Source organism: Psittacula echo (genome assembly GCF_963264785.1).
Source record: "Psittacula echo genome assembly, chromosome: 8".
NCBI classification, from domain to species: Eukaryota; Metazoa; Chordata; class Aves; order Psittaciformes; family Psittacidae; genus Psittacula; species Psittacula echo.
Window position 1 is genome coordinate 8,588,835 of NC_137744.1, and position 56,805 is coordinate 8,645,639.

Here is a 56,805-nt window from a genome sequence, read left to right on the forward strand (position 1 = left end):
GGCAGGGTCACACCAGACAAGCCCATGGAGATAACAGGCAGCCCAGGGAAGTACCTGTCACTGTCACACAGCCCCAGAGTTGTCCAGTCTAATCCTTTAGGCTCTGGAGACTCCGGAGCAGCCCAAGGTTTGGGTGGTGTGGGGTAGCTTAAAGAGCTGTAGTTAAACTCCCGCAGCATTGCCAGTTGTGTGCTGTGCCTTTGGGGGATGGCGCTGACGTTTGTCCTTGATGCTTGAAGGCCAGAGCTCTTTTGGCAGTTCTCCAGCAAAGAGAATGCAGATTGTGCAGATGGCTCCTTCAAAACAAATCTTCCTCTTAAGTTACATACTCAAACTGTTTTACAACTTAACTGAGCAGATGTAGCCTGTCTGTTGCTGAGAGGGGCTAAGGCAGTGGTAATGTTTATTCCCTCCCCCAAAGGGATTTGCTCCCTGAACCAGCTCATGAAATCAGAACAGCACCAATGCTTGTGGAGGGGAAAACAAAGAGGTCATATGGCTGAGGATGGAGCAGAGAAATGATAAACAGGAGGCCAACCTTTCACGCGGTTCACTAGCTGTTGGAAGACACAGCCCTGATTCATTTACCTCATTTATGTGTCTGCTCTAGTATGCAAGCTTGATGCATATGTAACTAATTTAAATAATGGAGATGCACTAGCATAAAGCCCAGTGAAATGAAATGGAGAGAAGGAGCTGCAGTAAGAAGGAACCTCGTCTACTGAAAGGCAAGTTTCTGTTAAAGTTTGTAACCAAGTGAATAGTGAGGAGAGTGAGTAAGGGCTAAGAAACAAACCCAACCATATGGCCTGGGGAATAAGAGCTGTAATAGGTGGAAGAAACAGCTCCATAGGGGACCTGGCAGCTAAATGACCTCCAAAAAACCCCATGAAGTTCAAAGATATCTGATAAACAGGTTGAGGATTATTCTGGGTAACGTTAGTGGTACCTGGATGGCGATTCCAGTAACTGCAGTTAGAAATTGTAATTAATGGTTTTGTAAACCATAGTCATGCTGTACTTCCCGAAGTATGGCTAATAGATGAATTTAAACATGTTTATGAGATCTTAGACTTAATAGCATAGTAAGAATAAACTTAAAAGTAAAATATAACTGCAGAATAAAATATCTGTTGTTCGCAAAGCATCTCCCTGCTGTAATTTCTTTTCCTTGTTCATTGCCATATATTTCTTGTTTTCTGCATTAAACTGCTATATTGATTTAACTTTGAAAATGAAGCTGCATCATTTCATTCTGCTTGTGTGTATCTTGCCAGAGTAGTCGCAGCTGTTGTCTTACTCACAGGCCTGAGTATGTTTTGCTGGTTTAATACAAAACCCTCTTGTTTGGCTTTTCCTTCTCAGCTTACTTCAGTGGTGCTGTTCATACAGTTGTTAGGAATTGCATTTGACAGTTGTGTCCCTTATCAGTTTATGTTCCCTGATTTATAACACATAAAATGTTGCTCTTGGCTTAGAAATTCTCAACACAAATTGAATTTGAAAATATGAAAATATCTGGCAATTTTTTCTGATGCTTTGGGTAAGAAGTTGCCTGTGAGCCAGTGTCTCACAGACCATCTTAAGTGTTAGAGGGGATTTAGATGAACATGAGTAACAGGAATTACTGTGCTGGTCCAGGAAAAAACACTTAGGGCTAGAAGGAGGGAAATGGAATAAAGCTGGAGGAATGTGAAGACAATCAGCATCTTACAGGCAAAGGCTGGGTTTACGTACATATAGTGGTCCCCTGAGTCTAGAGGGTCTGTGCGAATTTTGTTTGAAGACTGTAGTCTTCCTTATTTGGAATATTCTGGAAGGGAAGCACTGGAAGGGATTATGGATTTAAAAAAATGTGTTGCCTGGCTTTGTCTATTCTGCCTGGGCCTTAACTCATGCAAGTTTTGTAGGCAGCTGAGCAGACTGTCTTTAAAAGCTGATTTTCTGACAGTTAGAAAGGGGTTCAGATAAAACTTGACCTGCTCCTCTGAGAGTTTAAAGGGCTCCCCTGTGACATCAGTCATGTGGTTGTTGAAATTCCAGTAAATCATGATCAGCCCTATTTGTAAAGTTCCCAAACTTATTAACCTCCCACCCCTGGACTCAATAAATGACAGATTCTCACCCAGTAAGCACTATTGCAGGTCTCTGAATAGAAAAGAAATAAATAATTAGCACAGTCCCTGCCCTGAGAAACTTGGATCTGAGGATATCCTCTTTGACATGATCTCAATTGGTAGTGAACAAAAATTGCCCTATGATTATTTCGAGTAGGATACCTAAAAATAACCATAATGGGTCTTCTGGGCCTTTTTGTACTTAGGATAAAAAAGAGTTCCTCGTGAGGTTAACACCTGGGTCTACTTTACTCATAACCTCAGCAGGCTGAAAACTGAACAGAGAAAGGAGATTGCTTCCCCATTCCTACTGAAACCAGGACTTATCACAGGTGGCTGAGGAAGAATGTGGTTGCTGCATTGATTTGTGGCTAGTGGAAGGACTTTGGTCAGTTGTTCCAGCTCTTTTAACTGGTGAGGCAGCCATACCCGTTTTAAGGTTATTTTTAGAACAAGAGAAAATATTAACTATCAATTTACGCATACTGTAAATATGTGCCTAATAAGGTAAGATAACAATGGTTCTTAAAGACCTGTTTCTGACACCTGCTTGGACACAGGTTTAAATCAGGGTAAGATTTTGTTGGGAAAGAAAAACAACCAAACCCACAAAGCAAATAAAGAATGCCTCTTGCAGTTTTGTTTTCCCCTAGTTGTGAGAGTTCAGTCTAAAGTCAACAAGATACACCAGGAGAAACTGTATGATGAAAAGGCATCTTAAATTACATGTGCAACTGTTCTTAAGCCTATGAACCAGTAATACAGATGTCTTTAGCAGCAAAACGTGTCTCAGCTCTTTTAAAAATGAGCCATGTTACTGTTCTGTAAATCTCTGGGGGAATGTAATTCTTAATCCAGAGATTTTTTTATTTTCTTTTAACTGCTTCTATAGTACTCACAAGCTGCTCTCTGTGGTGAAGGGTGTTTCAGCTACTGGTTGCAGCAGCTCTGCCTGCCCACAGGCACTGGTGGGAGTTTTAAGCTAACTTCAAACTTAGCTGCATGCCACCCTCAGGAGCTGCATAACGTAATTATTTGAGAAGACGTGGGCTAAGGGATTAAGTGTTGGGTTTTTTTGTTTAAATGGAGGTAACTTGTTTTCTTTCTCTCCCCTTTACCATGATCTGATGGCAAGATGGAATGTAAAGGGGAATTACAGACTTAATTATCTTTTAATTGAGCTTTTTTAGTTAGTGGGAACAAGCTTGGGCTGGAAAGTACTCTGCCCTGGTTTTGATATAATGCCCTCTTACTCTGTGAAAGGAAGTCTGGGGTGTTTGTATCCTGAGCAGGGTGATAGGCCCTGCTCCTGCTGATGGCATCAAGCATGGGCTGGGGCTGTCTGGAGCCATTGAGAAAACAGAGCCAGGACTGGGGGAAATCTGATGGTCCCTCTAGAATAACACTCTCAGCTGTGCTGCATTTTTGTCACTGACCACTGGTTTTATTTTGCAGAGTTTAGATCCAAGTGCCTTTTGATATAAAGGGATGTGATTAAATAATAGATTGTGCTAAACTCTAACTTAGAGCACCATTACAAAACATAGTGCAATTGTAACTGAGACCACAGTTTGCCTTGGTGTGGGTAATGAACAGTTCTATGTCACTTTATCCAGCAGCAAAGCTCTAATCTGATGTTTCTGATGTTCGCAACTGTAAGTATCTGACTGTTGATAGGAAAGATTTCATCACCAGGTGCAAAACTCTGCTTTCATGCTGCGGGATTGCTTATGGTAAAGTTATGTAGAAAACAGTATTTGCAAAGGTGGTGTTTGTTTTGTCTTTTTTTAACTAACCTGGAAGATGAATTATTTCATGCTTAAGGTTGAGAATAGCCAAAGTTAGTTTCTTTAAACTGAAATTAGTTTTAATTAATTTTAAAGTAACACTTGATAGAGTGTGATAGAGTAAAGCTTTGTAGGACTTTCTCACAAGACAGGCAAGGCTTAGAGGTATATAAATACCATAGGTCTACCAAAAGCAACAGGCTTTCTCTTCCCTTCTTCCCCTTTCTCACATTAACATATATATGCTGATGACTGCCTTGGTAAGGATATTCCAACAATGACTTTTAAAACCGTGCAGTTATATAATGCACAGTCTGCTTCTTCCCTTGTGTGCTTCTGAAATTCTCTGATAAGAAAGAATCTGATTTATATTACAAATACAACACCCAGATCACAATGAACAATGATTTACAGGTTTGCTGTCATCAGGCTACTGCAGGAGTAACAGCCATCAGGGCTGAGTAGTTACAGACGCTTTTGCCCCAGGCACATTCTTATTTCAGATTCTGTATACTGTGGTGCTACTTTTGCTATAAAGAAGGAATTTACAGCTAGACACACAGACCACGATGTGCCAAGAGCATCTAGTATTCGTGTATAGCCAGTGGACACATGATTTTTATCTCCTGTCCTCAAAAGCAAACCCAGCTCTTTGGAAAGTAAGCGTGTTACCAGATATGTAGATGAACCTAGATCTGAACATCAAATCTCTTAATCCCTTTTTGTCTTGTTTTTTAGCTTTTTGCTTTAATTGCAAGAGAAGCTTTCGTTATTAATTACAGATTAGGTCGTTTATCCTTAAATTATAGTATTGGATTCCTTCCTTCTTTGTCTGTAGAACACTTCTCCCACAAACATCAAACTGATTTTTAGGGGTGGAATTGCAGATAGCTGCCAAATTCAAGATGTAGGTGAGCTGAGGTGAGGGTGGAGGTGGGGGTATTTAATTTCCTAGAGAGAGGTGATTAGACACAATAGAAAAATATAAGGAACACACAAAGTCAACGTGCGCTGCCAGTGGTGAAACTTCTGTAGGAGTCTTTGAGTCAAGTTCTGTGAAGAAGCAAATTGATTTGAGTACTACAACAGAAGAATTCCTGTGAACATAAATGGTGCAACTTGCACATTTGTGTGAAGACAGGGTGTGGAAAGGATGGTGGATATAGCAGAAGTATCTAGCAAAGGTGAGAAAGCAGGGAGAAATATCAATAAACCAGCTTTTTCTGCAGCACTTGTCTTCACTTCTATTTGATAGCACTTAATGTATCCATTTTTCAGAACAGCATGTTAAAGTATAGCCAATGCTTAATGCCCTTGGGAGAGAAGTGGAGGTGGAAAACATCTTACACCACTACTTAATTCCTTACGAAGGAGGGAGGAGAGAAGAAATTTATTGGTTCTTGTTACACAGATAATATTAATGGAATGATAACACCAGAATCTCCTATTGTGTGGAAAGAATTAGGATTAATTGTTGGAATTACATTTGTGTAGTCCTGCTACTTTAGAATGCTGGGTCCCTGGTGAGAGAGTTACTGTTCTGTGGTGTCATTAACAGAGATGAGAAGCAAATGCTCTTAGCATATGGTAGGGAAGGAATTTAAAGTGCCAGCTTCTCAATTTTTCAAGTCAGCCCCTAAAATTAGGAGTATGTTTGCATTTAAGCTGTAATACAAAACTAAAAGGTTTGCTTTTATACTGAACTTTCAAATATACCACCAAAACAGGTTTCTTAAAAAGCCAAATCTATCTTGAAGTATGTTCTGCTAAACACAGAAGCCATGTACCATGCTGGAGAGCTGGTGTTGTAAGGATTGCTCAGGAGAGAACTCCTTAGGCTAGTGTTAGTCAACCAAGCCTTTTAGCACATCTCTCAGCATAGGGTTTCCTGGAATGATAAGTCTTTTCTAGTAGAATAGGAAAATGGTTCTTATTATAATTAACAAGAATGAAAGTAGTTTTTCTGTTTTCTGCTTGAGAAAACAGATACTTGCCCAGGAGTTCAAGCAAATCAAACACAAAACTGTCCAAAGAGCACAGAAACACCAGGGAATTAGAATAAAACTTAAAGAACGGGCACAAATAATAGGAATAATATAAATTTGTGAAATTGACACTCTTCCTTTATACTGAGTACAGTAAAGCAGCTTTGATTTAGAGTTTCTCAGTCAGTGTTCATCTAAGTGCTGGGCAGTTACTCTTGGAGGTGGCTTATTAGAAACCCTTTGGCTTGAAGGCAAAGTAAATGAGGGAAAGGTTACTTCTTAATTTAGATATATAAATTTACCAGTTACAGAAGCTTTTATATTCAATGGCCTGATCTTCAGCAATATCAGAAAATGAGAAAGATAATGGGACTACCTGAAACTCTTCTTATATCACCACCTGAAACTGCTCTTGGGTTTGGTATTGTGGCTTTTGTAGAAGTTGACCTACTTGAAGTATTGCTTTTAGAAATCTTCTAATATTTCAACAACATTTTCTGTGCCACTGCTGTAAACTAAGGACAGGTTACTCATGGTTGTGAAACACTGCAGTAGTGGTGCATTTGATAGAAACCCTGTCCCATTTCATGGATGTGAAGCCCTCATTCAAAATAGCAATAAGCCTCTGCAAAAAACCTGTTATGGAACACTCTCACAATGTACTTCTCTAGGATGAAAAAAATAATGCTATTCTGTGAAACATGAAACTTCTTAACTGAGTGAAAACTGTTTGAAGGCAGCTTAGCAGAAGTCCTGCCACTTCTTCTCATGGTTTGTTGCTAAAGCACTGGGTTTGCTGCATTAGAATCCATCTTCACCTTGTTTTTATGTAAGCAGATGGGGTTTGGGTTAATGCCCTGCTGGTTTGTGCCCTTCATCATCTTAATCCAGAATGGGCTGGCTTTGTCCACCCCAAAAAAATTAAGGAATTGTTTAGCCTTTAGTTGGAATGTTGCATTTCCAGTCTCCCAGGGAAATGCAGTTATAAATACAATAACTGGCATAATTATTGCAGTGAACTATTACATAGCAGTAGATGTGGAGCACGCGCCCTGCTCCCAAAGCCAACTTTTACATTGGGGTTTTCAATAACACAGTGTATCAACATAGAAGTGTTAACCTACAGGTGCATAAAAGCATAAACCAGTTGTATTTCCAGAGTATTTTCCAGGGTACAAGTAGCTTGTTAATATTAAGTAGTTATTTGACAGATTTCTCCTTCTTTTAAATTATCTTTTAACTGAAGCAGTATGAGACATTCCTCTAGTCATCCTAATTTGTTGTGTTTTGTATCCTTACTGCAGACTGGCTGCATGTTTCTTTATTTTGCAATGTGGAATGTGCTCTGGGTCACTCACCACACTTGTGGTTTTAGAAATCAGTTGGTGAATAGAAACCGTCTTGGTTTTTCTTTTTATCCCCAGGAGGTTCCTGTGTGATCTTGGGTCACTTGAGATCATATTTGAAGACATACTAAAGCATTAAATTCCCATGAATAGATGCCTCTGTGGGTCTGTATTTTAGCCTGGGGTGATGTTATTTCTGTCTTTAAATGGGAATAGCATCAATGTTAGAGCTCAAAGAGATGTCATTAAGGTAAATATGCTCATGACTGAAAGTGATTTGTAACCAATGCTGGCTTTGTATGAGCAGACAGGCGTGGACTGAGTTGTGTTGTAATTTGTGCTCTCTACTAACAATGGCAGAGTGAAATGCCTTAAAAAATGAGCAAAGAATGCTCCTTTCTTACAAGGAGCAAGGGGAATGCCAAGACTTCAAATGATAAGTTGGAAGCAAGGATGCTGCTCTTAGGGTAGCCAGGTACCATAGTTTTTTCTAAGCCACTGTGGAGCACACAGAAGCACGATGTTGGAAAGGTTTCTTTCGGTTCCATTTATAAGGGTGCTCTGGAGAATGGGACAGAATTTGCCTATCAGGAATGGTGCTGAATGGTTTGCCGTTGGTGTGGTTCTCGGCATGTTCCTTACTAGAGCTATTAACAGTGGTGTGGATGTGCAGAGGGGGTGTATATCTGAGGCTCTGTGCCCTAGCAGAATTAAAACTAGAATAGGCAATGTGCTAATACTGTCAGGAATAGTCTTGCTTTGGCAGGAGAATAGATGAGATAGCCTGATAAGTCTTACTTTAAACAAAATGTTAAAGCCTTTTCTTGTTGCAGTACAAGGAATCCTACTTCAAAAAAGAAAAGCCAACAGTTTTTTTAATTTAAATACAGTAATGATAAAGGTGATCCCAAAGAAATATTTCCTCTAGCCCACACAGGGTAAGAAGTAGGGATTTCTGCTGGTTTATTTCCTTCAATTCTTTGCCATGTAGAGGAATGGGGTGTGTTACTTTCTAAGTAATTCAGACTCCTTGCATTATGCTTTATAACATCAGAGTCCATTAAAGCAGTAACATATGTCTATGTCAGGCTTTAATGTTTTCACATAGTCAATAAGTAGTAACTAAGGACCAAGCTAGATCTTGATGATATGATTCTCTGGTAATATGTGCATTGTGTAGAAGCTGAAACATGTGTGAGGCGTTGGGGGAGATCCCAATACTATGAAGAAAGGCAGGAGCAGGGAATGTGCACTTGGGGTAGCGTTGTTGGAAGGAAGCTGGAGAGGGGGAATGATATGACAAGAAGAGCAACACAAAAACATTAGGGGTTAAAACAAGTAACTGAAAATTGATGGAAACTGTATAAGATCGAGTATATACCAAACTGCCCCTTCAAAGCTAGAATCCCAAGGACTTTACCCTAGTCTGCTTAAGCTGAGGGTGAACCATGCCTGTTACGTTTAAACAATACATTTTCTAGACACTTCAGATCTCCCTTGTTCTGCTGAAGTAGTCATCTTTGCTGAATAAGATGTTAGCAATTTTCCTCTTACAGAACATCTGCTTTCTGACTGAATCACCCAACAAGCGGCAGGCTTGTTGGAGCCTGCTGTCTTCCCCACTGCTCACCAGCTCCTGCCTTGCCGAAGGGTGTGGGCTGGGTTTCATCACAGAGGTGCTGGGCTGAGGTTCCCTGGTGTCTGCAGGAGTGTCTGTCTTAGTGAAAGGACAGGGGTGGCAAAGTAAAATTTGCTTTGGTGCTTTGGAATGGAATCTTCACCCCTTGGTTTTGATGATCTAGAAGTGAGAGGGTAGAACGGATTAGGGTTACAGGGAAGAAAAATGCAACAAGATTGTGGTGATACTTTTATCTTCCACGGGGTTTGAAATTAGTCATAAATGGGATTCATCTTGTATAACCTTTAAACACAGAGAGCAGAGAATGAATTTGGTAAATAATCTGACACCCCCCCCCCCCCATAAAAGTAGTTTATCAGCAAAATTACCGTGGGGTTTGTTTTTGCTGAGAAAGTAGATTTGTTTCATCCCCTGCCAAAGTTTTATGCAAATAACTACAACCCGAAGCACCAGTATTTCTTACTGGGAGATGTTTGCCTTGGAAGCGCCATGATTCCTTAACTGCTGGTGCTGAGCTGATTGATTAGAATTGGTAGGTGACATCACTCACTGTCTGATGTTGAAATGGTTCCTTTTCACTGGTGAGAGAATTAAAGATCAAATGGAGACTTTTTATAAGGCAGACAGTAGGGATGCCTGTTTCAGGAGTGGAGCTAAGTACCAAAGAACAGGGCTATTTCTAAGAGAGTAGGACATGGATACCCCTGCTTTGATTTGCTTGTGTGCTGGCTATGAGCTGTGCTTTCTTCTTTGGGGAGCACCAGCCAGTCATGCAAGAGTTAAAGAGTAAGTGCAAACAGGAGAGCTGGGTATGTACATCCAGCCCAAGCGCTTTCCTGAAGAGGAAGATGCTTTCTGGCACTGCAGTAGCAGGAGGTGAAACAAAACAACTCATGCCCTGTACCCACCTGGAACTGTGACAGTACTTTTGAAGTGAACAAGTTTCCATGGCTGGGTAAGAATTCGCCTGTAAATGGCTTGATTCTGTTGGTGATACGTTATCCCTTTAATTAAATAGCTGGCTTGTGCTTGACAATTAATTGGAGTGATGTATGACTTTTATTAGAAACCCATGACTAATTTTTTCTTGCTGTTCTCGCTATCTTATTGTTCTTGCCTACCCTCCTCCAAAGGTGCTGCTGCTGTGTGCCAGCCATGTCCTCCAGGCACTGGTGCAGACCAGTGTTCACTCTTGCTTGGGCTTTTACCTGTTCCAGATAAAGCAATTGTTTTCAGGTATTTTCCATGTCGTCTGTCAGAAAATTTCCATTTCATCACAGTTCTGCAATTCTTTTTGTTTTAAAAGACTCTAGGGCTATTTACATGGACTTAAAAAATACCAACCCCAATTCCCCCAAAAAACCTCCCAACTACTGCAATACAGAGCATTATCTAGTAGCATATTTCCTACTTCATTGAAATAACTGCTTGCTTAAAAACATCCTTCCTGCATTAGTTTCTGTGCCTGTAGAAAACTCAAGTGAATTCTGTATTTAATTACAATAGGTGAGATTCAAAATGGATGTGACTGGACACATATCTATTAATTTTAATAGAGCAGCAGCTGTAAAGAACTTGGATATTGTTCTCCGTATCTATAAGAAGCTGAAGCTCAAACCTTCCTATAATGTTACTGCAACAAACTGATGGTGACAGTTCTTTGTGTTTTTTCCACTTAGGAAGCTCTAGTCTTTTTATAGGAAATTTGTTTCCATGGGTAAACTTAGGCATGGATGAGTGGGGAACAATGGATTGTTTGTTAAAATTAACTTGTTTGAAGGGAGTGGGCTTGAAAGGAAGGAAATGTGCTTTAGATTTAAGTTTCTTTTGAAATTTCCTCCTCTTCTTTTTCCTCATCACTCCCCAAACCATGAAACAGAAATCCAACAACTAGAACTCCCCAAACTGATGTTTCACCATACATAGCTTGAAAATAATCAGTATGATCTGGAAAGCCAGAGAGAGAAACTGTCAGTTTAAAAACCACTACCTGGGTTATCTTTTCTTTCCCTTCCCTTCTCTCCCTGGGCTGTTCTCCCTCAAGAATATGCAGCTTTTGTCTCAGGTTTCTAGTTCATACATTTGGCAGGGTTTTATACAGCCTGTGTCAGTGGTGTGTGTAAAGTAATTTAAGCTTCAATTTATCCATGCGCTGAAGCATTTCGCTGAATGATGTCCCTGCATTCTCAGATCCCTGGGTTGATCATTCACAGGGTTGCTCTGGAAGGAAGAACCTTAAGGGCATGAAGATACCAGGGGGAAGTTAAGGCAGGAATACAATTTAATGTTTAATTGGCTCTATCCAGAGAGGACAGTTGCTGGAAATCTTTCTCTCCCTTTCATTAGAGCTCCTCTGTCAGACAGTGACTACGAGTCAAGTCTCCTTGCTGCTGCGCTGAGTGCCTGATGCTGGCTGTCATGGCTGATCCCACAGCAGAAGAACATGTGTCCCAAGTCAGTGAACTCTGCTGCGAATGTGGTCAGTTCCACCTCTTGCTGGACAATCATCTCTACAACTTCCAGGATGAAGTGGATGATGAACTCATCTGCCACATCTGCCTTCAGCCTCTACTCCAGCCTATGGACACCCCTTGTGGACATACGTACTGTTTCAAGTGCCTTGAGAACTTCATGCAGGAGTATAACTTTTGTCCTATGGATCGGAAGAAGCTCTCCTTCCAGCAGTGCCACAAGTCCAGCCTTCTAGTACGAAACCTGTTGGATAAGCTGATTGTCTTCTGCCCTTTCAAGGCTGAGTGTCAGCAAACAATGCAGCGGTGTGAACTAGAAGCTCATCTGCAAAACAGGTGTGTTCCCATTCACATTATCTTATTGCTTCTTGTATAATGCCAGCTGTCTGTTGTGCTCCTGGCCAGAAAGAGCCATTCACAGAGCAGTTCTTAAACTGGGGCAAGGTGGGACACCAGAGGGTGAGGCCAGAGAAGTGGGTGGGTGAAGACAGTGTAATTGTGCATGTGTGTGCTAGGGAGGCAAGCTTACATGTGCCACAGAGCAAAGGGCAAGGTTCTGGCCTCCAAGCTGTCCACAGACACAAAACCCATCAACTAGATGTACATTTGTGTGTCCTGATCTGAGGCACTTGGCTCTAAAATTATTACAAACATGCTTCTTCTTGTTTCATTTGCACAGAGCAGAAAGACAGGCACAAAATCAACACTTTGGGAGCAGGGATCGTGCAGTGGTGCCGGTTTAATTGGGCCAATTAAGATGTGCAATACATAACTCTTTGATCCAAATAATGTGAGTCCCTCCAAGCTGCACATTATGCAGTGGCTGAATCACCTATTTATAATTCCATTATCTCCTCTTTTTCTTTTCTTGAGAAAGAGAAGCAAATGAAAAATACTATTTCTTTCTCCTTTGTGCAGAAGGAGACATCTTCTTTATACCTTGCCCTTGGCAGCAGAGATGTTCTTTGGAGCTTCCACTGCTGGTTGGGCTGCTGGCAGGCAGAATATTGTTGCTTTAAAAAAAGTGCAGGGAGCCCTTGCCATGGCGCTTGAAGAACACTTGTTCCCACCTAGTTAATGATTGCGGAGAGGGAGCTAAGTACAAGCTGTACTGCAGGCAGAAGCAGACCTTCCTTGGCAGTGTGTATGTTGTCAGTGGGCAACCAGAAATGCAACAGGCTTGTTTCCCTTCAGCAACATCACAGCTTTTTGTGGCAGCCACTGTGCAGGGAAGTTACACGTAGGATACCTTTGCAGTTCCAGCCAAGGATATAGCCTTGTGGTTCTTGCTTGTCTTCAGTACCCATGATATGAGAACTTGTGTTAGAGCCAGGGGAAATGACAGAAGATCATAGAATGGTTTGGGTTGGAAGAGACCTTAAAGCTCATCCACTTCCAACCCCCTGCCATGGGCAGGAACACCTTCCACTAGACCAGGTTGCTCAAAGATGCTCGTGTGCATCTGTGAAATCTGATAATCTCCTGTTTCTTGAGCCATCTCTTGGCACTGCTGGCTTGTTACCAGTCCAGGCTGAATGCTCCAGGGACAGGGCTGCTTAGTTGTGTAGCTGGGGCCATGACCCACACCAGGGCTGGGCCTTCCTCTCTGCTCTGTAAATCTCCCCTGCTATCAGTAAACTTCTGTCACTTGTTAATCCCTCTGGCACAGGAGTTAAAACACAGAAAAGGGAGGCACCTTTAAATGTTTATGTTAGAGACTTGTCTGGAAACTCTATCATTCTCTTATACATTTCATGGGTCTTAGTATCTTCCTCAGGGAGATATCTAAAAATCACCTCAGCTGTGGGCATAGTTGGACTGAAACATGGGGGAAACGAGAATGTAATTACACTGGGATTCTGGTGTTCCTGGTTTGTAGTTTTAAGCGAGATTAACAAGTAGCAGGAAACTTAAGGGAATAAGAAGCATCTAGAAACTTGTTTTCTTGGGAGATTTCTCTGCCCTTTGCAAAACGAATTTCTTGACATCTTCGAAGGGATGTGCACAAGTGGATCAGTCAGATTCTGTCTTTAAGTTTCAGGGTCATCTTACTGCTTGGAGAATGAATGACTAGGAGTAAGCCAGAGGAAGTAATACTGGGATGAGACTTGTTTAGCCAGAATGTAAATAGTTGGTTTTAATTTGAAAAGTGACTCTGGTTAACACCCAATACTACTCATGTCTCTGAAAGTGATGCTTTTGCATTCATCACCCTCCTCATCTGCCACCTTTTTTATATATAAATACTCTTGATAAAGAGCTTGGTTTTGCTGAGCTACAACACAGCCAGACTGAGCACAGTTTGTTGAATGTAGAGTTACTTCTTGGAGTAGTTGGTGGGATTGTATCTCTAAATTGCTCCTGGTCAAGTAGAGCTATCACCTGGGTGGACTGGAGGTGGAGTGCCATCTGAGAAAACAAGCTTTGCTGCTCTTGCATGTTACTGGTTTGTTAAAAACAAAGCCTAATTCAAGGCTGAGCTTGAAACTTGAGCCACTTCCTTTGCATAAAGATACAATTCATAGGCATCTTTAAAAGGTCACAGCTAAGTCTTTGCTTGCATTTTAACAGGTATTGCTTTCTTCAGTGAGTGTTTGCCAGGTAAATATTTAGTAGGGGAGACTCCCATTGCTATTACAGTCTCCTTTTAAAAATAATTTGCTTAATAATTTTAGAAGTAGTAAAATACCAAACCCTCTCTGAAGCTGGTACAAGTGATACAAGCCTTGCAGCTGATGAGATCTTGAACATGCTTCTTCAGACCTTTGTTAGTCAGAGCTCACATGTGCAGGGTGAACCTTGCAGGCAGAGACTCACTGTCGCTGCCAATCTCTCTCCAGGTGTCCTGGTTTCAAGAAATACAAATCTGAACTACAGCGGAAAAAGAATCCCATTTCCAAAGGGAAGGAAGATCCTCCTGCCAGGGTGGAGACAAACACACCCAAGGATCCAGAGATACCAAGTGCAGGATCCCCACTTGTGGCAGAAAGCTCTGCAGCGGCTGTGGTATCACTGGGGACTGTGGAGCCTGGGCTGGTTAATCCAGCTTTTGAGGAGACTGAAGAAGGTGAGAGTTTGATATAGAAATGTAATGATATAATTACATTTTCTAATATAAAAATGAGGTAATTATCTGGGACAATTCAGATTTTAAAGTGTCCCCAATGTTCTTGGAGAGCCTCGGTGCTACTCAGCCATTAGTAGCCATCAGAGTGTAATCTCTTTCCTCAGCTTGTCTTTGAGCAGAGGGGAGATGTACTCATGTGCATGAGGTGTGGCAGGGTCTGCTCACAAGCACAAAGCTGTCTGTGCAAAACAGTTAAGAGAATCTCTGTTAGACTGCGGTGAATACTCGCAGTGTTCTTTGCAGAAACAAAGGCAGTCCCTGTCAATGTGAACACGGAGCACTTAAAGCACTTGCAGAAGCCAGATAATAATTAGGAAATGTTCCAGCTTCTTCTTAATCTTGTGAAGAAGGTTAAGAATACAGTCAGTGTCCTGGAGTGGTCAGTGCCTCGCTAATGGTGTGCGGCAAGTGGGGGTTTTAGAGCACAACTTAGTTTTGGGGGATTAATAGTTAGGAAAGCCTTGCAGATAAAAGTAACCATCTCCAGCAGAGAACTGCTTGTCTCAACCCCTGTTAGAAGGCAGCAGAATGGAAATCTCTGTGCCACATCGCAAAGTTAGTCTGGGTTTCCAAGTGTGCAGGTGCTGGAGCTGGCAACCTGTGCCAGAGTTAATATCAGGGGTCAGTTGACTTCTCAGTTGGCTTTTTCCCCAAGTAAACCTGGGGCAGGTTTTGCATCTCCCATGTGACAGTTGCACTTCATCCTGACAGGCTTCATTAATGTTGGGCCACTAATGTTCCAGTGCTGGTAGATTTAATATAACTTGCTAACAACAACTTTCATCTTCAAAGTGTCTGAGAAGCATTGCCTAACCTTCAGTATGCTGTGAAATAGGTAAACATTGCTCCTGTTTGACAGGGGGGATGGGAACAGAGGAGGAAAGGAAATTAGAGGAGGGAAGTTGCAGTGAGCTGCCTGTGGTAAAGTCACTGCAGCGGCAGAGCAGTAATTACAGCCCAGTAGTCCCCTTTGCTAATGGGCATCGTGGAAACTGGCATTTGTCATGTGTACGCCTCTAGTAGGTCAGCTGTCACCGCAGCAAAATAAATCTCTAAATAGTAAGTGAAACATATTGAATGCCCTTTAATAAAACTGAAGAATTAATAATGGAAGAGTTGAACTTCACCATAAGCTAGGAGAAGGTGGGAAACGTTCTAGAGAAGCTGTAAAGAAACAGGGGCCTTTTAAGCTTTGAATCTGACCTATTCTTTCCTCTCCCTGTAGCTGCTTTCCCTCCATCAGCTGCTTTGAGCACAGCCTGCCAGTGCTACAAATCTCATGGTGCTATGTGAAGGGAAGTTCTGTTAATGTGTTGTTTTTCCTCTTCAATTTCCCCAATCAGACCTTCCTCAGAGAACTAGTCTTGTGGCTGAAACAACCACAGTCGAAATTCACCGAGAAGACCCCGAAGAAGAGCTGGGGATGAGGATAGTTGGGGGTAAGGACACCCCACTAGGGAACATTGTTGTTCAGGAAGTCCTGCGGGATTCTGTCATCGCTGCAGATGGAAGAATAGCACCTGGAGACCACATACTGGAGGTCTGTAAAACCCCACTGGTAGTCCCATTGCTTCTCTTGACTTGAGATGAGTGCTGAAGGAGCAGAGTCTCCTAGAAAAATGGGGGAATCTCTACAGCTGAGGGTTTTAGAGCACTGACAGACTTCTATGTCAGCAGCATTGTGTATCCACTGGAGGTGAGGAGCAGACTTTTGAAGGTTCTTTCCAGACATACTCGCAGTTGCCTTGCATATGTGATAGCTTTCTGAAATCTAGAGCGTTTTGGATAAACAAGATTTCTATCTGATATATTTCACCCAATAGCACCATTTCCCTTCAGAGCACTCTGCTCTAGTTAGGAAGTCTTATAATTGCTTGCTCTGCTATGTTGCTTGAGCTGCATATTCTCAATGGGCAGGTCCAAAGTTCAAGACCTTACGATTTGAAGTAAGCATCAGATATGTACTGTGAGTAATAAAGAGGACCAACCTCATATGGTGCTGACCCAGGGTCAGGTTAGTTTCCAGACTCATCATGCTGCATGGCAGTGGGCTAAGCAAGGGGACAGAAGCTTGTGTGCAGCAGCAAAGCCTACACACAGTGAGAACTGTTACCACCTCCTGGCTATGGCTATGGCTGCCCCATCATTTGACAAGCCATAAAGACCTAATTACCCTCCTGGGCTGTGGACTTCAGTGAGGATGGGCAGCCCCACGTGCACAAGAGGCCGATACAATCTCTGGTTTCTTACATAGACCAAGAGTAACTTGTCTTTTATCCAGGTGAATTTCACATGTCTAAGCCTTGTTTGGGCTGTAAATAGGGCAGGTCCCCACGCTTAGTAGCCCAATTAATATCCTGACAGAGGACTGCACAGTTTTCTCTGACAACAGACAAAGCAAAAAGTAGCTTCTCAGAGTTACCTTGGTAAAAGCATGATTAAACTGATGATTTCAGAAGACTGTAGACTATGGACCACTCTTCAACTTAAAAGTGAGGATGGGTAGTCTCCAATTGGAGTCTTGCCTCCAGGTATGTATAGAAGGCTGGAAGTTAAGGGAAAGCAGTTCTGCATTGCCATGGGATGGTTGTAATGATTTAATGTTTTGCAGTTTCAGACTCAATGGTTGAGTTGGCCTGTCTTGTCCCTCTCCTCAGCTATTCACCATCAGTTATGGTCTCATTTCATCTGCTTTCTTCTGCATCCTGTTTTAGACAACTTTGCTCTGTAAGGTGCACCAGAAGCAGCTGCTTCAGTCGCAGCATTGCACACAGAGTTGTGCATCCTGTCTGCAACTTCATGATGTTCTGCACTGAGGACAGTGCCTAAATTATGTAGGTTCTGATTAGTGACTCTGGTTTGTTTGTCTTTCTAGGTGAATGGCGTCAACATCAGCAGCGTGACTCACTGCCAAGCTGTCTCCTTCCTGCGCCACCCAGGTCCTGTTCTCCACCTCATGGTCCTGCAGGAGAAGGGTTTTTCCAATAAGACTGCACAGCAGGATTCCTCTTCTACTACAAACCGTGAAGTGATCCATGTGACTTTGATAAAGCGAGACCGATCCGAACCCTTGGGAATCAAACTGATCAGGAAGACAGATGAGCCAGGGATTTTTATTCTGGATTTGTTAGAGGGAGGTTTGGCAGCCAAAAATGGAAAGCTGAGTCGGAATGACAGAGTGCTGTCAATAAATGGCCAGGATTTGAGGCAAGGAACACCTGAGGCTGCTGCACAGATAATCCAGGTAATTTATTACACGGTGAGGCTGTACGGCTAATGACTGCAGCTGCCTGCATTGATGGCAGGGCTCCTGTTCTGACCCAAGGGCTTACAGAAAGCACTAGAGCAAACTGCATTCCCTGAAATATCTCTCTGGGAAAGTGACCTCCCTGTGGATGTGTGGGACGCACCGCTTCCAAACGAAGATAAACATGGAGAGTGGGAATCCATCGTGAGTCACCTCTGACTCTGAAGCCAGGCAGTTGCCTGTGGCACCGCAGTTCAGCTGAGGCAATGGGATCTCCTCTGTGGGGTGGTTTGGAGCTGCTCTTGCAGAGTGAATATTTGTATGCACTGGGTAGATGCATGCAGCAGAGACAGAATGCTTAGAACAGCTTCTCCTCTTCAAACAGTCAGCCTGAAGGTGGTGTTGAGAGATGTGATAGGCTGGCAGCACAGAACAGAACCTTCTGACTGATTGGAAGCCCTCTCCCCATTTTGCCTGTATTTGGGAAGGGAGTCTTGAAATAAGGCACCCCAGGCTAAAAACCTTCTAAAATACTAAATGGGTAGAAGAGAGGTGGTCTTTCCACAGGAATGTGCTCCTGCTGCAGCATGCCAAGTGTTTTGGTGAAAGGAGTGGGCAAAGAATTTTGGTTAAGGATTAAGGGTTGCTGCGTGTGCAGCAGATATCATGTAGATCAGTTTAAATTCTTTAATCTCCCTAGGCAGTGACCTCCAGTTTCTGTTTTTATCTAAGGATCCTGACACAATACATCTCATCACATACTGTTTATATCCCGGAAAGGATCTGAGGTCAGCAGTGAGGGAGAGCCAGTTCTCTTCCTGGTAATCAGCAGAGGAGTGCAGTGATATAGGAGAAAAGAGCAGAGTTTTAGTACTGAGATCCTTTTTTATGTTATAGATGTGATTTCATTCTATGGGATTTTGTTTGCATCCCCCAAGTGCTGCTGTATTTCTTTTGTAATGTGCAGAGGTAACTCCTGTATGAGGAATTCCTCCTTCATCCCACTGAAACCAGTAACCAAAGTCTCAGAACTGGCTTCAATGAGTTTGGGGATTGAACTCGTTTTGGAGTGATATTTGTGTAAAACTTGTGGCAGTCCTTCCAAGCTCATCTGTTCCTCTGAGAGCTGATTCAAATTCTTGGTTAAGTGTGATTTTAACTTTGATTGCAAACCATTTGCAGAAGAGAGTCCTTCTTCCTCTCTTGTATAGTACCATTTACAGCCATATGTATCTGCACAGCCATAAGTACTGTACGTAGTCTGGTACTCCTGGTTGAAGGGGAGGGCAAATCCCCATCTTAGGATGTGATGTTTACAGTATATGTTATGAAGACATGGATGTGTGCCAACTTCTCTGGAAAAGATTTACTCCATCTGAAGTAATTTTGGAGGCAAGAGACTTTTAAGTTCTGTTTAAGAAAACAAAACTCTACTAGTTTTCAGAGGAAGAAAACCCAAACAGTTGATGTGGTCCCTTTTCCAAAGCCAGGGGATTCACTGCTGCCAAGATGCTGTAGCATCCGGGAAACAGGGTCCTATGTCAAGAAGGGAAAGTGGCAACTGGGCTTCTCCCATCCATTGCAGGAAATGCCCCAAGCAAGCACACACACCTTACCCCAGTGGAGCCCTTCACAAAGAGGTTTTGTCAGAAAGAACAACCCAAATGAGAAGAGCAGTAACAATAGCAACTACTTTCCCTGCAGTTCAGCCAAGGCCAGACATGCAGCTGGTTAAGTGTTTAACTGGCAGCAATCTTAGACAAAAGGTCACGTTTTCAGGTACTCTGGGAAAAAAATGGGTGGGAGATGTGGAACAATGGCTGTGGTACGTAAACTGGGAGGGAAAGAGCTTTAACAAGGTTCTTTGTAATAAAAGAAAAAGCATCCAGTACTCACATCGTGGTCATCCATCGTGGGTCCAGTCAGCATCCTGGCTCTGCTCATTCTTCATTACAGCACAATGTGCTGGTTTGGTTATTTGTACTCAAGTGGAGGAATTACTCATCCCTTTCCACTTTCTCTTGGTTGGCATTCATGGGGGAGGGAGGCACGAGCAAAGCCTCTGCTCCTGCTCCTTCTGACTAATATCTGCTAATGCCTTTTTTCTTTTCATCACAGGATTCTGTGCCTCTTCACAGAAAACACTGCATCACATTGCATAGCCCCGTTTGAGACCCTCTGTAGAAGCCATTGCCAACCCTCCTCTCTCCCCAAGAACATGACAGGAGCCATCCCTAATTTCTAATGTGTTTGTCATCCTGTTTATTCACCCTCTCTTTGTTTCTCCTGGCAGACCACTGAGTCAAGAGTGAACTTTGTGATCCTGAGGCAGCCAGGCATCCAGCTGTCAGAGCAGGTAGAAGATGGCAGCACATCAAACAGCAGCAGCAGCAGCAATGGGGGAAGCCCCGTGCACCATCGGAGGCGAGTAGACCAGAATCACTACAGACGGAAATCCACCTACCAGAAGGTGAGGTTTGTAAGTAACAGCAAAAGCACTGGTCATTCTTGGTCTGACAGATTTATCATGTTTGCTGTTGATTGCCATTTATCACATAAGACTGATCAGTAGCTCCAGTTCTTCTTCAGCTATTGAGAAGCAGCAGGTTGGTGGCTTTTGGTACTGGAGAACTGTGTATTTGTCACCTACTAGGAAACAGAGTCAAAATTTCTTGTAATGTCTCTAATGTCGATGCAGAACTGGTATTTAATCCTTTCTTGTCTGGAAAGACAACAGGAATTTACCATCCGTGAGAGGCTTGGGACTTGCTTCTCAACATCCATCCAGTAAACAACATTCAGGGTGTTGCATGATGACACTGAGTTATGCTTCTGGTTTGGAGCTTCACAGTACAGAAGTAGAAACTACACAAATTACACTGTAGTGCTTCTGTAACCTCAGTGTTATGTCTCCATCCCTTATTAAAAGGGATGGCATATTAAAAGAAACAGTATGAACAAGAGGAGAATCATCAGTCTGTGGTACCAAGAGAGATTTGCTCTACATTTACAACTTCCATTTGAGCGAGAAAACTTGCTTATAACTGCTTAGACTTCTGTGTTTAAATGTGTTTGAGTTTAGTAAGTAGCTGTTATAAATGGTTGGAATGTGGCTCTTTGATTGAGATCCTACAATATCATGTACCTACTGCTTGTACAGCACATGATACTATATGTTGCTTTCACAGCAACCTAAACATTTAGTAGTAGTCATAGGTTGATTGCTTGAGGATGAATGGCCTTGAAATGAGTTCATAGCTTGTTCCTCAGTGCAAAATTGCTCTCCTCAGCGTGAACATCTCTACTGCAAATGAATGTGGGATCATCAGGAGAGCAGTGCTCGGTTGTGGTGGTGTCACTTTGGAAACACAGGGTAGCATTTCCACCTGGAGCAAGTACATGAGAAGCTGGCTTTGCAATCCAGCAGCACTGCTGGAATGTTCTGAATTAAAGACACACAATGGTCTGTTATTTTCTTCCAGATCCGGGCTTCTCATGTTAATTGTGTTAATGAAGCTGCATTTTGTACTGTCATTCCTTTGTAGGATTTACCTCAGGGATACGCAAGTCATGAAAAGACAGTTGCAATAAAGAAGGAACCAAAGGAATCTTTAGGAATAACAATTGGAGGTGGAAGGGATAACAAAAACAAGCTTCCTATATATGTAACGAGTGTGCAGCCCATTGGGTGCCTCTTCAGGGATGGCAGAATCAAGCGAGGTAAGGAGGTTCCTGGACCCTTTATCCTTTGGGAACTGGTTTGTTTGGGTTTTTTCAGTAAAAGTTGGACTTGGACACTAAAGTGAGGCTGGGAACAGGATTCCACATAAGCCTTGAGGGAGAAATGGGCTTCACAACAAAAGGTCTGTAATAATCCTGTCATTTAATCAACAGGAGATGTGCTGCTGAGCATAAATGGCATTGATTTGACTCATCTCAACTACTATGAAGCTGTCTCAGCACTGAAATCTAATGCAGCTTCCCACTCAGTGGTACTGAAAGCCTTGGAAATCATTCCACTGAATGCACCAGAGCCCTCTCTGGACATCAAGGAGCAAGGATTCAGCTGGTCTCCCCTCTGGATCATGTGGCTTGGGTTGCCTAGGTACGTGGTTTTGGTGACTGTACAGGGATCTGTTCAGCCACAGTCCTGACTTTCACCCAAACACTAGAAACTAATTGCTTTGTTGGTTGTCTTGGAAGCATTGCTGGTGTTCTCATTGAGCTCTAAGGCAGTGGAAAGCTTTCTTTGTTAATGAGATCACTGTATAATGGATGCTTAAGAAACTTCTGCTGCCTTTCATGGTGTGACACATCATTCACTCACTTCTGTTGGGCAGTAATTGTACTTCAGAAGTTCCTGAAAACCCTTTTTTTCCTACAAGAACACACAAAACATGAGAAGATTTTGGTATCTGTGGCACTGAGTTGATGTATAGTCAATGTAGATACAGCTCCTGCTAAAGTATCATTAACCAGAATTGCTCTGTGGCTCTTTCTCGATCACACAACAGAAGCCAGTAGATACCTGTGCTAGTTTATAGTTTCTAATGTGATCATCTCCATTAGGGCAGGCATTCTTTCAGTCTCATTCTTTCTGGCTATCATAATTGTGTCATCTTCAGCATGAAGGAGAAATGATTCTGCATAGGTGAGTTTTCCTGCTGCTAAGCTTTGGACCACAGACTGAGCACAGATTTGACTAGCAGCATGGATAGTTCCAGATGCAGGGTTGGGGCTTTGAAGGCTTGGATTTCTGTCTCCTTCCTGAGAGGTGAACCTCTGGTTTGGTCACTGCTGCAGTTCCATTAATACACATTCAGCTGTGAGGGGTAGAGCCTGTGTCATTCCAGCTGACGGGAGGAGGATCGTGGAGATGCACGTGGAACAGTAAAGCCAAACCCTCCTGTGGGATGCCTGGATTATTTACAGCTTTGTTTCTTGAGGCACCTGAAAGAAGAAACACTAACAAAGCCCCTCTTATGTTACTCTTGTGTTACTTAGCAGCCTGTAAATGCTAAACAAAACAGCCCAAGTAAGGTCGATTTTGTCTCGAGTGACTGTAACTTGGCTTGAACTTAGCACCCTCCTACCAGGCTCTCCCAGGGAAGCAGCCTGTCTGTTCTGTGAAGGCCTGGTACAAACCAGCCCTGAGCTGCACTGGGGCAGCCCAAACCAGAGTGCGAACCCTCAGACACTGGCTGGTGTTTGATCACTGATCACTGCCTTCATGCCAAGAGTATAGTGACATTACCTGCCATTTAATACACTGCTTGAAACACCTCTGCTGCTGGTATTAATGCTGCCCCCCTTCATTTGGCCCTAGAAAGGGACAGTGTGGAGTAGTAGTTTTCCATCTAACCTCAGGCAACTGGTACTGGACCAAGTGGCTGGTATCTTTCTTGCATTTTTTTCTTGTAATGCACCTGTGGGTAGCTCTGCTGTCCTTGTAACTTACTCCTTCCCCATTCTTTGCTATGAATTGGTGGTGGTGAGTGTTGCAAGTTAGTTGTATGCTACTACTTACTGCTACTGAATGTTTATTATCATCACTGTGTATGTCACAGAAGACAGCACAGGAACTTTGATTTCTTCATAGTATTATATTAAATCAATACCAGCTACTGGTAGTATAACAAGATCTCAAAATGCTGATTTGGAAGAGAGGGGTTGTCCCAGTTCATTGCACACCAACCCCTACAGATACCAGAAATACCAAGTTTACCGATGGACTTATCCTTTCTCTTTAAAAGCATTGACTCCTGGAAGTGGTAACTGTGCACAGTGTGGCTGAGACTGTGTCTAATGGCTTTAGTTATGCTGTGTGCTGACACAGCACTTACCACTCTTGATCTCTGGGCTATTTATGTGCACTACCTGCTACACGCATCTCTCATAGCTCTGTTCTTATACTTGTGTTGGTACCAGGAGAAGAAAACCAGGGAGGCATCAGTAAGGTAGAGCTGGGTCTTGCAGTGTTCACGTGTGAAGAGCTCCCACAAGAGTAAATTACAGTTTGAAAGCAGATAATTGGATCTTTCTCCTACTGAGAAGTAACTGAGGCGGCTTTGAAACCTGAAACTCATCTGCAAACAGCTCAGGCAAAGCCCTCGAGGCCAGAACGTTTATTAGGAGAAGTTCAGCTGCTGGAACACCTCTGTGGGGTGAGCAGCAGCAGTTTCACACAGCGGCAGCTCCTGGGTGCCAGAACACAACCTGACTGTGTGCCAGAGAACACGGGATGCTTGCCCAGGCTCCTGCCACACCTTTCCAGACGCCTCACAAGGGCTCTGTATGTCTTTGTGCTACAGACTCAAGGACCAAGTGCTGTTGGCACTTACACAGCGCGTTCTCCAGGGCAGCCCCAGTGCTGCAGCAGCCCCTGGCTTGCTGAGAGCAGTCCTCAGTGGCTGGGGTTCAGAAAGTGGCCTGTGGGGTGTCCAGTGCCTTAACTACACTGCTGGGTGAGACCCTGCAGGGAAGACCTCTCCTATCCTGGTGTGGTCATTTGCAGAAGGAAAGTTACCATACCTCACCTTTGCTTTCCATCAGCAATGCATTGCTGCTGTGTGCCTTCACAGATGGAATACAGAATTGCATGGGTATAACTGCTGTACATGATTCGTTTGGTTTTGTTTCTATTACTGTGCACGTTCATCAGTAGAACTCATCAATCTTTCAGGTCACAAGCCCTTTCAGAGGATGGTAATTTCCTGTTAAACCAGCACTGACAATACTGAGAGAGGATTTCCAAAGGACTGGCATCCTCGGATTTGAAACTTACCCCTGCAAAGGGGTTGCCTTAAATCCTTAAAACAATAAAATGGCCGTGAGGCTGCAACATAGCTGTGCTTTCCACAAGGGAAATCCTACATTTGCGGCCAGGCAGTTTTCCTTGACACACACTTATGCCTGTCTTTGCAGCTACCTTCACTGCTGTCAAGATATCGTCCTTAGCAAGGGTAACCTGGAGAGCTGGGGCTTCAGCATCGTCGGGGGCTTTGAGGAAAGCAAAGGAAACAAACCATTCTTCATCAAAACCATAGTGCCTGGGACGCCTGCCTTCCGAGACAGGAAGCTCAAGTATGTATGTCTGCATCAGAGACACTGCTGCTTAGGTCAGTGTTTTACTGAAGGACTAAAGGTTGATGACTTGTGACTCTTCAATACTCATCTGTGCAGTTAATGCTGTTACCAGTGTTGTACCAGAGTCCTGGTATCGTACTAATGACTGCTTTGGTGTCTTTATAAAGGTGCAACTAAAAGGAATTAGCAGTTATATTTTAAAAGGCTGTAAAGGTTTTAACTGAGTAGTTGGATAAAAGTAGAAAGGCAATACTTGAGACAAGTGCAGCCCTATAAAAACAGAAGCGAGGCTGCTGTCGTGTAAGGGATGAGGGGTAGAGAGCTGGGTTTTGCTCACCTGAAAATGCTGTTAAAGACCAGAGCAGGGTCAGATCCTTGCTGGGAGGACTGAGGGCAGCTGGGCTCCTGTGCTGTTCCCACTGGACACCAGGCAGGCAGTGGGCTACCTTCAGCCCCTCACATCATCACAGCTGACCAGTACAACTGCTCGGTGCATCACAGAGGTGGGCACAGCAAGCAGGACACCAAAACCTCTGTGTACAGAGCTGGAGCCTCGTGAGCACTTCACCTGAGTGACTGCACTTGTAGCTGTAGGAGTGACCTTGGCCATGAGTGCGTTTATCAGCACTAATTTGTTTTCTGTAACTTCTTCCTCTGCTGAGCAGGGACCGTCACTGCTGTCCCTCAAGTAGCAGCAGTGTCTTTTTCCTTCACCCTCTGATTCAGAAGTGACAAGTTGCTCCCACAAGGAGCTGATGATCTTGGCTGAGGGTGGGCTCGATGACCCTGGTGGTCCTTGGGCACAGTGTGAGCAATAATTAGGTCCTGACAAGCACTTTCCTGTCTCTCACTAGGTGTGGAGATGAAATCGTGGCAGTAAATGGGGTGCCTGCGATCGGAATGAGCAACTCAGAACTAATCCCGATGCTGAAGGAGCAAAGGAACAAAGTCACACTCACTGTGGTATCCTGGCCAGGCAGCCTGGTGTGAAAGCTCAGCCACTGCACCCCACAGTTCCAGGTATCAGCTGCCGTCACACAAAGCTAAACAGACAACCCCAGGGAACGCTGAACTCTTGCTGTTGCCATGGAAGACTTTTCAGCTTCCTTTTTGCAGGAAACATCTCTTTACTGTGCTGAGGTTGTCTACAAATCTGGCTGTTGGATTCAAAGTCAAGGCTAATCTGAACAGTTGTAGCTCTTTAGGATTGGTGCAGAGGAAGCTCATTTTCCAGCATTTCTCTACAAATCACTTTTGAGGCGTTTTCCTCAATTTTAGAGCTCTGCTTCCCATTTACTATTTTGAACAGGTTTAGACAGGCACCACTGTCCCATTTCCCTGCTAGTTTAGCTCTGCTGCCTGATCTCGCTGCCATTCTTGAACATAGAGTCATTTTATACATGGTTTTAAAAGCCACTACTAAAGCTACGAGGATGGGGACCGAACTGAGCAGTTCCTCCAGCCCCCAGCCTCGATGTTACTGAAACCCAATGAATGTGTTTGTACATCAAAAACCCAATGGTAAAGCATAGCTGAGGAGCTGCTAGGTCAGTGTGGTGGAGCTGTCTGAAGGTCCCATTGCCAGGCAGCTGCTGTGAATGCTGATGGTGAATCCTCTCTCCAGGCCAGTGTGCCTGGGGTGCCTGCAGTCCCATCCAGAATTAAGGCATGGAAGCCAAGGCAGGTTGGTTTGACCTTCACCCCCGGCCACATTCCTACCTGCAGACTCCAATGAAGCAATTCCCTCCTTTTTTAGAAGGCTGTTAATCACAAGTGGCAGATCCTTCTCAAACCAGGTTGCACTGAGACATCTCTCCTCTCACAGAGTTCCTGCTGTGACTTTCATGGAGCCAGCTCAGACCATAAGAATCAAAAGAGCTTTTCCCTCCCCTGTAAAAGTGTTGCCTAGGATGAATGTGTAATTCCTTGTAGTAAACTGACTGCAGGGAAGTGCCTGTTATTGTCTAAAGCAGGGCTTTTCTTAGGGCTGGCTACTGTGTAATTAGCAATTACTACAGAGTGGAATTGTTCCTCACTAGGTGACTGAGTTGTTTACACACAGGGTGACTTCACTTCCTTCAGCTCTTAGCTCAAGGCAGCGTATAGCAGCGCCTGTTATCAGAGCCCATTAGACAGAAATAGCTCAGAATCCAGTCCTCAGAAGCATCCCCAGGACACAGCATGGCCTCTGCTTGATAAATACCTCTGCAGCCTGACAGCAGAAACATTGCTGGGCTCTGCAGCCTTTTGTGCCTGTTGTTCTACTGAATGCTGACAGCAAAACAATTCCAAACTCGGAAAGGTGCCTGTGGAAAACCAACCCTCAACCCTCACCTGACACAAGAGAAGATCCTGAAGTGATTTTTGTCTCTTTCCAATCACCATGCAGAGCCTGTGCCTGGCATGGAACACTAAACACTGATGTAGGTTCCTTCTACCAAACCTGACCTGTATGAAGCGCAGCAGGAGGAAGCTGTGCAGCAGTCACAGTGTGAGGGAGGAGGATGCTGCAGAAGGCAGCACGATTTTGACTCTTTGCTCCATCTCGTTTCAAGATGCCTTCAACATCACCAAACCATCCTGGTAATTTAAGTGTTGTTTCCAAAATCAGTTCGTTGTTAATAGATGTTGAATTTGTTTTGATGCCTTTATAAATTATTGTAATATTACTGAACCATGTGTGTGATGGGTGGGTTTTTAACCTTTCTTTCCAGTGTATCACTACTGCCCCCAGACCCAGGTCACTCAACAACAGTCATGCCAAGAGACTGACCTTGGGAGGCAGTAAACCGTGTCACTGTCCTCTGCTTCTCCCAGGAAGGAGCTGGACTCTCCTGAACTACACTGGGACTGAACTAAAAGCACATTGCAACTCCCCTGCTTCTGGCCGCAGCCCTTTAGTGCCTCCAGGGCCCAGCATTGACTGCCATGAAAAGCAAACCCAGGGGGTAAATAAAGCTCTGTTTAACAAGGCTCAGCTCCTGATTCAGCGTGCTGCACCGCTCAGCACTGCTGGGGCGGCTGCTGCGCCCTGTGTCCTGTCACACCAACAGCAGTGCAGGATTCCAGGTACCAGATGCACCAAAACTCCCCACCATCATCTCCCCAGTTCCTCCCACCCAAACCCTCTCTGCTGCTGCTCCCTAAACCCAATACTAAGTGCAAACAAACTCTGGAACTTGAATTTATTTGGCAGTCCAGGGGCAGGAATGTGTTGCACAGGAGTGTTGGAGATAACCCAAGAGAGGCCCCTGAGGGCAAGCTTCGAGGTGGGACTTCACAGTCACTCCATTATTCAGCTCAACTCAGTAAAAACAAAAGTAGTGAAGTCAAAGCTAACTCGAAGAAACTCATGCTCTTAGTATGGGCCTTCTGTTGATTTCCCACTTGTAGGTGTAGATCATGGCAGACCTATTTTTGCAATGGATAACAAAAAGCAGCTGGGTTTGAAGTCTGCACACTGTGAACACACACACACAGACGACTTCTTGAAGCCCTGCTCAGAGCAGACTGGGCCTCCTGCTCCACCAGGACACGTGGTTCACACAGAAATCAGGAGGTACTTTCGTAGCTATAAAGAGATTTATTTGAGGATGGGACTCTGCACTACTCAAGCCAGGCTCTAAGCTGGCTCTCAGGATCTAGGTCACACTCTTCTTTGGACAATAAAGTTCAAGTCGCACTCACTGCCCTATTCAAAAAGGAATGATGATGATGACAAAAGAACCACTATTACCTAAATGCGTTAGTTTCAACTGAAGCCATCTTCCATCAGAAACCATAGGATCTGATACACCACAGTCCTCCCCAGCGATGGTCGGGAGTAGCTCAGTGCTCTGTATACTGGAACTGCTGGGTTTTGTTTTGTATCAAAAAAGCAGAACAAAAAGAAGAGAGTTGAGCTGCAGCTCTCACCTGCTGCAGCAGCGGCTCTGCTCGCCCAGAGTCTGCCTCTTCCCTTGGGAAACATGGAATACAAAATGAACCCCCAGCCCAACACATCCCCAGTGCCACGCTGGTTCAGAGGAGACGTTCCTCCTGAGGGCTGGGGGTCACTCCTTGGTGTCCTGCTCCTCTCCCTCCTGGGCACCGTCCTCGCTGGTTTCCTTCTCCTCTTTGCTGCGCTTGTTCTTTTTGTGCTTGTGGCGCCGGTGACTCTCCCCCTCCTCGCTCTCATGTTGCTTCCTGGGGTGGGAAGAAAGGAGAGAGGGAGGTCACAGCAGAGCCTGCATTGGCCAGGGACACCCACGCTGACTGCTGCTGTAATGTAGAACCGGAGACACGAGAAGTGCCCAGGGCATCGCGGTGCCACTGCAGGGGTTATGTGGCTGATCCGATGGTAGCACATGTGGCTGGAGTGAGGGCAGGTGATGCAAACACCGGGGCTGGGTGCTCTACACCACACAGGGTAGGCAGCACAGACAGGCTGCTGCCAGGACTCAGTCTGGGGTAGTTTTTATAAGGAGCTTCTGTGTCCTTCCAGCTCCTGAGGGAGCTCAAACAACTCTGGCACATCTAAAGCTTCAATGTGAAGCACTGAGGCTGCCGAGAGAAAAAAGAGTCCTAAATCTGAGGTGTTCGAAACTTCTGCTCCTCTGAACATCTTAGGGAATCCGAACCAGTTTGGGTTGGAAGGGAGCTTAAAGCTTACCCAGTTCCAACCCCCTGTCACGGGCAGGGACACCTTCCACTAGAGCAGGTTGCCCCAGGCCCCTGTGTCCAACCTGGCCTTGAACACTGCCAGGGATGGCGCAGCCACAGCTTCTCTGGGCACCCTGTGCCAGCGCCTCAGCACCCTCACAGGGAAGAGCTTCTGCCTAAGAGCTCATCTCAATCTCCCCTCTGGCAGGTTAAAGCCATTCCCCTTGTCCTGTCCCTATAGGCCCTTGTCCAAAGCCCCTCTCCAGGTTTCCTGTAGCCCCTTCAGGCACTGGAGCTGCTCTAAGGTCTCCCTTAAGGGAGACCTTCCTTAAGGCTCTCTCAGCCTGGCTCCAGAGCAGAGCTGCTCCAGCCCCCACAGCATCTCTGTGGCCTCCTCTGTACTCGCTAAATCCCTGGACTAGAGGCAAGAGAGGGGTCAATGCACGTAGACAGAGGTGTTTCCTAATGGGAAGTAGATCCTGTTTCTACCTCTGCTTACTCATAAATGACCTGGCACTTTACTACCTTCATGCTTTAGAACTCCTCTATCCCTCACCCAGACCTGCTGCCTGACAACATCCCCACATTGAGATCAGCCTCCAGCTCCCCCAGGAAGTGGGAGCTCTGGTTTTGCTCACTCTGGTTCTTGGCACCTCCTGAGAGATCTTCCGCTGCTTGTTTCTCACAGACGCATTGTTTCTCCTCACAGCCTGCAAACCACGGGAGCTTTCCTGAGCTGACCATGGCGTGGAGGGGCAGAATGAAAACACAGCAGAGAGTACAGGAAAAGGAGATAAATGTATCGCAGAATAAGTGACCGCAGGACAGACAGTGCTGCATGAGTGGGGACACCACCAGGTGTAGACCAATTCTTGCCACAGCTGGAATACCAGTTCAGCAGCAGACACGTAACTGGCTGAGCCACCGCAGCCCTGCCTGGAAAGCTCCTGCCTGAAGTGATTTTCTGCCTTAATAAATGGCTTCAGTCATTAAAGGGAAGAAAAAAGTAACACAAAAGGCTGGTGCCTCTCCCCAGCACATCCTCAGCCACCAGTGCACAGTGGTTTATGCCTGAGCAATGCAAGTGTCCTTTAATACTGGAACAAGTGTCAGGGATTTCCTTCAGCCAAACTGCAACAAAACCCTTTTATCTTCCTGCCAATGCCTTCCCCAGGCTCAGATCACAAAGCATTTCAAGCAGGGATCCAATACACACTCCAAATGGCCATAAACAAGTATTCCTCCATTTGCTGTAGCTACAAACGCTTCCCATCCTACTCCTTTGAACAAGACAGGGGGCATCTGTGTGTGGTCTGAGGAGCCCAGGAAGTCACCTCGCTGCCACCTTAGGCAGTGGCCCAGTCCTGTAAATGGAGCTCTCGAGCAGATTCTTACCTCACTTTGTGAGCTCCATCCTGCTCATGCAGTCAGGTACCTAACCTCGACTTCAGTTCTGAGTGGAAGAAGTGGAGAAATAACCCTTCAAGCTATTGGCTTGTTCATCTGGTATCAGCTCAGCTTCCACTTGTTTTCTATTCAACTTTGATCATGGGCCTGGCCTTTCTTCTCATCCCTTTGTTTCCAGCCCTTCAGCAATCAATCATTTCTTGAAATCTTATTCATCTCCTTTAGGGTGAGAGCAGCCTTTTACCTCCAGCCATTATGTAGGAGTTTTTCTGATACCCATTTCAAAACAAGGGTAACTACCTCCAGAGTTGACAGAATTGCATCTAGAAGGCAGTAAGCTGAAGCACCAAAAACCAAAGAGCAAGTCAGCTCAAGTCATCACCAGGATGTAAACTGACACAGCAGCAGCATCGCCCTAGGCCAGGGGCCAGGCCTGTTACTTCGCTAGAACAACACTCACAGGAAGAGCACCTGGAGCAAATATATTCACTCAAGGAAAGCTGGGATTTTAGGACATCCTGCTCTGCTCCAAGTGATCTTTGTCCAGATCTTCACTATTGGAAGCACTGGGCACAGAGCTCTGACAGTGCAGTGCTCAGCCTCCTGCTTCATGGGACACTTCAGATTCCAGGCTGAAGCAAGCTCTTCTTTTCTGCACAAGAACACATTAACACCTACAGCTGACACTTCTGTTACGGTTTTACATTTACTTTGTGTGTACTCTCTTAACAGCGGGCACTACACTGCTCTGATGTGATGCTCAGCACAGGTTAACCTCTCCTCTGTCCACCAGTGCTGCAATTTTGCTGGCAGTGACTCAGCATCCTGCCAGCTGCCTTACTGAGAGCACAGAAGCACCAAGGACCCCTCTCCCTGTACAGACAGCCCTGCCTCTTGCCCAAGAGCGCTTCCTCCTGCCTGGGCACCACATCTCAGGAAGCCAGCGAGACCCAGGGTGACAGACCACCTGAGAGCCCCAAGCTTCCTGCCCGCAGCCCAGGTGTGCTCCCATCAGCAGCACAGTCCAACCCTAAGCCAAGTTCTTACCGTCGTGAGGACTTATGCTTGCTGCTCTCGTCCTTGTCGCGGTGCCGGCGCTCCCGGTGCCGGTCCTCCCGCTCCCTGCTGCGGTCTCGGCTCCGGCGGTAGTCGCGCTCAAAGTCGTAGCTGCGCTCCCGGCTGTAGTAGCGGTACCGCTCGTCATCACTTGGGAAGAGAGGGGAGAAGTGAGGAGGGGAACACTGCTTGTGCAGCTGAGCATCAGGAGTCGTGTCCACAGCACTGCAGAACCCACCCTCACCAACAATCTGTCACCACTCACTCTTACTCCATCAAGAGGCTGAGGTATTTGTGATGCTCCTGTGACAATGATCATTTGCTGCTGCTGCTCATCGAATCCAAGCTGCAACCCAAGCCCTGCCTCTAACCACAGTGAAGTAACGTTCTCCATCTGCCTATTACACAGCTCTTAAGCCTCAACAATAACTATTATCAGAGCTTTCTCCCAGCCTTTCAAGGCAAAGGGTTTACAAAATCTCTTCTCTGGATTTGCCAAGAGGGTACCTCAGTAGCACCTGGCCAATCCCTTGGGCATTCTGCCCTCACAATCCTTCTGGAATACACCCAAGACCTCCAGCTACCTTGTTCCAAACCAACAGCAAGATGCTCTTCTTGCCATCCTGCCTCCCCTGGTGCTGGATTTTACCTCACAACCCTGCTGTCCCAGGTAACCTGTACCTCTTTCGTGTCAGTCTAAGGGATTATTTTCTTCCCCAGAGTTCAAAAGCTCCAACTGTGAGTGTAGCTGACATGATCTTTCTGCCTGTGTCTGCTGAAGGCACCTCACTCATTCAATCCATGTACACAGGGGCATGATGTACCCTAAACTCAGGTACATCCCTCACTACACCTCACAGTCCCTATTCAGCTTCTGAAAGCCAAAATCGAAAGGGTTAAGTCCCACTGCAGGAAACAACATTCAGGCTCTGAGAGAAAGGAAGTCTGAAACATTGTCCTAACGCTCCTGGAAACAAAGAAATTCCAGTATCATCATCCAAGAGTGCTCCAAAGGACTCTGCAGAGGATGGCTGCTCGCCCTTCCATGGCAGGCATGAGCTGAGAGGTCAGCGTGCTGGAAACCACCCAGCAATGCTAACAATGTGCTCAGGGGTGCTCATCACAGGGGGAGCCTGCGCAGGAAGTGTGGGGCTCTGAGCAATTCAAACTGCAGCAGGTTTGTCTCCTGTCCTGTTCTGTTCCTCCCCCTTCCACCCACAAGCTTGTGAGTTAAAACAAAAAGGGGGTTTAGGTAAAGGCTGTCCTATTTGCTCACCCCTTGGGCTGAGAAGCTCCAGGCAGGCAGCACCCCTCTGCTAGGAATGCACATTCTGATCATGTTTTGAATGACTGTTCCTGAGCCTGAAGCCTGCAAAACACTGACGCTGCCTGGGACAGAACAGGAAAGCAATGGGTTTAGAAAGCATCTTTGCAGGGTACCCTTCACTTTAGCTTCTCCAGATCAACACTGGGAGGCTGAAAGCCAGCAGAGTGGCTGTCTCCAGCACTGCCTGCAGAAAGGCCTGGGTGAGGATTTAGGTTTCATGGCTCACTCCTGGGGGATGGCACTCCTTGCCCTGAAAGCCTCTCTAAGAGAGCCCAGCAAAGCCCGGGTGCCTTGTCCTTTTCATTGACAGGTACACTTAGAAGACAAGAAGCAGCAGCTTCTATGGCCTATGGTTCACACTGAGCTGTGAAACACCCAGAGCACAGAGAAGGGCTATTTCATTTACTGGCCTCACATTACAGGTGGGGGAGCAAGTGTAACTGGTTCTGCTGGATTCAAACAAAAACAGCCACAGGAAATCAGCCAGGGACACCGGCTCCCAGTTTGCCCCGTGGTTATCCATCCAACGTATCACTTCCCAAGTTAAACTGCTATAACTATAACCCCATCCCTTGACCAAGCACCGTGTGCTCCAGGGCAAGGCCAGAGCTCCCTGCTGGGACCTGTGAGAAGCTGCTGGATTACAGCACTCACTTGTTGTATTCACTTGTGGTTGGGGTGCGGTCTCGGTCTCTCTCCCGTTCCCTTTCCCTTTCCCGTTCTCGCTCCCGCTCCCTCTCACGCCTTGAGCCTGAGTATTCCCAATGGCTGCTGCTGGAACTGCTTGTGCCCTTGTCCACCGTCGTCACCCAGGGCGTGTGGGATGTGGAGATGGGTGGGTAGCTGATGAAACCTGAATCTGCAGTGAGAGAGCAGAATCCTTACTCCAGCATCCTCCCTATCCCTCCCATTCCAGAGACACCCTCTGGAGATAAAGCTGAATCCAAGGAGACAACAACAACCCACCTCCCTCTTGTCCTCACTCCCCCTTTTTACTTCCAGCAGTTCACTCAGGATGTGTGAACACTCATTCTCTGAGGAAGATACAGGCATGACCAGCAAACCCTCCTCAGCCCCTTACCCTGCACATTCCTGCCAGGGCTGTGCACTCCCCTAGCTCCTGCCCAACATAAGTCCTGCTACAGAGGACACACTATAAGGTCTCCATGGAGAAGAGCTTAAATCCAGCCCTCCCAGACATCCTGGCTTGGCAGCAGAGGTGCCTCTCCCACTGCTGAGACAGCCGATTCCGTCACCCTTGGCTCTTGGCCAGCCTTGCAAGGCCTCACTTCTCACCAGGCACCTTCTCGCCTAAGGGAGCACCTGGGGAGGGCTGGGACACCATCTGCTAATGGAGGATGTAGCCTGATGAGCCCAGAGCCACCAGCATGGGTGCAAAGGGGACAGCCTGGTGCTGCCTGTGACTCCTCAGCACAGCGAGGAGGTGCAGCTCCAAGCGGTAGTCACTAAGGAAGTGGGAGAGAGCATGAGCATTCCCGACAGGGCTGCAACAGGCGAGGAAATCTGCTGGAATTCTGGCACTGCCTCTTCCTCTACAAAAGGTGACAGAAGCCTGCCTGTGCCTGCAGGCAAGGAAGAGGATACAAAGGGGGAGGAGGGCATTCAAAGCTCAGAGAGGAGATGCAAAGCTGATGGCTGTGCTTGTGGTGAGGGAAGAAGCAGAGAGCGTGAGCAAGCACCTGTGCAAACAAGCACAAGAGCACATTGCTGAGGCACATGGGGAAGCTCCTCTTGTATCTACAATGAAGAGTTATCCGAGGCTCAGCACTCAACCACAAAATTGCCTTCAGCATTGCTGCAGAACATGCAGCTTTCCAAACACTTCATGCTGTGGTCACACTCAGGGTGTGCTTCTGGTGAGTGGGATAGTCTGGGGCACAATCAAGACCCTAAGGTTAAAGCATCCACGATGTCCACCAGCTTAAGGAAAGCCTGAACTACCAAACACCAGAGAACAGAGGTATTTTCAGTGCTCACCTGCAGAGTTGTAGCCAAACGGAGGTGGCTGCCTGTTGTTGTAGCTGGCTGGCTGGCTTTGGAGAGAGAAAAGGGTGTGAGTAACTAACACCAGCGACCCACTGCAGGTATGTCTGTGCTGCAAGTCTACCCCATGTTTTCCTGAAGGTCTGTGGGACACCCTCATGGGAAACCCCCAGTGTCACTTTGCACTGCAACCATTAGAAATACAGAGGTGCAGCTGCTTTGCCACAGCTTCTAACTCAATTGCTTGTCCTGCTTTGCCCATCCCGTGTCAATCAGGCAGCCCTCTGGCAAATAACAGTGCTTACAAGGTACCTGAGGAATCTTCAGGGGAAACATCTACCAACTACTCTGTGCTAGACCTAAGCTCACACCCAGATTTTACTGATTCCTTCCCACGTTACGAGCACGACAAATGAAGGTGAATGCACAGAGGATTCCCTACAGACTCTGCTCTCACCCCTGCCCCAATCCAAGACCCGACTGAGAATTCCCAGGCCTGATTTTAGACCTGCCCACTTCCCTTTCTCCCTACAGAGGAGCTGTGCCCGTGGCTCAGCCCAGGTGTGGTCTTACCCATCCAAGGTTGGGATGAGGAGAGCTGGTGGTGGTGCCAGAGGCGGCGGGAACAACCCTAGACAGAGAAGCAGAAGTCAACACAGTGATCTCACAGCTTGCCATGAGGAACAAGACCTCATTGCTAGTTACAGTTAAAAGTAGTTTAAAGCAACTTTTTACTCTAAACAAGGTTGTTTGAAGTGGAATAACCTTCCTTCAGGGTTGTATCTCCTACCAACATTAAAACCCTAGAGCTATGTTGGCTCTGTGGGGATATGGAGAGAAAAATAAAATAACTACCCTCTGTTTTGGCTTACTCATCTTAAGATTCATGGAGGAGCAAAGATTAACCCTGACAGCCCTGTGGAAGGCAGAGACTTCTGGCTCTTGGGATGGAGACACTGTAACTACAGCAGAAGTTTAATTGCTCCATTGGTTAAAGTGAGTAGCTTTGTCCCTCACACGGCACGTAACAGAGTTCACCCGGGTTGGGCTGGTTTTGAGGAAAGCCAATTTTCTGAACACATACACACTCAGAAACCCTGAAAAGACACAGCCCCAGTGATGCAGAGCTGTCTGCAAGGGCTGGCACTTTAAAAACAGGCCCAATGTCACACACAGGAAGAGTTGTTCATCACAAGGCAGTATCTTCAAGAAAGCACAATTAAGCAGAAGCTTATGAAGGCCACTTCCAGAAGTAGCTTAAGCCTTGGAAGCCAAAGTCCTCAACCTTGGCCAGTCTGGAAGTGAGAAGCACGTGCTGCCCGTTCCTGAACTTCTAAAACTTGTACCTGTCACTATAAGCAACCATCACTTCTATAGGCAGTTACCAATGCCAGCAAGAACAGACCAACCACTCACTGGCCTGGCTTTGCATGAAAATTCATCTGTTTATTATTAAACAAGAAAAGAAGAGGAAGTTGTACTGCTACACGGGACAGGAGCCATTTACTGACTGCAGTCACTGAAGCCAGAAGCTTCAGGTTCTTTTTCAAGTCAATGGAGCCTGAGCCAGCACTGTCAATGAAACCATGTCAATGAAATTCATCACCTCTTACTGTGAACACTAAAATGGGACAGGAGAACCCCTTCCTACAAGGGTCTCACTGCAAAAAGAACTGATCTCTAGCCCAGCTAGAGCTGGAAACAAGGTGGGGGACATGTCTCACTCCTAGATGCTTCATTTTTTCCCCTCCTTTTCCCAAGATCTTCCGATAAAATGCAATGCCCGAAGCATTTCCAACCCATCTACTCACCAAGCATAAGCACTTCAAAGTGCTACTGTTAGAACACCTAATTCTAATGGAGGTGGATCATCCTCATTACCATAATTAGCAGGTATCCTCCCTCAACTCCCTTTCCAAGCCCTCACCTCAAGTGGAAGTTCCCTGCCACAGCCTGGTCATTCTGTCCACCTCACCCCTCCCAAACAACTTCAATCTAATGCACTTGACTAGCAACATCTAGACCAGTTTACATCCAGTTTCACTGCAATACAGTTCCTCTAAATCCAATCTTACTAAGAGCAGGTTCCTTCTAGTACAGCAATGAAAACCAGCTCTGCAATGTTAGTGTACAGTGCGAGGAGTCTGGAAAGTGATGTTTTAACAAACAAGAATTTTCTGAGGGACAGCCCAGCCAGTGCAGGTTTTCCATTTGGGAAGCCCAGGGCAGAACATGAATACAAAAGCATGGACACAAAAGCTGTGAACCAAGTCCAACATGTGTGACACACAGTGAGGACAAGCACAGCAGGTCCAAAGTGCTTTGGATGCAGACCTTTTGCAGATACATGAATCAAGAAGGGAGATTGAGATGAGCTCTTAGGCAGAAGTTCTTCCCTTTGAGGGTGCTGAGGTGCTGGCGCAGGGTGCCCAGAGAAGCTGTGGCTGCCCCATCCCTGGCAGTGCTCAAGGACAGGCTGGATGAGGCTTGGAGCACCCTGCTCTAGTGGAAAGTGTTGGAACTGCATGAGCTTTAAGGTCCCTTCCAGCCCAAACCATTCTCTGGGTCTATGATAAGTACACAGTGCACCAAGGCAGTGGCCTGACAGCATATGCAAGTCACCATCAGCCTTGGATTTTCAGATCTATGGCATCTGCTCAGAGCCATCACTCCAAAGGTGCATTACACAAACAGCTAAATTTGTTTTCAAGGGATCAGGTAAAACTTCCAGGGGAAAGAAATTACAGCCAGAGGGAACTCAGTTTCACAGCAGCTCTGAATTAGTGGGGACCTTTACTTATGCCCAAGATTGGCTGTTACATTTCTTTATTAGTATTCACCATTTCTGCTGCACAGCAGGGAGCAAAGGCGTTGATGGAAATAACATTTATTCTGCTCAGTCTCATGCTCCAAATTCATCCACAAAAGCACCAATCTGTCACTCAAACTTGTGCTGTGTAAATGTCATAACAAGAACTAAACCATTTCAGATCTCACTAAGTGGCTTCAGTGCCATCTGAAGTTCTCCATTTCACTTTCTAGATTGGTCTTCAGAGACACACTCAGCAAGTGTTAAGAAGTCCTACAGATCATTATTTAGTTACAGAATACAAGATAAGCTGCTCAAGTTCAATTCTGCACTGGAGTTTATTAGCCTTAAATTAACTGTGCTCTAAAATGAGTCTTGGTGTCATCCTAGCTCCTGTTTCTTAATCTAATGCTCAGATAGAGCCATCTAGGTGCTCAAAATCACTGCTGTTATCAGGAGTAAATCAGCACCTACCTGGAATAGGCCCGGGTGGTGGAAGACCTATGGAAACAAGAAAGAAGCAGAACCAGTGAGGACAGCAGGTAAAACATGTCATCGCCTTCCCTCAAACTAACTTAAAAGCACTCTTTGGGATAAAATTCACATATCTGAGCAAACAGACCAGCAGAAAAAATGGTGCTATTAGGCAGTAATTAGCCATTAGCTGTCACTTTTTAATATTTAAGGACAAATGTTAAGATAGGCTAATAGAGACACTGAACAAAGACTGGCCAGGTCTAAGGACCTGTTACTTGACTGCTCAACTGTCCTACAGCATTTAGCAGTTAACCCTTTGCTTTGCTCCAAGTCTGGGATGCTCTAACTCGCAGCCTCAGACTGCCATATGCTGCCGTGTGAACACGTACCTGGAGGATGCAGGGGAGGTGGAACAGAAGTAACTGGTGGAGGAGGGTGGAGGAAGTGTGGTGGAGGTGGCCCAGCCAGCGGAGGAGGCGGTGGGCCTGCTGGTGGTGCAAACGGCTGCTGCTGAGGTGGCTGTTGGGGCTGTGATGGCTGCTGGGGCTGCTGGGGGGGTTGTGGCTTACTCCCGTGGTCTCCAAGCACCTGAGAAGGCAAAGGAATGAGAAGAGAGTGTTCAACCTTGCTCCTAGCTAGGACCTTGCTGTGCTGGCATAGAGAGTGTATCACCAAAACTGGCAGCACTGTGATACCTGGGAAGACCAGGCTGTGCTATACCCAGCAGATAACATCTCTGGGGAGGAAAAAAGGTTGATCAAGGCCATCAACATGCTTAGTAAGGGGTCTTCTCCTACACAGAACAGCAGAGACTAGAGTCTAGCTGAATACACAACTGTGCAAAAGACAGCTGACAGGTATGAATGCCTGTTGTTCACAGGAACTGCCACTGATACAGGCTTCAGATTGAGAGCTGCCATATTTGAGGGTTTTATCCCAATTTATTTCTCCTGAGGGCATACCATCGAATCATAGAATGGTTTGGGTTAAGCCAAATTCTGCTCTACACTGGAAGTCAATGGAAGACACATCTGTCTGACAAAAGGTCATATATGGAACGATCAATACACAGAGATACCAGAACAACCTGGAAATAACAGGTATCCATGCTTGTAAGTGGGAGGAACAACAACCTTTTCCCAGCAAACTCTCTCTTAGGCAAACTCTTTTTAGAGCCATTGCTGGCAAAATTCAGAGAACTGACTATGAAAAAAATAAACAGACCACAAACCCACTGTAAAAACAAAACCAGGAACCGTGTCTAAACAGGGGAGAAGTTCCACATGTGGGGCTTCTGGTAAATTAGGAGTGGTTGGCAGGAGGAAGGTGGTTAAGAGAAGAGTTCTCAATACATGGTCCTCAAAGGATATACACAGCATCTTCCTGCCTAGAAGCCAACCAGACCATTCTGGTCATACACTGGACATGCAAGATCAGAAATGAGTTCAGTTTTAAACCCCAGGTTTTTATTTCTTACAAAGGACAAGATCCCGTAACACAGGCCCGCTCTCAGTCTGAAGCACGGGCTGCCACTAATGATGCTTAGACTAAATGTTACTTCAAAGTCAAAAGAAACACAAGCCCCAAGCAGAAGTTGTCCGTTGCAGAACTGGAGATTCCAACCCAACAGTGAAAGGGAGTAACCCATGTAAGAGCCTCCCAGCTATGCACCAAAAGAAATCATCTGGGAGAGCTGATGGGAAAAGGAATTACCATGGGATGGGAAAAGGAATTACTCTGGTATTACCATTCAGATGGGCAGGTGAGTCTTAAAGGACAATCCCTAGCTCCTAGTAAGATAAAGCTTTTAACACAGAAGTTAATTCAACCTGCAGAAGGGAATGATGCATGCATATGCCATGATATGGTTCATATATTACCTCCTGGTTCACAGATGGCAACTGCAACAAGGGAGGTCAGGAACACACAGACATTTGCTCAGTGCTCACTTAAGTGCAATAAAGCCAAGACTTTTACCTGGATTGGGTTTTCCTCAGAGGCATGTTTATCACGGCGCCTTCCTTCTACTCTCCTGATTGTGCCAGCCTGGCCACCGATCACATCAATCGTCCCACCCAGCTTCCTGGTACAAAGCAGATGCATCTTTTTAGCCTCAAAGACATTAGAAGGAGCAATTTTCCCTACTACTGGACAGATTCATCTCCTACATTCTTTTCTATCAGGAAAATATGTGCAGAAGGAGCATTCAAATTGGACAAGTCCTTGTTCACTCTTAGAGAAAGAACATTTTAATAGGAGCCTGTTGTAAGGTCATCACAAGTAAAGGTTTGTGAGAGAAAGCAGCACCTGCAGCTTAAGTTTAAATATCCTTCATCCTATATTTATGCAACAATTGATTTGTCCAAGTACAGCCTTAAGACATTTTCCTGCAGTCAGGATAGAAAAATATCAGCACTCTTCCAAGTTAGACAGCAGAATTTTCTGTGTCACTAGGAAATTCAGCCAAAGTGAATATAAAAATGCTGGCTAGTTGGAGAGAGAGAGTTTTCTCACGGAAATCTATTCACTTTGAGGGAAAAAACCCAAACCAAACAACTCGTTGCTAAGCCCATGGTTCTGATTCTCCTGTGGTTTACAAAGATACTTGACCTGATCCTGACCAAAAGCTTTGCCGCAGGAGGAGAATCTTGTGTGTCAGTACTTTTAAAACCAGACTGCAAGTTAAAATGACAGAAACATTGTACAACAGCATTGTTAAAACAGCAACAGCTTGTTCTGCAGTGGTCTTTTCCAAAACCTCATGATATATATATATATCTATCTAACAGCCATAAAGAAATCTGATTTTATGGCACTGTGAAGGGGGAAGAAATGCCAAAGTGCTTAGATGCAGAGACTAAGTGCAGATTTAAAGCTTATACTTGAAACATAGAGTTGTTTCTCTTCTCAGTCAACCTGGGACGTTGGAATACAAAATCATCTCTGCCACACAGGTGTGCAAAAGATGCAATGTGAATAAAGCAACAGACGTAATGAAAACAAAGCAATAGCAACACCCAGATCTACTAAAGCTTTGCCTCTTCTGGTTTCACACAGCTTTGTTTTAATGAAGCTTTTGATAAAATCCTACCAACCTCACCAGGTCAAAGAGGCTTCCCAGCAGAGGCTGCCAGTCAAGTGACTCAATTGTTTTGCTTTGTCCAGCCTTGTGGCTCCTCTCTCTCATTGGAGAACATAACTAATCAGCATGCACCAAGCAGCATAGCACACAGGTTAGAAACCAATAGCTTCTCTCAGCAGCTGCCAAACATGTAATCCATTTCCACTTAAGGAGGCAAAGATTAACATAGTGGGAGTAAGAATAAGCCAAGTAAGCACAAGCAGCAGCAACATGAGCCCTCAAAGCTAAGGGATTTCCCTTGGCTTTCTGACTCCCAGAGATGTCCCTTCAGATGGGAAACAGGTTTGCCTCCCTGTGCAGCAGTATACTGAGGATGTCATCAAGGAGAAGTAAACGGGTAGGTAGGAGTTGTACAATCCTCAGGAGAGCACTGCTCAAGACCATAGTTAATGAGTGACCACTGTAGATTCCTGTAGAGTTTAAAAGCTTGTTTCAGGCTTGAAGAGATTCAGACATAGCCCAGGTAGATCCCAGCTACCCCTATGAAGAACATAGTGCACCCAGGCTTTAGGTCTGCACCATCTCTTACCTATTAGGAGGAGGCCCAGCCTTCATGCGTCCTCCCACCAGAGCCAAGAAGTCTGTTTTGAATTCTGTTTTGATGATGTTGTTTTCCACTTCTTTTTCAGCATTTCCTGTTCTTCCTTGCTGAACCTATGGAAGGCAATATGTAACACAGGTTTAATGCCCCTACTTTCAACTAAATGTAGCAGAGATTAATCTACAGCAAAGGAAAAGGGCTCCACCAAGGAATAATTACAGGGCTCTTACAAACAAGCAACCCATTCTGCAGTCAAGGTCGCAGATACTACTGTAACCTGGCTGGCTACTCCAGCCTCAGCCTGCTGTCCACTGTCTCCCATTATAAGTCCAAAAGTTTAATAAGCTCACAGCCCTTTCAATTTAGTCCTTAATTCAAAACTGGGAACACTAATACTCACTGTATGGAACAGCAAGTATGAACTCCTTGGCTGAAGTTCTGATTAACAGCTGCTGGCCACCTGATGGATTTCTGCAAAGGTTGATGGCCAAAGCAGTTCCCAAACACAAAAGGCAGCCACAACTGCAACAAGTAAAACAGCCATGGAAGTCCAATATCCCTCTCTATGCCTCCCACATCCACATCTGTCTTCCAGCCAGACACCCCTATAGCAGGGTAGCCTCAAAGTCAACTGGAAATTCACTCAAGTCTTGCTCTTGCAGTGGTTCAAACCTGCCAAGCAGATGGAACTGTTCCATAGAGAAAAGATTTTTAGCAGAGAGGTTTCAACTTTAAAGATATATTTTTGTATTTCTCACCAACGAAAAGGAACACAGAACAGTTGAAGTATTTTCTGTTCCTACACTCTCATCTCTGTGATTACAATAAAAAGCCCCAGTTTTATTGTAGCCAAATGCAGGAGTAACACGTCACTTACCGTGATCTTGTTTTCAGTGCTGATGGGAGGAGCAGGATCCAGTCCAAGCTGAAGCCGTCGCTGCTTTTCACAATATGCTTTCCATGTTTCTTCATTGAATCCATAATTAAAGTAATCAGAAAGATCAGCACCTGGCAAACGGAGCAGAGGTTAACACAGGGATTCCAGCAGAGCTACATTGTCAAATTGTCCTTCAACTGTTTAAATTCAGCATTAAGAAAACAGAAATCTTCCAGAGAGCAGAGCTTACTCTCTGCTTCATCCTGTTAGAAAGCCTCTGTGCCACCGTGGAAATGGCTGCATCTGTCATTGGGAGGGGGAACACAGCCTGAACGGCAGCATGACCATTTGGGACACAGAACACAGCAACTCTACAGGCTATTAACAGCAACACCTGCGACCACTTATCCACCAACTGGATTTTTTAAGACTGGTTTCCTGCAATTGTCCAAATAGTTGAGTGCTGGGGAGAGCACAGGAATGATGGTTCCGGCCACCACCACCAAAATGGGATGGTGCCACAGAACCTTTTCCTTGGTAGAGCTAAGCCAACGCATTCTGCTCCTGACTGTCACTGCCTTTGCTGTTTTGAGAAGAGATTCTGGGACTCACCCATGTCATGACACAGGACTGAAGTGGAAGTTTTTTACGGATAACTCTCAGACTACAGTATTATAGAGCAGTCAGGATCCTACCTCTAGTGTTCCAACACTGTTATCTTACTCCTTCTAAGATTGTTGTCTTTCCTTGATAGTCCTCTGTGAAATGTGCCAATTCAGCAGGAGCACTTCTGAGTAAGAGAGGTGGCCACAAACTGCTTGCCAGGAAAACATTGATGCAGAGAAAAAAAATATAGCTGCAGCTCCCCCTGTAAGGCACATCTCACAACAAGAAGCGTTACAGAGCATCTCCTAACCCTGCTCAGGTGTCCCTCAAACATCTCCCTCACAGAGTTATTCCTAGACAGACCAATCCTAAACCAAGGAGCTGTTAGGTAAAGGCTAAGCAAAACACTTTGCCCATGCTGAGCTTGGATCTGTACAGTGAGGTTTAAGTTTATGTTCTAGGTAGGTTACTCTTCCTGTTGTACCACCCAAACATGCAAATTGCACCAACACAGACTCAGCAACGTGACATTTACATATCTATTTTATCAGCCTATATTTCAACCCTGTATCAGTTCTTCCACACTTCTTCCTTTCCTCACTTTAAAGAGATACCAACTTACTGAACAATTCACCATGAAGGATATAAACCTGAAACGCTGTTGAGTAACAAACTACTTATCATCAAAAGTAAACTTACAAGCCACACACCTCTGCAGACATCTTCCCTCTATTTGGACTTACAGTGTTTTAAGGCTAGCTGCCTTCAGTTTGGTCCAGGGATGTCAGCAGGACCATAATGATTTCCTTGCTTCATCTCTGAAGTTCCTGTCATTATTTTCCCTCTAACTCACTTTCTTCCTAGCCCCCTCTTTCTCACTTCACTCTCCATGGGAAATCCCCTGCAGAAGAAAGGCTACATTTCCTATTATGTCTGTAGTAGCTACTAATCACCACAGAGTGCTTCAGTGCTGGTCTGATACCATGATACGTCAATGCAGTTATTATCACGGTTTCACACTGACGCCCTTTATTTCAGGTAGTCAAGAGATACCAAAACCACACCACAGCCTTATAAAAGCACTACTTAGTTAGCATAGCAATATTTTTGAATGACAAAGTACAGGGGCTGGTTAGAAGAATTATTTTTGCAAAGGGGCAAGTGCAATTTTAGTTTCAGTTAACATTTTAGCATAGCACGTTTTAGGAGAGTAGCACAGCAAAAATCTGGATCTCTTTGGTTCCTGCATTGACTTTTGTACCAAACTCAAATGAAAAACAGAAGTTTACTTGCAGCACCCTACAGCTGTCATGCAAGATTCACTTCTGAGTAGATATCTAACACTAATCAAGAAGACAAAAGAGACCCTGTACATATTAAAACCCACTGTGGAAAGCACTATTTGTCTGGACAAAGTCTAAATAATACTGTCCAGAAGAAGTAAGTGGGAACTGCTCACTCACTCCTATGCACCTGGAGGCAGAATCTGTGAAGAATTAGGCAATGTCGCTTTTCCAAAAGAAAAATCCTAGCCTTTCATGTCAGAGCAGCATTTCCCTTCCTTTTATTCAACTGTTTGTCAACAGACAGCTTTCCTATCATGACATGTGCTCACTGAGCTTGGCCACAGTGAGACAGAATAAGCCAGATACTGCACATGAAAAGGAGACCACACATCATCAACAGCCAAATCCTGATCCTACTCAATTGACTTTCAGGCCCAACAAACGTTATCCTATCGCTACCAGTGCAATGTTTGCTGAAGTAGGGAATTAATAAAATAGAACATTATAAAAAATAGTTGTTCCCTTTAGGGAAGTTAAATAGAGCAAATAAAACCAATTTTCAGTAGAAGCATGGCTGGCTCAGTCAGTAAATGTCACTGATAGCCTCGACAGGCATCAGAGGCTAAGCAATGGCCATTGCTCCAATTTCTTTATTCCCTGGCAGCAATAAATGGACAACAATTACATGTGAAATTCAACAGAGACCACTAAAACTGTAGAAAATATTTACCAACAGAAACTGTGAGGCCCCACCTGGTTTCCTCCATGGTTTGTCTTCAAATGAATCTAAATCCACTTCGATAACAGGCAATCCATTTATGTTCCCTGCAGCATCTAAGTCAATACCTTTGGGCTGCAACTTGGCTTTGGGAAGAGAGAGAAACTATTACTATTTTTAATGCAATGCCTTTAATCCACTCATTTGTTGAGCAAATTATTCCAGTCAAAAATAAAGCACTACTGTGAATTCATTGCTGGCTTCATAGCACGGAGGTAACCACAAGCAACTCTTTAATAACAATTACTTCAGTCACTTTATAAATAAAGAGCCAGGGTGTACAGCACTTGCAGCTGAGCAGCAGGGAAATAATTCAACCCAAACTGGTCCTACAGACAAATGCAGTGAATTATTAGAGCATCAAATGCACCAAATTTATCCCAAATGAAGATAAATCATTTTTCTCTCCAAGGAAAATATTTATTTTTCCCTTCCCAAGATTTTCTCCTAACAACAGACTTTTTCAGGATCAGTCTGAAATGGATCCTGTACTAACTGGAGTCAGCAGAAATCTCTTAGGTACACAATCTTCAAGTGGAATTTGTTCTTATTTTCTCAATTAGAAGATAAGTCATTTGCATACAGAAATTAACGGAAGGCAGTATATGAAGCCCATGGAAGGACAGTCTCACATACGAGGAAGGATGGAATCCAAGTCTTGATAAACAGTATAAACCAGACTGAATGGTGGGGAAGATTTCATTTGCAGGATTACACAGAGCTGATACTGAAGGCCAGAGTCTGTTTCTTTTAGTATCTTACACTGCAAGTAGCTCCATACACTGACCACAGAGTTAAAGTTCTCCAGTCAGTTAGAATGTTTGGCTCCAGTGCAACAATATAGTTCAGAAACATTCTTTCTACTATAAAAGTAATAATCAATGTGTTTTTTTTTTTTTAGTTTAAATAGAATTCCAATCAGCCTGTTCAGTGATTAAATCGCTGCAATTAAAGTAATTAAATCATTCCAGTGCTCCCTGCACCCTCAGAATGTCCCAGAAGTGCATATCTTTAGGAAAAGCGCTTACTATTGCTAATTTAAATAAGATATACTAATGCTATACCCTTCCAAACACAGACCAAGACTTGCAGCTGCTCCAGCTGTCAGTGCCAGATAAGTGAAATATTTTAAGAGGTGAAGGATAAAAACAAGAGCAATACCTGAAGCAGATGCTCCATAGCCTCTACCCGTTTTTAAGTTTAGATTCATAGGAGTTCCCCTATATGGAAAAGAATCACTACATTGGTATTTGAGTAAATTACTTGCTTGTTTTCATACAAAGTATATTCGAGCCCTGACAACCTTCAGAAGATGCTTAGTTCACTTGGGTTTATCATGCATTTAGTACTAAGTTTCAACATGTTAAAAGTGAAATTCATTTTCCATGTAAGTTTCTCTAAGCCTACAGAAACCAGCAAATATATTTAGTGATGGGCCAGAAAACATAAGAGGATTGTCTTGAACATGAAGGGAAAGGTTATTTCTGAGAGTTGCAGTTTCCATTCTGTCCGGGAATGTACTTAGTGTTCAAGTGAACAGCATGGAAATCACAGCTGCATACAGATCACAGAATGATGAGAGAAAGATAGAAGCAGCAGATTTCAAAAGGGATGTCTGCAAAATCTAGTGAGCTGCTAAGAGATGGAGCACTGCTATTGAGAGCAACCTATCAGGCTGAAACCACTGCTCCAAGAGAAGGAAATTATCAGTAAAGTGGAAAAGTCAGAACATGCTGCAAAGCACATGTAAGCCATTTTCTGAAGAGAAAGGCTGCTAGCAGCAAGCAAAAGTGCTCTCCTGTTATTTTTATTCAATGCAAGTGAGGTAGAGCTTTAAGTCAGTGACATTATTTGCTGGTTCACAAATGCAGCCTCACCAGTTCCAAAGCATGAAAAATCAGACAGCTGAAAACCAGTAACTTCACAGCTTATGCAAATTCTTATCAAGGCAGATTTGGGTTCTTGATCTTTTCACAGAGGAGGCATTAATTGCAACACCCCACTTCCGATTTCGCCCAATAAAGCACAGTAATTTTTCAGTTAATTCTCCAACAGCAGACCCATGAATTATCATTCCTATTTTACAGCTGGATTCTCCAGCCAGCATTTGCTGGACAGAGCTGTCCACCAGCTTCTAACCCCATTCTGGTGTCTTAGCAGTTACTCACATATCTTCCAGGAGACAGATCAGCTCTCATCCCTACTTTCAATCCCAATCAATGCACTAGAGCTACGTCAGATCGAACCCAAACACCATTATCAGCAACACGTACATGTATGATGGTGCTCCCGTTTTAATATTGCCAATAGTAACCTTCACGTCATCATCATCACTGTCACTATCGCTGTCATCTTCTTCATCTTCACCACTTGGAAGGGCCTAGCAACAACGAAAGCACACAGGAGCTCATCAAAACACAATACTGATCAATTCTCTGGGACAGTAAGACAAATCTTGCAAAGCTCCTACGATGAAGGTCCCTTATAAAGAATGGTTCTGATAAAAAGATATAAATTTCTATTGCACTCTGAGGTTATACAAAGTTGTCTCTGGAGGCAAAAACCAGAGAAAGGCAGTGGAAGAGCAAGCCTCTTCCTATCCTTTCAATTCAGAGCCACTAGAATGCATTTTGAAAGGTCTGAGCCTGAATCAAAACTGATTCCCAGCACTTTGAGCTTTCTATCCCAGGGTTTCCCATATATACTGACCCTCAAGAAGTCATACGGAATATTGAGCTGAAGGTAAAATCATGTTCTGCTTTTCCTGCCAGCCTGCAGCACCTCATCTGCCTCTTCAGTGGACACAAGCAATACCTGGATGAGGGTTCACTGCCCACTATGTAAAGTAGGCTGAGAAGAGAAGCCTGTTGCTGTAGTTAGTATTGGGAACTATCAGTACGCTCCTACAGTACAAATGTAATGTATTAGGCAGTACCAGCATCTTTACACTTACATCATTCTATCCATGGGCATTAAGAAGCACAAAACTAACTGTGTCTACCATTCGCAGTGGAACACTTACATGCTGTGAGATCTCTCGGTCTTCATTGCTGACAGGCCGATTCTCCTGAGGAGCATCTTGCAACGGATGGGAAGACTCTGTGTGTCTGGTAAATGGGATAGATAGGAGAAAGTGGGTAAGACCAATCTAGAGGTTCACCTACAAACATTTCTAAAGCATTCGTCCAGATGACTTTCATATAATGGCTTTATTCATGTACTGTGTTTATTCTGCTGGCAGCCAGCTCAACTATATGACAAAAAATTAATCATCCTTGCTTGGCTTTGCATTTTGTTGAAAAGAATCAGTTTAGTGCTTCCCAAAAGCCTCACAAACAGCGTGGGCTGCCTAGCCAAACACCACTTAACGGCTAATATAGAAGTAGCAGCTGGAATAGCTTTCAGCTTTGGTTTGGCACAATCATAGAATGGTTTGGATTGGAACAGACCTTGAAGCTCATCTAGTTCAACCTCCCTGCCATGGGCAGGGACACCCTCCACTAGATCACGTTGCTCCAAGCCCCGTCCAACCTGGCCTTGGGAACATAATAAGCAAAACTTCACCTTGTCCTTAATGATGCTAATAATTGTACACATATTTACTAAGCAGCAAAGGCATCTGTCCTGTAGAAATTAAGGAAAAAGTGGTTTTAGTGTTCTACAAATAGCTTACATTAATGAGTAGCTACATTTCAAAGAAGACAGGCAATTATCCACCCAATCTTCCCACTCATTACAAATTAGTCCTAATGCAACAATGGTCAGGTTGAGATTTACCTCCAATTAAAGTCTGTATAAATGTTAACACTGTTCATTGCACTAGCCAAGCAAGAAAGTTAAACTGGTATTCCAGAAACGGGTATGCCATGTTACAACACTGAAACACAAAGGGAGATCATTTTTCTCTAATGTCATAAGTAAAACCTAGCAGAACTTCAAAATAATTCCAGCTTTTCCAAAGAGACCATTAGAACAGCCCACGCCCAGGAAACCCAATTCCCCATCAGCGCTTTCTGGAGACATTCCTATTGATTTAAAATCCCATGTCGCCGACTAAGCATACAGAAGATTATCTTCAAAAAGAAATACATGTAATTCCTAACAGACTCTGAACACTGTTCAGATTAAAGCCATTTCAGAGGTGGCAGGGAAGGAGACACCAAACAAGTAAGCTAAAAGATCACACTAGTGCAACTCAGAAAGCAGTTACTAAGCATAAAAAGAACAATGTGAGCAGTTACTGAAGCGCCCCTATTAGAAAAGCCCCATATACAAAGAAATTCAACAATCAAGCAAATATCAAAAACAAGGGGTTAAGGTTGGGCAGCTAACCAAGAAAGCACAGGTCCCATCATCCCCAAGTTCCTGAGGTGACACCTGAAGACACACTAAGTTATTAAAAGGAGCCAAGACGTCTAAGGGAAAACCATCCTCTAAAAGTATTCCAAAGCTGCAGACATAAGCTATTACACAGGGGTCAGAAGATGCAGCACTGGAGAAAACTTCACAGGTGGCTCCAAAACCCTTTGCATTTTGTTTGCCAAATCCAAGCAACTCATAACATTGACCTCCTCAACCCCAGGAATTTTCTTTAGAATCCCAGATGACTGAATTAAGGCAGAGTGACAAGAAGTACCTTCAAGTCACATGAAGTATCTGTGGGTGTGAATTAAAATGTATGAATTGGAGTTCAAATAAACATTTGCTAAGTCTTTCCCTAACCTGTTTGCTTCCCAGGAATGAGCAATCAGCCATCAGCTGCACGCAAAAAAATGTCACAGCTATTTCATTTCGCCAAAACACCAACTTAACCCTGTACACTGCTGACACAATAACATCCTGCACAGGCTGCCCATATTTAATGCATCCTTTAGGCTAAGGAATGTCAGCGGATAGAGACAAATACTCCAGGCAAGCCAGCAATGTATCCCTGGAGCTGCAGCCATGGACAATATAGCAAATAAAGAGTCGTTTTTCTTTAAACACCCCACAGCTCTTCATTTAGGAAGATTCTCATTGTGCAACAAAGAAGGAGAAAAAAGAGAGAGGGAAAGAAAATGAGCACTGGCACAAGCACTAACAGTTTTCCTTCACACATCTTGCAGTTACTGAGACAGTTACTGGAAATTCAATTTTTAATCCTGCTGATAAAGTAAAATTACATTCAGATAAAAGTGACAGCAATAGATTTATGCAAGCTAGCAGTAAATTTCTATCTAAGCTAAAAGTTGTTCCTTCTCATAAAGCCCATTTGATGTTTTAGGTACCAATTTACCATGGTTTTCGGCTTAGATACTTACACCAGAAGTAGGACATTATCCGTTACAACCTCAGAAATTCCAGATACTGAATTCAAAATGACCTTAAATGACAATAAACAAACTGAACTTTTGAAGGTGCTGAGCACACAGAGATCCAGTGAAGACCAAGTCCTCTGAAAGCCACGTTACATTTAAAAATTGGAAACATTATATTCCTACTGAGATAAAACTCTGCTGATGCAAACCACACAGTTACAAATACAGGGGAGTCCTGATCAACAACAGACAGCACTTTCCATATACAGAAAGCAAAATGGATCGCTGAGTTCCCAACACGTTGATCTGAAAGCCTGACCCAAACCACATAGTTCATAGATCCCATGTGGTGATTTGGTTGTGACAGGATTTTAACCTGGCTGAAGGATTTTAGCTTTTCCAGGCTAAAGCACAAGCCACAGTTTTACCAATGCCAGGCCAGCACAAAGGCCAAACCTCAAGGCACCATTTTCCCCAGAGAATTAAACTGGAAATCAGATCTGATTTAAAACTAATAGGGGAGAGGGAGAAAAGGGGGTTAGAAGTCAGTTTTAAGTCAAATACAATTCACCTTCTAAATCCATAAATGCAGTGCCAGCCCAAGCATGGTAGCTGGGAGTGACCCCATGGGATAAGAAACGACGAGGCTGCAGCTTCTGGCAACAGCATCAGTGTAAAGCATTCCCGAAGCTATGCTTAAACATGGCTTGATCTTCTCTGCAGCATGTATCATTATAATGCATAAACAGCCTCCAGACTCACCCAGAAATTGGTCCATCTTCTTGCTTACCAGTGGTGTCATCTGCAAAAACAATAATGATAATAAAAAATAAACTTATTCAAGTGAAAGAAAAAAGCTAAATTTAAGCACAAAATGCATCACAGCAACAGAAATACCTAGCACTGCCAAGGCACTATAACCCCAATGTTCTCTTTTCAACGAAGTTCAACTAGAAATGGAGCAACTAAAAAAGCCACAACAAAACCAACAACCAGAACCTACTGCAGAAATGAAGTATCACACCACTGACACACAACGAAACTCAAAAACCACATCCACTGTCTCACAGCAGAAGGAATAAAGGCAAACATCACATAAGGGACATCTGGGAAGGTCTTTATATAGACATTTAACATGCCAGGGAAGAAGAAACGTCAAAACAGTCAGTTTGAAAGTCTATGAGGGGACAAAGACGTGTAAATAAAGTCCTACACTTCTCCCTAGACACACACATACACACACGAGCCCAGAGTAGCCCGGGGTTTCACCTGCATCAACCGGGCTAACAGCGTTTGGATGAGGAGGAAACCGCGCTTGTAACAAAGCGCCGCATCAACCTCTTTGCATCGCAGTGTTGTTAAAAGGACAATACCCCTCCCTCCCCCTCCAAAACCGCAGCCAACGACCCAGGGTAGCTCCGGCCCCGCTGGCACATACTGCCCGGCCCCGCACACCGGGCAGGTGGGGCCGAGGTGGCTCCCAAGGCGGGGCCGGGCGCTTCGCGTTGCCCCCCACCCCCCCGGGCCGGGGCGCGGCCTGCCTGCGCGGCCGGGGGCGGCAGTACCTACCGCCGTAGAGCCAGTGCTCCTCGTCCTCCTCCGCCTCCAGAGGCGCCGCGCCCGGCACGGCGCCAGCCGCCGGCGGCTCCAGCTCGGTGGCCATAGCCGCGGGGCTGAGGGGAGAGGGACGCCCGCAGCAGCAGCAGGAGGAGGAGGAGGAGGAGAAGCGGCGGCGGCCGCCGGGGCCCCGCTAGGCTCCCGCCGGGGCCTGAGGCGAGGCGCGCATCCGCTGCGGGGAGGTCCGCAGCCACCGGGCCGGCCGAAGACTTGGCTAGCGCGCCGCCATTGCTCTTTCTTTGGTCCTGAGGGCGGGAGAGGTGTGGGGGGGAGGGAGGCGAGACCCCCCGGCGCGGGAGCGGAGGCCGCCGCCGGGCCTTAGCACCGCCCGCCCCACCGCTACAAAAGGCGCCGAGCACCGGGCCCTGGGCGAGCGCCCCGGCGCAGGCGGCGGCGCATGCGCGGGCACAGGGCGCATGCGCCGAGAGGATCGGAGGCGCCTGAGGCGCGCGGGAAGGTGGCTCCCCTCAGCCGCGACCCTCCATGGGGACCGCCAGCTGCACCGGGTAAGGCGGAGCGGAGTGGGACCACGGTCTCTTCCCCATAGCCGGACCAGGCGCTGCCCGGCAGGTTTCCATCTCGCGATCAAACTGAGCCTTGTCCCGAGAGCCCACGCAGCGGCACGGCACGGCGAAGTGGGATTCACCGTGACCACCACCAGATGGGTCAATCTTTCATCCTTACCTCATAAATCCGACAAGATGTACAGCCACAGCCCGTACAGGACTCGACAGACACCTCAGGCTCGAGCAAGAGCCTGCTTCCTGCAGAGCCAAGCCCCTGCACTTCACAACAGCACCATCGGGCAGTGTGGATGTCACATTTAGACTTTTCACAACGAATCTGGTATTACTGAGACTCCAGCTACTGAAATCAGCCCAACGCGGAGAGCAGAGGAGCACAAAGAGCCATTGTGGCTCATGGACATATCCTGGTAGGAGCTCCCTGAAGGGCACAAGGAATCCAACACAATTCCCAAAGAGGTTTTAGGAAGTTCCTGTAGGCAAATACTGCTGTTTGTGTTCATTTCACAAGTCCTAACAGCTGCTCTGGCAATACAACAGTATTCACAAAAGAGAAAAGAGCTGGTGACACTACCCGAGTTCAGTACTTTTTTGGGGTGCGGGGGGGGATTTACACATCCCATTTCTGTCTTTCCAGCTCCAAAGTGAATTTCACACTTTACACTCTGAAGATGTACTTTGCAACTCAAAGCCATCTGGTAGCTTCTGCTTTAGAGCAGCTGTACCAGTGACTATTACCCTCTCAAAGCGATTAATGCCATCAGTAGTAAATGGAAACTTGGAGTAATGTGATTTTCAGCACTATTCTATGCTACTGAAAATTACAAAGAACCATAAAGCAAGTTACCTTTTCAATGCACTCAAAACATACTGTATCAAAGTTACCTCAGAAACATCTCTCCACAGTTCAAGTGTGGCTGTGATCCATTCCTCCTCAGTGCCCTCTGCTTTCTGCTCCACGGTAAAGAAGCACTGAAGAAATGCTCACCAAAGCAATTAGAATAGGAACTGGATAGCTGAGATCCCCTAGTTATACACTACTGATTATACTGGTTATACACTACTGATGATTTTAGATTAATTTAAAAAGAGGTGGAAAACTGCATTCATATGAAGAGCCTCAGGAATGGCAAACAACAGGTTTTACAACAGTTGTTGGGGTTTTCTGCTACATGGTCCCAAACCAGCACTTGAACCTTACAAACACTTGAGAATTATCTAGAAAAAAAGTGAAACCCAATAGGAATTAAATTAGTTTTGAAAGGAATTCAATTGCACTTGGGTCAAAACAGCAGTTAGGACAATTAGCTTCTTAGTTTTCAATTTACAACTTTGGACTTCATCTCAGATTAAGATTGGCACTGTCCCTCTATGGCCATGGATTCCACTATCTAACAGAATGTAATTTTAAGGTGAAAATAAATTAGTCTTTGATAAAGGATTAAATGTGTTGTAATATAATTAATACATACATACCTAATTCAGGTATGTAGGAAACTAGCACGGAATTCAGCTCATGAGCTCCCCTGTGCTACTGAGCTGTACCATATCCCTGTGGTTCTCTCAGCCATTCCCATTATTATTCAGGCACTCTGAGCCATTTTATACACCCAACCTTAGGGCTCTTTTTACAGAAAATCCTAATAGACCATATTCTGCAAGTCATACAGCTTCAAAGCATCTCAGATCAAGCACCCATCGCAACCAGTAGGCATGTTAGTGCATTGTCTACAATCCTGCCAAAAGGAAAACTCCTTTTTGTTGCCCTATTCAGACACTTCATTGTCATCAGCATCCAAGGATATCCCTGTAGATATTGTCTGGAGAACGAGTAATTTTCAGTTACGTAATTTACACCAAAGATCAGTCATTACTTTTTGTTTAATATATGCCTTTTAATTTAGAATTCTTTTTAGTCTGAGAGCTACTGCAATTCCTCCTCCCAATTTTATTACAAAGTTAGCTATCCCATGTAATCCTGAGTGTTCTTAAAAGGATGGGGTTTTTTTAGCAGAAATTTCATTTGTTATCAGTGAACTCAGAGATACACTTCTGTTTCCTGCAGAAATTTTAACTTACTGTTCAGAAAGGCTACTACAGATCATAGTTTATATGAAGAATGTGAAATTAAATGTAAGTGTATTAAAAGTATAATTCTCTAAACAGATCCAGTGATTATAGAAAATTCAGTTGTTTACCCCAGACCCAAATTAACAGAGTCCAAAGGGGTTCCATCCACCAGATTAACTACAACAAAGAAATTACTAGTTCAGTTGGATGGAGAAATAGAAGCAATTATATCAGGTAACGGACTAAGTAGAAGGGCTTTTTGAAAAGTAGAAGCAGAATTCAGGTGTCAATCTTGGAACTAATCATTTAGTAAAAGCATTTTTGTAAACTCTGCAAACTGAATCAGTCAGTGACAAAGGTTTATTTTACAGGAGGAATGGAAACACGTACAAGGAGTTGGAGAACGGGGATGGCCACTATAATGTAAGTACTGAGACATTCTACAGTACAAAGTCAAATGATGAGTCTGGACTGATGGGATCAGTTATGAGTGTTGGGAGCTCATACAAACTAGAAATGACTGAAAAGTCCCCAGCTTATCACAGAAAGACTATGAATCAGAAATGCAATACAGCCATTGAGGAGACAGATGTGATACTTTAACGGATATTAACTATTTTCACCAAAAAGCAGGAACTATCTACAGGGAAATACCTCGTGCCTTTGCCATGAGCCATCATCTGGAATATCCATTTGTTTCTGGTCAATCCTATTCAAGGAAAATTCATTCAAACTGGAATAAATGCAAGCAAATGTATGTAGGATGATCAGAAATAGAGAACTTTGCTTTTGAGAGGTGACTAACATTTCATTTTGTCTAACAGATGAAGTCTAAAGGGTTTATGTCTCAAAGATGAACTGAAAAATTAAACTCAGCTGGAACACTTCAACTCTTTAAGCTGTAGAACAATAGTGACATGACAGACAAAGCATTATAAATACATTGGCACAGACATAGTTAGCTTCACTACCAAACAGTTCTAAACGTGCTTTCCAATAGTGTAAGTCAGAGCCAAATCCCAAATATTCTTATAATGGCCCTTTGCTAGTAGTCTAGACAATTACAGCTCATAAACCCTGACAAGGCATTAACTTCATGACTCAGCCCAACGTTCCCTATGTTTGGCTCAACACCACAGTAACATTCTCTGAATGTTTCTAACAATGCTCCATAACAGTTAAATGCTTTAACAGCACAGTCCACCCAGATGCTCCTGTGTTTGTCCAAAGCAACTGAGCACACCAACTCCCAACAAAAACATTGCACGTGCCCATTTCAGGAATGCAGTTATGTTTCCCCCAGGGATGAGGTAAAGGCTTTCATTTTAAGACCTGCTGTCACAGCCACAAAGCCAGCCTGTTAACACACACAAAAGACCACATTGTCGTACCTTCACAATCCCCTATAAACGCCTATAAAATGATTTATTTCACTCACACATGAGCCACACTCAGGTTAGGCTGCCTTTGAGGTACAACATGGTAGGAGAAAACCCTCTGCTTATCCGAGAGAAGACTCCTAGGAGAAGGCCTTGCAACAC

The 56,805-nt window shown here is 44.7% G+C and overlaps 2 protein-coding genes across 2 annotated transcripts; one reads left to right on the plus strand and one right to left on the minus strand.

Moving 5' to 3' along the window:
• Positions 1 to 11,280: 11,280 nt before the first annotated feature.
• On the plus strand, positions 11,281 to 25,795 carry LOC308224592 (ligand of Numb protein X 2-like; the record flags this gene model as incomplete). Its single annotated transcript, XM_080624693.1, has 9 exons — positions 11,281 to 11,681; positions 14,186 to 14,412; positions 15,816 to 16,012; positions 17,348 to 17,716; positions 20,013 to 20,189; positions 21,265 to 21,439; positions 21,614 to 21,824; positions 24,644 to 24,802; positions 25,660 to 25,795. 9 exons carry the CDS (start codon positions 11,281 to 11,283, stop codon positions 25,793 to 25,795), a joined length of 2,052 nt encoding a protein of 683 aa, XP_080480819.1.
• A 2,232-nt stretch (positions 25,796 to 28,027) lies between these two features.
• Positions 28,028 to 53,023, minus strand: LOC308224556 (uncharacterized protein). Its single transcript, XM_080624622.1, has 16 exons — positions 52,623 to 53,023; positions 51,816 to 51,855; positions 48,779 to 48,863; positions 48,030 to 48,136; positions 46,918 to 46,976; positions 45,732 to 45,842; positions 43,087 to 43,217; positions 42,198 to 42,322; positions 40,504 to 40,609; positions 38,916 to 39,114; positions 38,524 to 38,550; positions 35,814 to 35,871; positions 35,235 to 35,290; positions 33,891 to 34,095; positions 31,901 to 32,059; positions 28,028 to 28,990 (listed from the first exon to the last, which is right to left on the minus strand). Exons 1-16 carry the CDS (start codon positions 52,714 to 52,716, stop codon positions 28,858 to 28,860), a joined length of 1,695 nt encoding a protein of 564 aa, XP_080480748.1. The 5' UTR covers positions 52,717 to 53,023; the 3' UTR covers positions 28,028 to 28,857.
• Positions 53,024 to 56,805: the final 3,782 nt, after the last annotated feature.

What these genes read in the sequence shown, in the direction of transcription:
- LOC308224556 (XM_080624622.1), bottom strand. Translation starts at nt 52,716, where the DNA reads ATGGCCACCGAGCTGGAGCCGCCGGCGGCTGGCGCCGTGCCGGGCGCG. An exon ending in GGAGCACTGGCTCTACGGCG is followed by an intron (nt 51,856 to 52,622) that starts GTAGGTACTGCC and finishes TTGTTTTTGCAG; the next exon opens with ATGACACCACTGGTAAGCAA. An exon ending in CTATGGAGCATCTGCTTCAG is followed by an intron (nt 45,843 to 46,917) that starts GTATTGCTCTTG and finishes CTCTTCCCAAAG; the next exon opens with CCAAGTTGCAGCCCAAAGGT.